This window comes from Scomber scombrus, chromosome 15 (assembly GCF_963691925.1).
Source record: "Scomber scombrus chromosome 15, fScoSco1.1, whole genome shotgun sequence".
NCBI classification, from domain to species: Eukaryota; Metazoa; Chordata; class Actinopteri; order Scombriformes; family Scombridae; genus Scomber; species Scomber scombrus.
In genome coordinates this window covers 17961541-18033629 of record NC_084984.1, presented here as the reverse complement: position 1 = coordinate 18033629, position 72089 = coordinate 17961541, and the positions used below count along the sequence as shown (strand labels likewise).

The 72089-nt window shown below is 41.0% G+C and overlaps 2 protein-coding genes across 2 annotated transcripts in view; one reads left to right on the top strand and one right to left on the bottom strand.

Annotated features, from left to right (window-relative positions):
- Positions 1 to 35470: 35470 nt before the first annotated feature.
- tsc1b (TSC complex subunit 1b) lies at positions 35471 to 67796 on the bottom strand. Its single transcript, XM_062434173.1, has 22 exons — positions 67535 to 67796; positions 60093 to 60314; positions 59753 to 59856; positions 59040 to 59192; positions 58052 to 58196; positions 57483 to 57637; positions 57314 to 57387; positions 57027 to 57205; positions 55159 to 55280; positions 52728 to 52893; positions 52459 to 52580; positions 51766 to 51859; positions 50336 to 50443; positions 48319 to 48967; positions 46558 to 46601; positions 45107 to 45273; positions 44356 to 44538; positions 44084 to 44194; positions 41881 to 42003; positions 40100 to 40287; positions 39679 to 39852; positions 35471 to 38010 (listed from the first exon to the last, which is right to left on the bottom strand). Exons 2-22 carry the CDS (start codon positions 60199 to 60201, stop codon positions 37323 to 37325), a joined length of 3858 nt encoding a protein of 1285 aa, XP_062290157.1. The 5' UTR covers positions 60202 to 60314; positions 67535 to 67796; the 3' UTR covers positions 35471 to 37322.
- Positions 67797 to 71482: 3686 nt separating this feature from the next.
- Positions 71483 to 72089, top strand: part of gfi1b (growth factor independent 1B transcription repressor) — a 3962-nt gene continuing 3355 nt past the window's right edge. The window contains exons 1-2 of the mRNA XM_062434919.1: positions 71483 to 71554; positions 71984 to 72084. Coding sequence (XP_062290903.1) covers positions 71991 to 72084 — 94 coding nt within the window. The 5' untranslated portion in view covers positions 71483 to 71554; positions 71984 to 71990. The remainder of the gene's footprint in view (positions 71555 to 71983; positions 72085 to 72089) is intronic.

Sequence of the window (72089 nt, the reverse complement as noted above, 5' to 3'; positions counted from 1 at the left end):
ACGGTCTGCCTATTATTGACCTCTGTCCTAGACCATCAGCGACCATGAATTAGTAGAGGACATGTCGGAGAGGAGGTTTTTAGACAAAGTACACCTTAAAAGTTGGAAAATGACTTTAGAGGATCATGTTGGTGAATATTATGGATATCATGGATAACATCTGTCACAGCAGCATTAATGTTCCTGACATAATCAGAAGTTTGATTTTGGTCTTATTCAGCAAATTAGCCATCGGTAGAGGTATCTCACAGAGTGATCTGTTTTTGGACTGTTGACCAAAGACGGCATTGTTTCTCTCTTTCGATTGCTAACTTTCATCAGCCCAAAACTGCACAGTGTTTAGAGGACTTAAGACTCAAGTCTTTGGGGAGTCAAATCTCTAATCAAGTCTCAGTCATGTCCAGGTCAAGTCTCAAGTGCTCATTTACTCTCGATGTATAGGAAATGATAGGCTGAATTTGGTTAAAAAGTGTTTGTCTCAACTGAATTTACATAAATAATCTAATTGCTGGTTTGCTTTTCAACTAAATTTAATCCATTTGAACCTCATTTTGTTGCCTTCTGACATAAAAATCACCAAATCAAATTCTTACTGGGAGATTCAGGGTTTTGGGAGGTGGATATAAAAGTGAAAGTGACAGTGAAAGCAGTTAAAAAAGGTGAAGGGGTTGGGGGGGCAGATGATGTTGGCCCTTGAGTGGGGAGACAGGAGGTTGGTGTTGGCAGAAGAGCACAGGCATGGTGAAGGTCAGAGAGGTAGGAGGGAGGGATGGTTATGGAGAGTTTTGTGATACTATGAGAAGCAGTGCAACTAGTTTAGAGAAATGTTAGTGGCAATGGATCGAGTGATGTTGAGTTGCAAGTGTTTTTGAACGGCTACACTCAAAGACGAAAGAGGGAAGAGCCTGCTGTCATCAAGAGAGAGGAAACAGGATATTGTTAAAATACGTGGATAAAATTTGCAGTCTTTCATAGTGTTGCACTTGGTTATTGACACGAAAAGGGACAAAAACAGCTAGAGAGATAATTTAAAACCCTGGCTCCTTGTTTTGGAAAGTTACTTTCGTTAGAAAGATTTAGGGGGGGGGGGTTCTGAAGCTATTAGACTGTTAGACAGTTCTGATGGAGTAACTGACACCTTAAAGCCTGTAATCTTGAGCTTCCATCATTCATTTGTATGCCCCTTGGAGTCATAGCTGATTTTTCTGCTAACTTTTTTTATGTCCACAGTATCATACCTACTGATATGCTTGACCTTGTTCATCTTTTAAATGAATGATTCAACCAAGAGAATTTCCATCCAAGCCTTGAATTGCACCAACTGTTAGTCACCTAACAATCTGTATGCAGAAAATCCAACTTTCTTTCCCGCCCGAAATTACTCCACGCACTTTCTACAACTATATTACACAAAAATACGGAAAATCTACTTTTCACAGACCGATTTACACTGAAAATGATCAATTTTTAGTTTGGATCGTTGCTCTAAAGAACAATCTATGACTAGATATAACATCCTGGGTATGGCAACAGACAGTGTCATAGTCCTTGCACTGTGAACCTGCCATCCAAATCCGTAAATTTCCAGGAGACTTTGTGTATGCTGAGTCATACTCCCACACATTTTCCTTCGCAGTGCATTTGTTGTTGATTTACAGATTTTCTCCCTTCAGCAGGAGGGACAAAAGCGACATCTCTGCAATACAGAGGCTCTTCCCATCTGTTGTCTGCTCACACCTCCACTTTGCTACATGACTCACACACGTACGCTCTCTCACGCACCCACGCAGGCACACGCACGCACACACACAAAAAAACACCATAGACGGGCTTCAGCACTAGCACTAGCTATAATGATTCCTCTGACACACATTGGGGCACATCATTCCACAGCACAGCACAGCTTTGCAGCTCAAGGCCTCTAAACCTCACTCACACTTCTCACTAGCAAGATGCTTTCGGTGTGTGTGTGTGTGTGTGTGTGTGTTCATGGCCATGTGGCTGAGCAGTGAGCGTCTCCTTGGGAATTTTAAGAGTCAAGCCCCCCTAAATCTTCTTGTTTCAACTTTAGAAAATCAATAGGATAAATATCCTGTTTGCCCCTCTTGTCCTCAGCCGCCCACCTCCGGCTCGCTCAGGTTACCGGAGCGGAGAATCTCGCTCTCACCTCAGGCTATGTTTAAAATAATCCCCGTTTTTTTTCTTTTTTAGCTCTGAATAGCCAAGGATCTCAGGTGCAGCTTTTTTTCTCTCCCCCTTTAACAGTGAGCAAGAGGGAGAATCATGTTAACATATGCCATTGGAGAACGCCACTGGCTAAGTCCTCCAATCGACCTGCACCGTGTGTGATTAGGCTAGTGAAGCTGAGCCCTGAACACAGATCGAAGAGGGTACACTCTCAATATGGATGCGAAGCCGTGCCTGCCGCGGCCACATCCAGCTGCTTCTATTGATTTTTTTGTCCTCAATTATATAATAGAAGCTCTGTTCTGGATTTGAACTTAAATCACATAGTTTGGTGAGCGAGCATGTCCTATAAATCAAGAAAGCATTTTGATTCATATGAAATAGGATTTTTATCGACTGCGTTTGGCAGCCCCTCTGGAGAGATTTGCATGACCACTGTGCGCCAGCGTGTTCGTGTTCTGTGCGTGATACAAAAGTGTTTGTCTGTTGGTTTTTTTTCTTCTCCTTCTTTTTTTTGTTCCAGGTGATTGGACTAAAGACGAAGAGGCACTGACACAAAACTTTGAGTGTGCAGTTCAGCAAGCCACAACTCAAGCTCTCACAAATCTGTTTTCAAAAGCCTTTGGATTAGTTCTCCCTGTACACAGTTGACTCTTCTAATTGGAAGACATCCACTTTTATAGCCATTTGATCCATTGGCAACTTTGTTGAAATACAGCCTTAAATTCTTTATCCTCCCAGGCATATCGATAGATTTTTTTTTCTCTGCAGGTTAGGAGGATCATTTTGAGTGAAAACACAACTGGACACAGTTTTGTGGAAAAAAGTATATTCAGCTCAACCTCACAGCCATTTAAACTTCAGTCCAATCCATGAAATGATCTACCAATGAGAAAAGCCAATTTATCTTCTAGTTCATCTCAACTTGATTCTTCTATCTGGATATAATATTCGTCTTAGAATAACCAGATTTTAGATTTAGATTTAGAAATTTGCTTAGATGAGAAAATAGAAGCTAAATATGTAGCAGGAAACAGTTAGCTTAGCATTAAAACTGGACACGGGATAAAGACTTTCCTGGCTCTGTCCAAAGATAACAAAGTCCCTCTTCCAGCACCTCTACACTCATTAATTAAAATATTATATTGTGTTTGTTTAATCTGTATTAAAAAACCCCAACCATAAACAAGAAACTTAAAAACAACACCACGCAAATAGTGTTACACTATATTTGTCATTATTCACACATTTGACACACTGTAACATCACCTCATCCATTTCGTTAAGACATCTTTCATCACTGCCTGATATGACTGTCACTGTAACCGAAGTATTTCATGCCCTATAGACCTGGTAAACTGACCCATCGTGCTCCGCTCATGGAGCACAAATATCGACTTAATTCCAAGCGGCCCGTCCTTCCTGAAAAAGAGAGCACCGTCATTATCACCGAGTGCCATCAGACACCTGCAGGGAGGAGGACGTTGGAGAGGCGGTGGCCGACGATGGCCAGGGGTTCGGTTCGGTGGGGAGGGAGGGTAACCTGAGCCTCAGATGCTAATCTTGCTACGCTCGGGCATTTTGGGGGATAATTGTAGCCCTGGCTGAGCTCAGGTTATGATGCAGGCGATCCAATGGAGTTAAGCCCCATCGTTCTTGCCAGTTTGCTCTTCTTCCCCTCACCTGTCCTTCCCCCCTCTGCATGATCTTAATCTCGTTTACCTTCCTATATCCTCCCCCTCCTCCCTCCATATGAATATTCCCCAGAATGCCTGACAAGCCCACAGTAAGAGGCAGTGGGGAAGGGTCGTGGGCGTAACTTTAGCTCGAGTAATGAGGCCTAATCCCCTGCTGACTGGGGCCTGTTTAAACAGCTCCTGGCTGAGCCACCCAGTAATGGAGTAATTAACCCCAGCGCCCTCTTCTGCCCGGCAGCTCTGGTCCTCCGCAACGAACGCTCCCCGTATTCCACTCCGCCTGCCTCGCTGCTCTGTCATTGTCCTGGATGTGATGGGAAGGGAGATGGGAATTGATGGAAAAACATCAAATCAGCACTGATGGGAAATAAGTTTGAGATAGAGTGCAGAGTAATGCAATGCAACCCTTCGCCGCCTATTGCTGCACCTCCCTGACATTGTCTTTGTAGTGACTAGTCTTTATGTGAGAAGGCATTATCATATGTGCCATGAGAGGAAACAGTAATGGGAACAGTTCAAGGTTCAAGGGTCATTATAAGTGCTATGAATCCCTCGACAGGCAGCGCATTCAGGTGAGAAACATATCTCTCTCCACTGATCTGATTTCCAGACAATCGTACACGGCAGATTCTTTGTATTTGCTTTTTGGTGGGCTCATGAAAACAATCAGCACAATCAAACAGCATACACACAGAGGCATTCCATCAAGCCAATAGGAAAAGCCTCATGTTCATGTCCCGGCTCTTGCCGTCTCCAGCCAACTTAATGCGGAGAGGCGCTGAAGCGTTTGAAGTAAGCAGCCACCACACATTATGCCAGATGAAATGCTATCATGCGTGGTCGCTGAATGGTTTGTGTCATTAAGAGAATAAGGCAAACAGAGAGCCGAGCGCGCTCAGAACCTGCCTGCTCGCACGCCTTTCTGAGGGGAAGGCAAGATTAAGGGGATGTTCAGAGGCTCTCGTCTGTCAAGACTTCAAAGATGCCATCGACACTCCTTGTTTCTGCCGGCGCAGCGACCAAATCGCACACACTCTGCCGCCTCTGTGGCTGTCAAAGCTCCTCTGACAACCCCTTTATCAGGTATACAGGCTTTAATCCAGACACAGATAAATAAATCAACACACAGGGGTCCCGTTCTTTTCAGCACCTCCTGGTGGCAGGGTATCTGTACAGCCAAGAAACCGGGAAAAAAATATCAAGAAGTCATTAGTCGTCTGCTGTGGACAACAAAGAAAGGCCAATTACACGGTACAGAAAGGATAATTAATTCACAATTGTCAAATACAGGCAAGCTAAGAAGTGAATTAACCAATAAGCACTGCATTTTTTTTCTCTTGGCAGTCACGTCAGATGATTCAGTGCAGATAACAAGCGAAAAAATTAAATCAGCGGTGGCATCAAGGCTTCCACTCGCTGAATTGGGCTCATCTCCTGCATGCCTGAATTGAATTTCAAAGTGTATCTATCAGTTTCTACAAACAGAGAAATGTGTTGCTTTCCACCTTTTTTTTTCTGGGAGCAAAGATCCATTTTGACAACCGGTGCAACATCTGGAGTAGACATATGAGAGAAGAACAGAGGAGTTTGAATTAGAGTTGACACGTCGACATGCAGGCAGACACAGCGCACATCAGAGCCAGCCCTGAGCGGCGGGATGGACACATCAGTCTGTTTGGATATCGGTGAATCCTGAGCGCGAAAAAAAAAAAAAAACACAGCTGAGCGGGGACGACGAGAAGCAATCTGAGATATCGACAATGAAATAAATAGAGAAGAACAAACCAAAGAAACAGCAGTGTGTACCCAATATGACTGCTTTAACTCACAGAGAACTTCCTGGGAAGGAAGGAAGAAAAAAAAAAAAAAGCATGAGCTGGAAAAGGCAGGAGTGTTGTACCTGTCTGGGTGTATTTCCGTTAGCTTTTCATTTTATTTTAACAGCAAAAGCAAGGCAGACAGAGATCACCACAACCGAAATATGATGTCTGAACTGAGACGAGAGATCTGTTGTTCCATTGTTCTGTTTGTTTGTTTTGAAGACCAGTCTGGCAGCAGAAAGCACATCCCTTTCAGAATACAAAAGATGCCTTAGAGGCAACATAAGTGAAGTTTTATGCTGATGACTGGCTGTTTGACAAACATCGGGGGTGAAACTGCAACTCCGTTCAGCGAAGGAGGAGGAAAAAGGTGCTGGGAAAAAAAAACCCATATACATATACATATAACAAGAGTACCTGGGTGATGTGTAAAAGAACAAGAGAAAAAGAAAAAAAGGTGTTTAAAAACTGAGGGAGTGCGGACAAAAAAAAAAAAAATGTATATCCTATAAGAGGAATGTGAGGCACCCAGGGGGGCCCTGTAAATTGTGAAAAATTAAAGGAGACGGATTCAAACTGTCCAATTTCCACTTCAAACAAACCCTGGGCTCCATGCTCCTGGAGAGGCTGCCTCATAACCAACACATAGCCTCAGAAAAAGATACCCCCCCCACACTTCCCTTAACGACCACCTCTTCTCCCTCCTCATCCTCCCCCACCGCCTCTTCATCCCCTCCATGAGTCCACTACTGCAGCCGCCACATTTTTGTGTGTTTTTTCCTTTCTTTTTTTTCCCCTTCTTCTAGTACTCTCCATTTCCTCAATAACCCTGCTCTCTAATTCCCCTAAGCACTGTACTGGTTACACTAGCCACTGTCTCTCCCCTGCCTAATTATACCCTTGTGAGTCTATTAATCAACTTGTGAATTATTTAAGAAGGAGAGCTCCTCTGCCTGTAACTGGGTTTGACACTGTGAAGGAGAGACGAAAAAGAGAAGAGAAAGGCAGCGGGTTTGGGGGTGGGGGTGCAGGGAGGTGTGTGTGTGTGTGTGTGTGTGTGGAAGCTAAAGCGAGGGGGGGGACAAAGGAAAGGAGGAAGTCAGTAGGTGGATGGGTGGGTGGAAGGAAGGAGAGAAAGAAATGGAATTAAAAGAAAAGAAAAAGAAAAGGCAAGATGGAATCGGGGTCTTCTTGCGTACATCCCCCAAGGACCGGGCTGCCGGTGCGGCGCAGCACCTAGACGAGACAAACCCCCCCCCCCCCCCCATCAACATTCACCCTGTTTGTTTGTTTTTTTGTTGTTGTTGTTTTTTCTTTCTCCCCCATCCCACCCTCTATTTTCATGCATAAGTTTTCATGATAAACAGGAAATTCATGAATATATGGAGTGATACAGTGAGAAATGGAGGAGGGGGTTGAGGAGGGGAGGGGGTGGGGGGGCAGAGGGTGAGGTGAAGGAGAGAAAGAAGAGTGAACAGTTGAAGCCAAAGAGTGAGCTGAGGCTGGGAGGGAATTATGTAGACAGCAACACACGTGCACACACACACACACACACACACACACACACACACACACACACACACACACACACACGCACACACATTTTCACATTGCAGGCAAACCAGGGTCCTTCCACTATTTGACAGGAGGCAGCCTCTCCCTAGAGCAGCAGGTACGCGTGGCGATGGCGGCAATGATGATGATGGTTGTGGTTGTTAGCGTGCCGCGGTGTGTCCTCCTCCCACTCCCCCTGGTCCCTCCTGTTGCAGCCGCTCCTCATCAGTCGAGAGGAGAGCCTGACCCTTCTAATGACTCCCGTCGACACTGACGTCTGCCGTAAGCAGCCGGGGCAAGAAGAAACAAGCGTGAAAGTGAGATCATTATTATTTTCATAATGTTTTGTACTCTGAGTCGGACCCCTGGCGCATCGCCGCGCAGAATTGTAATGAAGTCGGAGGAGTGTTTTGGGGGCTGTATAGAAGTAGTTTATTTCAAAAGTCCGCCTGCCGGTTTAAAGGGTCAGTTCACCCAAATTACAAAGAATATATATTTCCTCATTTACTTGTAGTGGTGCCTAACAATTCAGAGAGTTTTTGTTTTATCCAATACAGCGGAGTTGAAAGAATAGATGTGGTGCTTGCAACACTTTCACTTTTATTTGGAATTACACTCTACCAAAGAAATAGTCCCTGAGAAAAAACTGTTGACAGTGTGTTTGGTGAATTTTACAGTGTGCTACTGTTTCTTGAGAGAGATGTTACTGAATTTTTTAAATGCCAATTTTCAATTCTGTGAGCACCACAAATAAAATTCCATTCACCTCCATTGTACTGGTGTGGAGGCAGAAATCTCCAGAGACAGAGAGCTCAAAACTTGGGCCAAATAAAACAAAAATTATTTTCATGGCTAGAGACCACAGGTTGGTAAGTGTGAAAATATGTTTTCCAGTCATTTGGATGAACCGACTCAAACGCTTCGCACTCACCCATATTTATTGAGCAAACCCAGCATGTGGGCTACGTGCTTGTGTGTGTGTTTTCAGAGAGGGTGTGTGCACATGTGCGTGAGTAGCACATCTCATTAGGCCCGAGCAGTGGCTGTTGTCTGAGAGGGTACCAAAGTCCACGCTGCTCTGTCTCTGAGGGATGTTTATTAAATTAATAAAAAGTTGCTCAAGGCGAGCTGTACCGGGGAATGCCCAGGGCTCGGCTGTGATTGGCACTCTCCGCCGCCCTGCATTCTCTCCAGGGTCCGCCTGCGTTTGCTTTAACTAACTGGCCGTGACTGAGGAGAGCAGGCTGACATGAAGCCCCTCTCTGTCTCTGCATCCCCCCCTCTCCTCCAATCCATCTCTCCACTCCTCTGTCTGAACCCTGTTCTGGGCCCTGCTCACTTTAATTTGTGGGGGAACAAGAAATCAGTGAAAATAGACGGTGAAACCTCCAGCTATTTCTTGTTTTCACAACAAGGAACTGTTAAGCTAATCAATTTAAAAGTACCAATTATCCAAGTGGTCCCTGGACAAAGATCATATGAAGCAGGCAGTAGCCAACAACATATTAAAGTCTGAGTACAAAAAGGGCATAAGTGACATTTTGGGTAAATTTGTTCAAAACTTTCCACTGTAATCAGTATCTGACTACATGATGAAAAAATGGATCATTCTGTTGCTGAATCACGCTTTGGTTTAAAAATGCAAACCCTAGTTGAAATAGTTATGCAGTAGGATTGGGAGTTTGAGGAGGCAACAAATGTAATCATCTAAACCACTCCCTGCTGTTTGTTGATTGGCCTGGCTTATTTAGTGGATGTTTTTCAAACTAAAAAAAAAAGTTGAGCTCATGAGATTTAAGCTGGCTCAGCGAAGCTACTAATCATTTCTCTTCAACTTCCTGTTTTAGATCTGCATGATTTCATGTTCTGAGCAGGACTGATGTTCAGCGCTTGGACTGGAAATCCTTGCCTAGCATTGATTTCCGATTTGTGTCTGTTTTTTCAAATTTTTTGCTCGTAGCTCATAACCTGAAAGTCCAACAGGAGCTCAAGGCCGGTGGACAAGAAAGAAGGGAAGCAGACAGAGCAGAGGTCACGGAGAGGAGACGGTATTTATATCGAAAGAGAATAATCAGACAGGCGGAGGCAGAGGAGACTCCAGAGGGGAAGATGAGTCTTGTTTGTTGGAGAAACAACAGAAAAAAAAATTTAGTCATTATACAACCATTTCTCACTTCACACAAACACTTTATTTAGACTACCGGCATTATGTTCCAATTAAACACAAAAGAAAAGTCTGGCATTTCAAACTCTTCAGAGAAATCTGCATATTGCCTTTCAGGAAAAAAAAGAAACAAAGGGAAAAATTAAAATATATTATCATCTTTTAAAAATCCTTTTAAAAATAAACAAGACAAACACAAACAAAACACAACAAAAAAGCCCCACTCTGTCTCTTTCACTTTATATCTCTCTGTCTATCTCCCTCTCTCTAGCTCGGCTGGGCGACTCTCTGAGGAGGAGGAAGCTGAGAGAACTCATTTGCATATAAACTGTGAGAGGCAGGGATTGTCATCGGCGGCACATTAGACGCAAGGAGCGCGAAGGGAGAGGATTTTCATGTGCAAATTTCAGCCTCGCCAACTCTGTGCATTATTATTTTATCAGCGCCTAAGAAGGAAACCCCTCCGATCCCCAAACCCAGCCATCATCCCCACGGACACTTCAAGATTCAGACCAAATCCCCCCGCTGCGCCTCTTCCCCAGAAGGCCCCACTACTGAGTAGCTGTTTACACCGGGGCCCGCGACACAGGAGGAGACAATCTGCCTCTGAGACGGGCCGCAAGATCAGATAAGAGGGAGCCGCAGGAAAAGGGAACAGATATACACCAGTTGTGACCAGCAATATTGGTGTTCCTTGCATTAATTGCTTGTAAACTGCGAGGCTGGAGGCTTGCTGGCTTTCAAGTTTAAAAGGAGATTACAGCCAATTAGCAGGGCCTCTGAAAACCCTTTACTGCCTGGGGAATAGCGGCTGATCCCTAATGTGGGACAGCTGTGAGCAACAAAGGAACAGTCGCAGTCCTGCTTTTGAAAAAAAGAAAACACACTTGCAAGCCGAACACTTTCAAAAACACACACATATTGTATGCACTCACGTATAATCTCACATGCAAACAAACAAAAAAACCCTCATTGATAGTACGAGCTGCAAAGAAGTGCACTGCATGAAAAATGAATGAATACATAACTGTAACTATGCAAACAGACACAAACGTGCACAAAGTATGCACGCGTTCCCAAAGTGACAAAATGGGAACAGACAGGGAGGTAAATATGTTTTAAAAGGTGAAGGGAAAACGTTTGTGGGTTGGGGAACGTATTTCATCCTTTTAAATCAATTTGTCAGGTTCTTCTTGGCGCCGCGTTACCAAAAGAGCCGAGTGTTTCCCTGTAAACTGCCATCTTTAATTTCTTTGTCTGACGTGCTCCACTGTACCACGACACACCAGAGACCGAGTGTGAGGTGAGCAAAAGGTTCAAAGCCCAGATGGGAGCGGCGCCCGTGTACCCCTGAGCACCGTGGATTACCTCATTCACTCTCATGTCAAATAGAAGGCAGGAAGAGGAGGAACACAAGTCGAAAGATCTCCACAGGCTCCGTAATCTACGACGATTTATGCCGAGCCCCACGACTCCCACATTACGAGTCCTGCTGATTTCCTTCTTCCTCTTTATCTTTTCTCCTCCCGTGTTTCATACCACTTTCTGTCTGTTTTCCGCCTGTGTACCTTTCTGTCATGTTCGCCGTGCACCTGCACACCCCGCCATCTTCCTCCTCTAGCTCCCTCATCCCCGCACACACATGAACAAAAACAGCTGTCTACCAACTATTTCGACTTATGTGTAATGGGATTCAGATCCGCCATATGTACCAAACAGCTTCTCCTAAAAGGGTCTGTGAAATATAAGCATCTAGGATAGCTTCTTAGTAAGGAGTTAAATAGTAACACAAAATGGGTTTGTTTTGTTCAACAGCTAAACCTGTTCTGCTGTTTAAAAGGCCACGATCGCAAAAGTACCTCCAAGGATCGTTCTCCAAACTGCCTTCACGAAATCTTTCTGCTGTTATGAATTATCATCATTCAACTGTATATATGTAATCTGTTCAAACATACCTTAACTGCCTTCTTTAACACCAAATAATGTGTTTGAGTTTTGTTAGTTTTTTTTTTTAAACTACTGTTCAGCTGTACAATTTATGAAAGGAAATAATTACACAAGCTGTCTAGTTTTTAATTTAATTGGCTAATTTAGCTAAAACCAAATTTAAAGTGAGACTATGAAAGCCTTTGGATGAAGAAATATTCTGTCTTTCAAAGTAGAATTAATAAGCAGTAAAAAACGTTCTCGATTCAAAACACTTAGGGGTTTCACTGCTCTAGTTTTTGTCTAACCAGTGGCTAATGGTGGCTAATGTTAGCAAACTTTAAATAGATACTGCTGTTCACTGACTTTATGACTCTTCTTACATGTACTGCTGTTAAATTGTGTTTTAGTTCGTCAGAGATAAACATTTCAATGATTTTATCACAAAAGTAAAGTGAAATTGCTGCATAGCCCACACAAAAAGTAGCATTCAGTACACGAAAGAATGAATCTTAAAAACTGAATCCACAAACTAATCCAACTATACTGAATCACTGTTGTCATTGTGAAAGCACCATTGTTGCTCAGCTGTGATGTACAGTATGTTGTTTCCGAGTTCAAAGTCTGCTACAAGCAACCAAAGCTACAGCAAAATGAGGATGTGGTAACTTACAGTTATAGGCCTGCAAGTTACCAAATCATAAAATTCAGACCAGCAACAAACTAGTTACTACTAAACAAAAGACAGTCAGAAGCACTGCAATATCAAAGTGTTAAGAACTGTGAACTGAGTGAAACGGTTTGATACACTGATTCTGTGGTTCTCAAAACCTCTTAGGGAGTTGGTCAGAGTGGTCAAACATATACCGTGAGGGTAACAACAAGCAGGAAATGGGTAGAAGGTAGTTTGGTTGAACTGTTTGAATGTATTTATTTATGAAAGCCATTTATAGGTATTTATTAGATTTATATTTGAGTGTAAAAACTCCCTTCTACCCACGTCGCCCTCCCAGAAATATTAATAGGTGTGTGAGCCTCCCCCGGGAATTATTTTGCCCCACACCTTGGGAAAAGGACAACAGGCAGTTTGTGTATGACAAAGATACATTTCAATTAACTATTACAATTAGCTTAGCACAAGTCACACATTATACTCCACAATTAACAAATATTTTGCTACTGTTAAATCATAAATCAATGCAAATGATTTGCTCATTCACAGGCGAACAACAAGGAGGAGCAGTCCAGTGTCCCCACTGACAAACACCAGACACAAGCAAACTGCAATACACAATCAATCAATAAATACTACATGTGTTCATTTAACCTGTGTACTTATATATGCAAATCTATGCATCAATTAACCATTTTCATCTAGTAATACTACTCACTATTGACTAGAGATCTAGTAATGGCAACCTGTCCTTACACAAGTACATATGTTAACATCAACATGTTTTAGTGTAGGGTTAGATATGTGATTTCCCTTTAGTTACTGGTATGGGAGTCGACTGTTGAAGATTACTTTGACTATATTAGTTTCTAAGTATTGTATTTTGTGTAACTGTTAACTCTCTAATAAAAAACAATTCATGTTTTTGTCTAATTTGTCACGAAATACAGCTTATTACATCTCATTAGTGTACTGTAAAATAAAGTGCAACCCATTCTTATGCCACACAGAAACCCTTGTGTGATTGCGTTGGATGGTGGTTGCATGAATTTGCAGGACACCGGAGACACCGAAGATCTAGCAATGATTCAGGACCGTATATATCACAGTATGTTTGATTTTTACATAGTTTGCCAGCTGCCTGTTTTTCCCAGTTTATCCAGTACATACTTAAATATACATCAGGGCTAGGGATGGTGGTGATTTTGATATATATAGAAAAAAACAACAACCTGATCACACAGGAATACATGAAATGACCATGACGTCTTAACACCTCATTACACAGTGGTGGCACAGTGTATTAAAATTACGTGCTTTAAGAGGTTGTAGTCATTACATGTTTTTCTTTGAGATCAGGCTGCATTAACAAATCACTTAAAAAATAATGATGTTTTATGGTGTGACAACGCTGTGGTTAAAGTCTGTTTAGGTTTAGGTTAGGTAACCACTTAGTTAGGTTGAGGGAAGATCATGGTTTGGGTTAAAATGATAACATGAAACATGGTGCGGGTTACAGTTACTACTTCCTTTAAGTTAGGCAACCTTTGTCATCATGGTAACAGCACTACAACAATCATACATTGCGCTACGTTTTTAAAAACTGTCCCGACTTGTGGTTGGAAACAGAAAGCAAAACAGCAGTCTCCTGCAGCTATGTATATATCTAACCATCCATCCAAAGCGCCACCTTCACCTTATAAAACGTCATCTGAACTGCTTCACGTCTCTGGCTCATATTTGTATGTCTACCATGACAAAAAATCTTAATTGACTTTCCACTGGAATTGTCTCTGTGGTACCAGCTTTTAATTTTTAACACATTATGTGCCATGTAATGGCGCTTTTCCAATACACAGTTTAAGCACGACTCGCCTCGGCACGGTTCCAGAACAGACCTTTTCCATTACAAAAAAGTACCTACTCAACGTGGGCGGGGTCGTCATAGCACGGCTCCGCGAAACTGCCGTGACTTTGTTTTATACGCGACACAAAACACATAAACAATGGAGGACATGGAGGCAGTGGTGTACTTGCTGCTGTATGTGGCTTTTTGCCACACACAAAGCAAGAAAATTGAGCCGTATGGCTGTAACGCTGTTACCGGTATTTAAAAATGCCGGGTTTTATTCTTATGTGGGACGGCTCATGACTCTTCCAGCGACAACTCTTCTGACCAATCAGTGGCCGGCAGTCTGTTGACGTCACATTTAGTATCGGCTTGGCTCGCTTGGAACCTCACCAGAGCAGATACTAAAAAAGGACCAGGTACCAGGTACTTTCCCTAGTGGAAACGCAAAAAAAACGAGGCGAGTCGTGCTGGAACTGTGTAGTGGAAAAGCACAATAATACGGTGTCAAGAGGTTGTGGTCATTTCACACATTTTTGTAAATCAGGCTGGAAAAAGAAAGCTAATCTCATTTCAATCTTGATGAGTGGTTTTTGTTTGTCTTGTTTTTTCTGTGCAAGTAAACGTAGAAACATTTTAGTTGCCACAAGCGGTGATAGTGAATATTTTGCCGATTCATTCAAAATGATCATGTGGATGGTAAAACTTAATCAGGGGTAATTGTGTTTATGTTGAAATGTATTTGATGTAGCAAATTAGTATCATAGAAATGTATTTTTTAGGAGACAGGGCTGAACAGAAGGTTACAATAATTAATGTTGTGGGTGGACACCTTTGTATATGCATTCATTACATATTTAAGAAGTAATATATAGAAGCCATTTTTTCCAGTTGCACACTTCACCTACTTTTCTTAATGTTGCAAGCCAATCATTTTGTAGAGTAGGTGTCCCATCTTCTCACTGTGCTCAGGGGAGTATTTGTTTATTGCGTGACCCTCTCAGGAAAGTCAACAGCTGTTTCCAGTCGGGTTTAGTGGCGACACTTCCATCCTTCAACATGATGGGTTTCGCCTTCTAATGCATAGCCATTGCAGTTAACCGCATCCTAATTAGAACTAATGACTTGCTCGTTAAAGAGCTCTACAGCTAATTGGTATACTGAACTGCAAGCAGGGAAACACCACAAGGAGGTCAGGAATTTAAAAAATTATATGAAAGTTGTAAAACGAGGGGGAGACTGACCAGAGAAAGCTGCTAACTTCCTATCAAACTGCATTTTTAATTAGAGATAATCAATATTCAAGGCAATGAATTTACCACAGTTTATATATCCATCAAGGGTCATGAATACTTAATGCTTTAAAAAAATCAGAAACCCCAACACTCCCAAATTTTTATTCCCCAAGTTTATGGCAATCTGGCAAATCAGATATGATTAATTATAAATTGAACCATTACAGCGCTTCAGAAGCTCACGTTCACAAATTGCATCCACAACTGGGGTTGAACATGAATTTGTTCTCTTCGTATGTCTGCGGTTCGTATGCAAAGTCGCAGCTTCTGATTCGCATGCGGGGTCCGTTCTGCACGTTGTAGTTTCATTTAGATCAAAAAGACTCAAATAGACAGAATCACAGGATATCCAGAATATCTGATCATTTCCCCACCGCCTCACCTTCTGAGAATCTCAGTTGCTCCTTTGACGATCTCATTAAAGCAGAGACACAAGAGACACAGAGAAAAGTTTACAACAGAAGTATATCCTGCTATTGTGTTTGCTATGAGACAGTGTATCCAGGTTAGGAGCTTCAACAGTTCTCCATGTTGGACTGTTGAGGAGGGTGGAGGACACGAGTGGAAACTTTGACAGTCACACCACATTAGTGCAGTAACTGTAAAAAGGCATTCCTGGGATTTGTTCCCTAAAATAATCTCACACCACAAGAAGCCAGAATCTCTCAGGAGCCTGATTTGAAAACTTGCAGCCTGAGGACAAGGCAAGCAAAGGCAAAAAAATAAAAAAATAAAAATAAAAAAACATGCCCCCAAACTGCTCCTATTACAGACACAACATGGCAAACAGGGGAAAACAATAGAGTTATTCCAGCTCAGAGCAGAGGAGGACAGAGAGCGATGGCATCTTGGGGCAGAGGGCTGCAGGGCTGGGTGGGGGCCGCCCAGGCGGCGGTGGGAGGAGGGGTGCTCTAATGGGCTCGGGGAGGCTGGTGAGCCCTGCTGGAGGCCCAGAGGAGGCCCTAGCCTGTGGTCTTGCCTTGGGCAGGCCTGCCACAGCAGCAGTCAGGTGGGCTGACAGACTGAGGGAGAGGAGGCCCTCCCCATGTGGCCTGCCATCAACCCCCTCCACAGCCCCTCCCACCGCACAGATGTTCAGGGTTTGGGGAGCAACAAGCTGTGCAGACACAAACAAAGCTGGGGATTCAACATCATCACGTTACATCTGAGAGATGTCTTTCACTGGATTGGTCTAATTGAGTCAATCTGTGGCGTTTTTTTAAATTCAGATTCCAGCATGTGTCGCCATATCTGCTCAGAGATTAAAAGTTACTCATTTGCTCAAGCAACATGTAGGAGACTGAAGTATGATGTTTACTAATTAATGGTCATTTATAGCCATTCATTAAATATCAACACGAGCCCTCAGCGACCACACGTATTAGTACAAGGTTTGTTTTCATTCAATGTGTCAAACAGAGACTAAAAGACAAGAATCAGTGTGAATCTACACATCAACACAAGCAAGTGTTTTTTTCTCTCTGGTGTGTTATGGACTATGCACTATACTTTTACAGTTGACCTTTAGCCCCGAAGCTCCCTGAAGCCTCATCCTTATAGCCCAGTGTAGAAGGTAAAGATCAGGGCGGGCCGGCCTGGATTCTCCCCTCCTGACCAGTGAGGCGTGTGAAGCCTCTGGCATGACTCTCAGCATGGGAAAAAGTGCAGCTTTATCACCGCTGCTCAAACATTCATCACACAACCTCTCCTGCAATGCATTGCAATGGGAGACAATAGCGCCTCCATCAACTCCCATCTGATGCTGCCGATTTAGGCGGAAGGTGGCAGAGAAGCAACTTCAAAGTTTTTGAAACCCGGGTCGACACGCATCACACCAAAGAGGAAGAAGAAGAGGAAGAGGAAGGGAGGGGAGGGACAGCCGAGGAGGAGCAGCTCTCTCCAGTCAGGAGGGAGGTCATTATCAGGCCATGTTTACGCCGGTGCAGAGCACACTGATGTGTGCTGCTGTTTTAACATTTGGAATAAAATACTGCAGCCATCACTGCAGGCAAAATAGTTTATGTTCCTGTGTTTTTCTATGTATGCGTGTTTGTGTCTGTATGTGTGTGTGTTTGTGTGTGTGTACAATTGTTCCAAAAGTCTACTGAGATGACACTTTTATATTTGCATTATTTCCTGCATGCAGAGGTGAAGGTCAGTGTTTCCCTAGTGAATATCAACATCTTGGCACTATCAGCAAAATAAATACTTTATACAACACGGCATCAGGAGAATACATTGTAAAAAAATATCAGATGTAACAAGTCATTTGGTCTGGTTTGGACTCCCAAAGCTGTCAACAAACAAAATAAATCTGCCGTTAAGGAGGTAAGAATTTTGTTGGTGTGAGCACATTTCCCACTATTTTGTATCGTTTCTAAATAACATGCGTTACTAAAAAATTCTGAAAATAAGGAAAACTCACCTAATGGCAGTGTGTTTCTCATTTTAGTACAAAGTTTATGACAGAATATGAGAAAAGAGTACTAGACTCCTGCAAACTATCAGTGGTTTACAACAAAGCTAAATCGCAGTTGTAAACCTACATTAGGCATTTAACTATGAAATGAGATTAATTAAGCACTCTTCTCATTTTATTTTACTTTTCTCCGACTTCATGCTCCTGTGCAGCTGTCTGCCAGGTGTGCATTAGACAATATTCATTAGGACTTAATATGAAACACAAATAAAAGAGCCTTGTATTTACCAAAGAAAAGTAATGTGAGAACTTTTTCTAAAAAAAACCAAACTGCGTCATATATTAGGAGATCTCTATTTAATGCTTCTTTGGTGAATGTTATGCAGTTTTGTAGTAAAGTGCTAATTAGAATTTTTGCCAGCGTAGACAACAGACAACTTATTCATTCAGGCTGAAACATTACATTTAGGTAATGTGAAAAGTGAATCTGCTCAAAGAGTAGGGTCAGGTGTGTGTTGTCAACAGTCCCAAATAAACAAAGAAAAAAAAATAGCTGACACACTGACAAAAACATTTAAGATGTTCATCACATGCTAAAAAAGATCAATTCATATCATATCCAAAAGGTGACAAAGTGTGAAGGATAAAAAGTTTCTGTCATGGGACTACTGTCAGCACAGCTTACAGGCCACGTCAGTCTAGAAACATAAATAGTGGATATCTCAGCATTGACTTGATGGGCAAACAATGCACAGGTTCAATACTGAATTAGTTGCATTTGACTAATTCATGCATTTGACTGATCAGTATCAGTTTAGTATCAGTTGTGATTTATGGTTCAGTTTGAGGTGAGTCTGATTAAATCACCCCAACTATTTGGATTTTGAATATGGATTTCTGGCAGGTCTGAAATGTTGGTTGACTGTATTGCAGTTTAAACAGTTCTGCTGTGAAATTGTCCACGTTTTCTCTGTCATAAGATCTGTTACAAACTGTACAGTTTAAGTATTCACTGAGACTTTCTACAACAAATACTTTCATACATGACCTATTTGATTTGGTTAAAACTAAACAATGGTGCACTAAAATGTACTACATATTAGACGAACCATATTCCCTGCTTCTTCCCAGCCATCTGTGACTCCATATTCCTCTTATCCCTTTTCTTTTTTTTTGGCATCATTCATCAGGATTTAGCATTCTTGTTTGACTAAAACTTTGCTGTAATTGGCAAAGAACAAAACTGATTTGAGCAGTGCAGAAAGGCAGATAACACGTACTTTGATTAACTCAATCCACAAGATTAATTAAGTAATGTGATTTGTTTTTTCACCATGTGGGCATTTAAAAAACAAGTTATTTTAATCACCAAGAACAATAAAGAACAATAAATATGCGGTTATTTGTCATGGCGGCAGAAATGTTTACAGACCTGCTGTGTATCTCCTATATCTACAGAACAGTTAACCCATATTTCATAAACATACAGTGTGTCTGAAAATAGCAAAACAAAGTCAAACTATGCCATATCAGCGGTGTCAAGTGAAGTATGATAGCATATATTTGAATTGGAAATCCGGCAAAGCGACGATAACAACCCCGTGCACTCACTCGGAAGGCGAGAAGAGGGTTAAATGAACAAAGCCTTGAAAAAGAGTCCAATTCTCCAGCTCCTGCCCCAATCCTCGCAGTTACCCCCACAAAGTACACAAGAAAAAAGAAAATAGTATCATGCATATCATTCATTAGCAGCAAATAAAAGAAATTCTCTCTAATAGTGCCCCCAAATCCCTGAGCTCCCTGCACCGCGGAGCGGGGAACTAAAGAAATGGGGGAGAGAGAGATGCAAAAGGAAGCCGTCTCCCTCAAGTGCTTGTTAGGCCCAAATTATTATGGCGATGAATAATTTTAAAAATAAATAAGAAAATAACTAAATAAATAAAAAAAGAAACATTTATAGATCTAAGTATTATCAGAGGAGCCGTGGGTCTGTTGCCAAGCTCTCTGGGCCCGTTTGAAATCCGCCTTTGTTTTTCACTTTGATCTTTAACTGCTAACCTATCCATCGCTTCACCTGATCCCCTGTTAGTGCTTCTTCATCCACTTCCTTCCTGTTCAACTTTTTTTTGAATACCAGGAACGCCAATGCCCGCACTAAGCGGTAATCATAATCGCATCATCATCATCATCATCATCATCATCACCATCGTCCTCTTCTACGCCGTTATCATTAACTTTGTTCTTTCACAACAATAATTAACATACTGCACAGGGAGCAAGATTAGGCAGAGAGATGCAGCGGTAAATGAGGGAATACGGAGGAAACGCAGGGGAGGAAGCCATGTTGGAGGAAGAAAAGAGATAAAGCTGCGACCAGCTCTCTGCACTTGCTTCCTCTCCTCTTATCATGATTTCTCTGATTTACTTTCCTTGGCTCCCCCTTTTGTTTCCATCTCCCTTTATCTAATTTCCTCTCTTCTTGCTTCCTCTCTGCTCATCTCTACTAATGTAATTTCCTCGTCTTCTTCATTCACTGTCTCATTTCCTTTTCTCTCATCTCATCTTCTTTCTTCTAATTTCAATTCCTTCTCTTGCTTCCTTCTCTCCCCCTCTGGTTCCCTCAACCTGTCACCTGTCCCGCTCATCTCTTGCTTCCTGTCTTCTCATCTCACTTTATCTCTTCTACTCCCTATATTTCCTTTCTATTTTCCTCCTCTTTTTTAAAACAGTAATCTCTTCTGATTTCCTCTTTCCTCTCCTCCTCTTTCCTTTAACCCAGCTTCTTTCATCTACTTGTCTCTCCTTACCTTTTGTTTCCTTTCATTTCCTCTCCACTTGCTCCCTCTCCTCATTCCCTTTCTCTCATCTCCTCTCATTTCATCTACTTTCCAGTGCTACATTTTTGTTTCCTCTCATTTTATCTCAATTCCTCTACTTACTTGCTCTTCTCTCATCTCATTTTATCTCCTCTCATATAGTTTACATTGCTTTTTTTCTCTTGTTTCTTCTTCTCGTGTCCTTTTTGTTGTCTTCTTATCTCTTCATCTTTTCTCTCGTTATCTCATATTATTTCCTTTTTCCTTTCTTATCCTCTAGCTTCTCATTTCCTTAAATCTCATGATTTCTCTCATCTATCTTCCTTTCTCTTTCATTTCATCTCTCCTTGCTTTTTGTTCTCTCACTTCCTTTTCTCTCATTATCAGTTCCTCTCCTCTAATAGACTCCTTCTCTTATGTTTCCTTTTATCTCATTTCCTAACATCTTGTCTCATCTTCCCTTATAATCTGTGTTCTTTTCCTCTACTGTCCTCTCCTCTTTCTTTACCTTTCCTCTCACCCTCATCCCCTATCCATCTTGTTTTCTCATCTTTTTTCTTTCATCTAATTTATTTTTCTTTTATTTCAATTTGTCGTTCCTCCTCTCATCTGCTTTTTATTCCTCTCACCACATCTCCACTTTTCTCCTGTCCTCCGGCCTCATCTCCTCTCCTTATTTCCTTTCCTTTCCTCTCCTCCTTCCCATCATCTTCCTCCAGAGGTTTCTGACCTCCAGTGCAGGGACATCCCAACCCTGTGCTCTGTGCCCGGCCTCTGATTGATATTGTAATGAGACTCATCCCAACATCCCTTCCTCCCTGTACTTTTACCCCTCCCTCCTTCCCCCTCTTCCCTCCTTGATGGTACCCTTCCTCACCCCCTCTTCTCCCCGAGCCCCTGAGTGGCTCGCTCGATTCCGTTTCATCACACATCAAACGGGCCTGACGCTCTCCACGCAGGCAGGACCCAGGGACTGCAACATCTGCACGGGGAGAAACGCGGGGGTGTATGTGTGTGTGTGAGTGTGAGTGAGGGACTCCGGCCTCCGAGGGGGGGTGGTGGTGGGCAGGGGGGGGACACCGTGCTACGAGCAGATGTCACCGGGACCCGAACAGCAGGCTGGGGGGGCGCCGTGGGGGAAAGAGAGATGGAACGAGGGACCCACCCTTGCAGCCCAGCCTGGGGAGGGAGGAGAGAGGAGATCAACCCGAGTCTCTCCAAACACTCCACCTCTGCTCCCCTCTCCTCTCCTCACCTTGCAAGCCCAGCTCCCCCCGCCTCCTCCCCCCTTTTGACAGTACAATTAGGTAATTAGTCACCTCAACGCTAATAGCATAATCATTACTTGTCTGTGTGTGTTTTCTTTCTACTTCAGAATCCTTGTCCTCCACAGGCCCTCCCCTGAGTCCTGATGTGGAGGTGGAGGGGCAGAAGAGGCTTACAATTACCTTTGTCTGGTTACTCCCTGTGGCACACAGAGAGCCAAGGCTCTGATCCAGACCAAAGCAAAGGCCCTTTTTAATGGAGACAGAGAGCCTGCTCTTTTGAGAGGGTCAACATTGCTCTCACATCCATTAACACCGGAGCTATTTCATCACTGCCTCGTTTCTGGCAGGCGAGAGCTGTAGAGGGACTGTGATCAGCCACCGCCGAGTGCAGACGCTGACATTTCCCCAGTTAGTGAAAGTGGCAATCGGGAGCTTCTGCTGTCAATGAGTCATCAAAGGGCTTGTTTGAGAACAGCTGTTGACGTCAGTGCACTGCCACAAGCGTTAACCCTAGTTGAAAAGTGAGGGTTTTTTTTCCCAGTTTGCTGATGATCCTTTCATCTGCATGGGCAACATGCAAATCGCAAAGGTCACAGAAATGTTGCCTGTCATCCAAAAAGGGATCATTTTTTGACAGTATTTTGAGATGAAATTAGAAAGGTGATGAACATTCATAACTTGGTTTTTACATGTTTCACCCATTTATGACAAATCTCTGCATAGCCGCTGTGTACACCTCCTTTGGCGTGACAGGAAAAAATGCAGATGCGGAGAGGCTCTGAAATAAAAAAAAACAGGGTCGTCTAGCAGAAGAAGAAAAAAGAATGAACAAAGCTCCACTTTCACTGTAACAGAATACAATGTCATCTGGTGAGGTGCTGCTTCCTGCATTCCTAGTGAAATACTTTGTAGCATACACAAGAGTATTCCTGTTGTTTAGCTCGCCATTTTCGCAATTACAGAATGAAATAGCTGCGGACCCGATAACCTTCTGGAGTTGTTAAGTCCTGTCTCTAAGTATTATGAACCACTGAGCAATATTTTAGCATCCGATAAGTCTTTAAAACGCATTATTCTGTTACAACAACTGGTCATCTCTGACTGTATTTTGTTGTCTCACTGGTATCTTTGACAACGCGCCCCTGGATTGTTTTAATGCAGGCTGGTTTCGCCATGGATGCCTGCATATATTTTAAATTTCTGCCCAACATTTTCCAAAGCATATATCATTATCTTTTTTTTTCATTTGCTATGGGACATGAAAGCAAACCAGACTGAGAGTCAACAGCCACATTTTAGCATGCTAACATACTCACAATAACAATGCTAACATGCTAATGTTGAGCAGATATAATGTTAGCATTTTCACAATCTCAATTTTGCAATTCAGCATGCTTATATTCAATAATTAGCATTAAATATGGAGCTGAGCTGAGGCTGATGGGAATTTCACTAGTTTTACAGGTATGTGGTCTTAAAGGTGGGAAAATTTCAATTCTGAACTGATCGCTGCACTAGACAAAAAGTCAGGTCACCAAAGTCATTATAACCAGTGAGGGACAAGAAAGTATGTATCTAATTTCATATCAATCCATCAAATATCTGTCAAGATATTTGCCTTAAAACCAAGAATCTTATCCTCTTAAAAACCATGAGTGCCTGTACAACATTCCATGCTGTGTGCATGACTAAAAACATCCAAGTCTCAAGGTTTGACTTGTAAAAATATCAAAACAAAAATAAAAAAAATCAATTAGACAGCTATGCAAGAACACTTAACACAGCTCTGAAAATAAAATGATCAAACATGGTGTATTTTAATAATCAGTATTCAGAGACCTGAAAGACTTCTACCTTGAATTCTAATTTGCTTTTGAAGACTTAAGACTTGACCTGGATTTGTCCCGAGAGACCTAAAAGCAGCTCTGCTTTCAACTTTGCTGCACCACAAAGATAAAACATTAACAAAAATAAAAGGTGACATGATATTTCACGGTTTCGGATTATGTATCTACCTCAAGCAAATCTGCAGTTTGCATTTTGACTCCAACACCAAACTGAACTAAGAGGGGACCAACTTGGAAGGTGAGGAAAACATTTAAAAATTTAAAAAAAAAAACGAAAAAATAAAAACTTCAGCAGTAAGTGTGATGTAAAGCTGCAATTGGGCTAAAACATGCAGAAAAATGTCACCGTCTTTCATCTGACCTTTCCCAGAACTGTCGTCTTTTCCTGTTTGAACTTTTCAAATCTCCACAGACTATTTCCCAGCAGCACAGAAAAGCTGCTCATCTTTGCCATGAAACCACCCTCATCCATTCCTCATAATCTAGTCTCATGTTTTTGGTTTGTGGAGTTCGGATCTCCTGCTGTGCTCGCTGCGACAGCCATCGTGTCATCCTCTTTATTATTCAGATTTCTTGCAGGCAAACATCTGTTTTGCATGGCACATTGACTCAGAGCCTCGACCTGACTCCTGACACTCAGGTGACAGACAGAAGGACTGAGGTCTTGAGTTATGGCGTCAAGAAACAGTCTAATGATAAGTTGCTGCTGAAAACTAACTGATACTGCATGAAGAACTGCGACAGGCTACTTTTTAAGTGCACTGTGGGGGTTGTTAGTGTGAAATCCTCACATACTGTACTCTACATCCATAAATTAAATTTTACAATGAATAAAACATCCAGAGTTCATGTGCAGGGATTTTTAACTACGCAGACAAGTTTCAAAAACAGAGAGAGAAAATTAATAACTGCGACCAGTAACAATATTTCTCCTCCGTAACAAACTGCTGCAAATGGATTTCACTGGCAAGTGCATGGTAGGCAGTAAACAGACTTTATTAGACAGAGCTGAATGCATTGCTTTAGCTTGACAGTGAAGTCAGTGACTGAGCTGTGCTGCAGTATATTATAGGTCTCCGACTGTCCGACAACATACTAGAGGATTTGCTATGGCCAGGCTGCAGCACGAAAGGTCGGCAAGTTTCGTTTGACGTTTGGTGTGTTGTCAACTCTCCCGGCAGACTAGTGTATCTAGTTGTAATAGGTTGCTAACAGTTCAGACGATGTGATCATTGTCAACACGTAGGAGGTTTGATCAAATTTTGATCAAATTTGGCTCTAGATGAGGCTCAAAGAGTAACTCTAATTTGTTACTTTTTTGGGTATGTCCAATTCACTGCCAGTGCTTTTAAATTAAATGTGTAACTGCAACATAATTTACATGGCAAGTGCAAACATCTACTCCAAACGATCCTGCAACATTTGAATACGATACACACAGTATGAAAGGTCATAAAGTGATGAGTCTGAATTGTATAATTCATTGTATCTGCCTGTGTGGGATCACTATGACCACATGATCACTACGACTGTGTATGTTGCAAACCTATCTTTATTACCAGCAATGTCTGGTAAACGGTACAGAAAAACTACCATGCCCCTCCCAAAAACGCCATAATGCTCCTGGGCATAACTTAATTACACCACATCTCTTTTTAAGTATAGTAAATATTGACTTGGGTGTATTAGACCTATTATAGAACTAACCATAAACTCAAACATTGCTTTTTCCAGACTAATAAACAAACATTTCCCTTAGGCAACAAGCTTATCTGAGGCATTCCCACAACACAGTAACATTAACATTGTTGCATTCGTTTCTTAGAAAATATGTTTACAAGTCCAGTCTATGTGGTTTCTCTACTGCTCTGCCAAATCTGGTTCTAAATGGAGTGCAATCTGTACTAGGTTCAGGTGTTGTTTTGAGAAAGCTGTGTGTGTCTAAGTGTCTTGTGTGCTCTGAGGTCTTTCCATAGGGATAAGGCGATAGCGGTTCCTGCAAACAGTTCCATAAGGCACATCAACCATGTATGAACATGGTGCTGAGTGGTCACCCACCACAGTCCTCGTTGCCTTTGCATCGGTCACCCACATTTGTTCTCCAGGTGGGAGGAAGCTGAGCGCATGTGCTTATTAAAGCGTTGATACAAACTCCTCCTTCGAAATAACAATTGTACTGTTAGGAAGTGACAGGTTCACAGGAAGACATGGGAGGGTTGCACACAAAGCTGGCGTCCTGTTGGGTGACATGCTATGCTAGCAAAGCAAGGTAATCTGTGGCCTATTTGAGTAGGTTTTAAACAGTTGGAACTGCCCATTCAGCCTCTGGGCTTTGTATGTATCATGGAATGCTGGTCATGTGTCAAAATCTGTATGCTGCAGCAAAGGCTGACATTAGTGCATCCTTCATGCAAGTTCCACAGTTCAAAACAAGTTTGTTCAATTGCTGGCTTAAGCTAGGCCACCACGTGCTCTGCTATACACACGCCCCCTGCACTTTTCCATGCTTTAATGGCCCTCATGCAGCTTACTGGGGACATTGTTTCTTAAGGCTGCAGGAATGATTAGTCGTGCACAGTGAGGAGTCTAGCAGGGTATGTTAAGGTACTGATTTCTTTGAAGGTTTGCACCATTTATATTTGTACAAAGCCCTAATAGTCCCAGACAGCATGCAAAAATAGGTATAACAGGATTGGAACATGGGGGGAAATTCTTTTAAAAAGGTTCTTTTAAAGGTTTTCCTGTAAATGAGGTTTCCCTCTAAAGGACTCAGACATATATAAGAGTAATCTATAACAAATGTGACCAGTGACAAAGGGGTGCAAGTAGACATTGTTTCGTTTAGGGGTTCACAAGACAAAACATTTAGAAACCACTGTCTCAGAATAAAGACAGAGCATTGCACTGTTGCACTGTATTTTTCTCTATCTGTACAATGCTGCAGGTTCCCCTTCATCAATCTTAATTAGCAGCAGTTCTGCTCAATTAATACTGCAGACTTGAGGTAGAGATGAAGGGCTGAATATCAATATCTCCCTGACAGAAAAGGGTGAATCAGAGCTGACTGACAGGTGGACTTCTACCCCGATCAAGGTGCAGAAACCAGGGTGGTTGCTTCCTGGTGTCTCATATTTGTTGTAATTGACAGGTGCAGAGATGTTCGGGGGTCCTGGTGGAGCTCTGCGCCGTTTATGCAGATTAACACGTCAAAAGTACAAATGAATAAATAAACTAGTAAGCACGAATCAGGCATTTAGCCTGAGGGGATGCCATCATTACCAGATTAAACAAAGTGACTAATCACAAAAACAATCCGCTACAGAAGTGGTGGAAGTCAAAAGAAGCCAAAGCTTGGGGGTAAAAAGCTATGTCATCTTAATTATTCAGCTATAGGCAAACAAAGATATGAATTCATAATCAACAGAGCGATGACAGATATTTTTATTTATTAACAGATACTGCATTATGGCGCTGTGAGGTGACTGTTTTGAAGAAAGGGAAAGTACTTGTTTTTCTACCATATTTACATGATGACATATGGGAGAATTGCATGTTTACGGCGATGAAAACAGCAAAATCCAAAAATGAGCCTTGAGGATGGGATCACAGGGATGGCAAAAATTCCCAAAGCAGACTGCCAGCGTTGATACCTGAAGGAGAGGCCATGTGGGAATACTGTGGGTCAGTCTAAAGAAGAAAGGTGGGATAACAGATAACGCACAAACGGGACCCATGCAGTGTGTTTTGACATTAAAAAGAAAATCACACTTTCTTTGAAACCCAAATGAGCTGACGCAAGGTCTTCATTCCAAACACAGACCGCCACCACTTCCCATGAATGGGATCCTTAGATGTTTGAGTTTGAACCAGAAACTGATGTTTTTCATAGTGTTTTTTTTCTTTCAGAGTAGCCGTAACCTCAGCTTGAACTGCCTTCATGCCTGGACACAACTCAGTTGTAAACACATCACTTCTCTTAAATTGACCTAAAAGCGCCCCTGGTTTCCAGACTTCCCTCCACGCGCCACGGACACCAGCCTCCTCTGACCTTCACACCAAGCTGTGGCCCGAACCTCTGCTATTGATTTTTCTAACTATCTGTTTACTCCTCGTCTGCACACTTTCCCAGCTGCTTGGAGAGCATCGTTTGCCCCGAGGCGATCAGCAGGGCTCAGCTTGTTCCAGTCTTTGATCATCGTTCAGCCAGCGGATTAACATATGCACACTCTCTTCCTCCCTTTTGTCGCTGAGCTTGATAATAAATCTACAGCATTCCTCTATCTCTCTCTCTCTCTCCCTCTCTCTCTCCTCCCCCTCACTCGCTCCAATATGGGACGAGCCATGAATCAATCACCCCGCTTTACGCCTCGTGTCCGACATGGATGCAAATCACAGAAGGATCTGTGGGTAAAGCTCTGCTTATTAAAACCCGATGCCTGACTCATTACAACCCGCTCATGCGCATGCATGTCGCCAAGATGAACAGCAGGTAGCACTCATGAAATACGGCAACATTGGTGGAGATAAAACACAGACAGATGAGATTAACCGATTTCTGTGACTATCATCTCAACGGAGGCCAAAACTAAGCCTCACCCACTTTGCCAAAACTAAAAGAGAATCGAAAGCTAATGAAGTTAATTACCGCGTCATTGTGGGAGGTTACAGCCTCATCTGAAAGAGGCTTAATCTGAAGGGAAACTGCAGTGCGGAGGCTCGCCTTCATACCTGCCCTCACTGTGCAGTAAGTGTACTAATTAAGGTTAGTTTGAGCCTACAACCACCCCGGTTAGCCCACTTAAAGGGCCAGGACTTCTGGGGTTTAGAACAACACTGATAAGGACTCTGCAAGTAGGACACTCAGTAAATGTGTGTGAAATTGTGCTGGATGAAGAGGAAGTGTGTGTATTTCCACGTAGACAGGTGACTTTTTTTCCCCTGAATAATCAACCTATGTGGTTTCTCTAATGGCCACTGTTGAGACACACCCTCACTCCCTGTTGCCTTTCTTATTTATTATGACCTAATTATATCAGTGTGTCAGCTAACGTAACCAGCTCCTAAATGCCCTAAATGCCGTAATGCTCTCGTGGCTGAGCTCATACTTGTAGACCTTATGTTTCCGAGCTGTGTACCATTTAACCACGGCTTCTCGAAGCACACAGGGTTGTTTAGCCTGCACTTTTTTTTTCTTCGCCCGCTCAGCCCATCAAGAATGCAACGGACGAGACGGAGGATCACATGCGGTGCATAAAAATACAGTAACAACATGAGCTCAGGACTGGCAGGAGAAAGGAGGAGAGAGTTTGGACGAGTTCCCCTCCTCCTCATCGGTGTGTCGGCCTGAGGAGGCCTGTGAGGTGCCGGGGCTGGGGCCCTATTAAAAAACCGAAGCCCAGCTTGCCGGAAAAAATCTGTCCTCTCACCTCGGAAAACAACAACCTCACTCGCCCCGACAGAGAGACAATCAGCCGTGCACTGCTCGGGGTGAGGCGGCGGTGACCCGGCGTGCCGAGATGAGGACGGTTCTACACACTGATGAGCGCTTTCGCAGACATCAAACGGGGGCGGTGCAGACCTCCCCACGACCTGCCTGTGCTGCCTTGTTTCCTGCTCTCTGCTTTTATTTGAGGTTGATACGGGCAGACGGATCGGCAAATATCGATCACGGCGTGCTCAGTAAAATTCTCCCTCCAGGTTTGAGAGGTGATTACAGGCCCTGGACCCAGCTGATGCAGACTGGGTGTGTGTATGTGTGCACATTTAGGTTATTTTCCTACCCCACCTGTCAGACAGGCCGAGCAGAGCAGCCCTATATTATTTGGTTCGGGTGTCTCCAATCATCTGCAGAAGAGAGACATCTTAAAAAAATAAAAAATAAAAACCCCACCCAGACAGAATGGCAGGCAAGCAGGCACACTGTACAACGCAGAAAATAGGTTATAAAGCATGGAGAATAATGCATGTGAATCCCAATCATCGAAATTCAAATGATTTGGATGCATCCCCAACCAGCCCTCCTCTCCTTGTCTGCCTTCTGTCGAGGCCTCAGAACTCACCAATAGGATCGGAGGGAAACAGGCTGCAGATTCAGAGGGTTTGCATTAGGAATGGCCCGTTATTAATTAAGCTTGTGGGGTAGAGTTTTTTGACAACGGCTCCCGAAGCGACGAGCGGTGTGGATCTTGGCGCTGACCTGGCCCAGCAGGGAAGGAGCTGTGTCTTTGAGGTGGTGGTGAGGGGGGTGGTGGTGAGGGGGGTGGTAGCGAGGTGGGTAGAATGGGTGGTGGGCGGGAGAGAAAGAGGAGAAAAAAGGGGAGGGGGGGGTTGAAGGGGGGCTGGCTCCATGCCGACAGCCAGGCCTGCCACGTCTGCGTGCCCACTTTGAAGTGTCACCTTGAGGGAAGAGCTGATGGCCGGGAAGCCGGGAGGGCGGGAGCTGTAGAGAGGAGTGGCACGGTTGGCATTGCCAGACATGGCACTTTAATATTGCATGGGCTCCCGTCCATCTCTCTACACACTCAGGACATTCCTTCTGCTTGATTTAGTTTGAAAGTAGATCTTTGTTTTCTTTTTTTCCCTTTCCCCTCCTCTCTCTCTCCATGCTGTGGCTCAACACCTGTGCTGGTTTTGTGCTCATTCTTGCCTGAACAAATGTCAAGCTCTGCAGTCAGAGGAACTTTAACAACTGCCTGCATTATGAAAGTTGACAGTGTTGCATTTGGCCTGCTGAATGATGTAGCCTAGAGCTAATGCATACGGCTACTTATACCTATTAAATTATTACACTGCAAAAATCATCTCAATCTTACCAGGTCAGTTCTGTTTGAACTTGAATGAGACAGAAATATTAAAATTTTCTTTAATTTTTTTTTTTTTTTTTTTTGTGGAACAACTGGAAAAAATATGCCAGTGCAGTAAGAATATTTAAACATGTTTACATTAGAAAGTAGCCCAATTTTCAGGGAATTACTGTAACTTGAAACAGAAATAAGACTACACTGAAAAAGACATAACATAAACATCTGTTTACTTTCCTGTGCTGAACACAGAAACTGAAAACATAGAATTAGAATAGCATCTGATCTAAACATTTTGTACTTGCAGGATTTGGACTGTAGCTACACCCACATCAACTCTCTTTTCCCCTCAACCTTTAGGTCTCTTGAAACAAGAATGAATAATCAAAAAAATGACATCTGATTTTACAGACAAGTTTGGAAACTGACAGACTTTTTCACTTATTATATGAAAATAACACTTCAAGGAAGAGGTTTTTGGCAAAAACGACTTCATTAGAACATGTTTGTTATCTATGCAAAGACTGGTTAAAGGTGCAGTGTGTAGAATTTGGTGGTATCTAATGGATAATAGAATATTTATAAGTATGTTTTAATTAGTGTATAATCCCTTGAAAATAAGAATGATTGTGTTTTTGTTACCTTTGAATCCGCATAGGGAGCTGGTCCTTTTCCACAAGGCCGCCATGTTGTTCTGCCATGTTTGTACAGCAGCCCAGAACAGCCAAACCAAACACTGGCTCTAGAGAGGTCCTTTTAAGTTTTTCCAGGGCCACCGTAGGTCTTCCTACATGCTTGAAAGAGAAGGTGAAGAGAATGGGTATTCAGCTGTTTGCCTCACTGTCAGATGTCACTAAATCCTACACACTGCTCCTTTAAATCAACAATCGTGTGTCTTATTGACCGACTCTATGGAAAATCTAAGAAATATCCACGCTGGTGTTGCTAATTTCTAATGTTGCTTTCATCATTTCCTCAAATGGCATCTGCTTTTATGAAAACTGAACCATATCACTGAGGAGTTCACTTAAAACTTCTACCATCTCTCTCCAGCCATGCTGCGTTTGCCTGACATGCTGCCAGCACAGTTAACAGAGCGCAGCGGAGAATCAAACATGGCGTTAGTTTGAGGAGATGCATGAGAGGGAGTTTATCAACAGAGGCTGCAGAAAGGAGGTGTTTTGAAGTGAGGAAAAACGCATTTTAAAAAAACCCACTCACACTGCACACACTTTCTACCCACTTTAACAACCGTCCCAGTTCACAAATAGCAGTTTTAACTCCCCTGATTAGCACTGACATCTGCAGCCTTTCATCTCTCCCTCCATCTTGTTTTTTTAATCAGATTAACCCAAACGGGCATCCTTTAATGGCCTCTTTTTTAGGAAAGCTGAAAGAGGAGAGATAATTAAAATAATTAAACCGCTGGGACCGGTCTATGCACGCTCATCTCTCGCTCTTTTCTTTTCTTCTCGCCTTTAAGTTTTGATTCTTGCCTCGCTTACTGATTCAAGCAGCACAGAGAGAAAAAGACTCATCATCCTCACTTAATTGCATTAAGTTGACTCTCGGAGGTCCAATTTTTTCCCTCCAAAACCAACAGCCAATGTAGGATCAGATCTTTAGGTGCATGTCAGCCATCTAAATGTGGAAGTAGAGGAGGGAGGGCACATTTCTAAACAGCCTTTATGGAGCATATTTATTTAGTCAGTGGGTGTATTTTGCATAAGGCCGAAGATAAAAAAGGAGAAGAAAAAAAAGTATCCTCTTTAATGATTATTTATTCATGGACTTTTAAGCTTTTAATGAGGACAAATGAAGCCGTTTTCCAGAGTGTCAGTATGTAGTATGCTTACCAAAAATATTCTTGTTTAGCATTTTCTTTTGCACTGCGTGTCCACGAGGAATAAACACTAACATTTAAATATAACTAGGATTTTGGAGCAAGACTTTTAAGCGATCAGTTTATCTTGATCTTGCATGAATATGAAATTTCCCACAAGTTTTGATCAGACTTGATGATGATGATGATTTATTTATTGCCAGTAATCCCTGACATTTGAAGCTAAATTGGTCAAATGTAATTGTTGACCACTGCATGAAAATAAAGTGGTTCATTGGAGCCTGGATTCTTCTCAGAATTAAAATCTTCTAACTTCTTTCCGACTGAAAACACACAGCAACTTTATCATATCAATGACCTCCTGAACTTGACCAATATATGCTGCTTTATATCAATTATTCACTTCTGTGTAATTTATTCTCATTCACAGAGAACACATAACTTCTACACTGACATCCTGAGATAAAAAATAAGTAGGCTATACGGCAACGCCTGAGTTATATTTGCATTATAGGTGTACATATCTTGAATATTATAATTACATGTCTTCAGATGAATTCAAACTTTGCTTCCTGTCAAAAAGAATCTAATGAATTATTGCATGAGGATTTTACTGAGAGCAAGAGCCCCGACATCCTCCTCTGAGCGCAGCCCCAACTTTACACAAGCTCCGATGTCTTTTTCCCTCCTCGTACACTTTCACTTCGTTCAGATCATTTTCACAGGGCTTCATTTCAAGTTGGCACACACAAAAAAGGGAAAGAATCCCTTTGCTGGAAATGCTTAAGATTTATATTTAAATTTTCATGGAATCTTTGAGAACATTGAGGAGCAATTTCACATTTGCACTGACATCTAATTTCTCAAGTAGAGTCTGAAAGCACAAATTGCCAAGGATTCCCTATGTGCCCAATTATCCTGCATCAATTTCCTTGACCCTGCGGAATGTTGGTAAATTAATCATACCACTATTTTTTTTTTTTTTTTTGGACTCTCTCTTGTGACATATGCACGCGTTTGATAAACTAATCATACTTGGTCGGTTATACTCACAAAAAATGATTCAGTCCCGAAAGCGGGATGAGAGTTAACAGTGAGGCCCGGGGAATTGGGAGCTGATAAAACAAACACAGCCACATATGTACATACACAAACCACACAAAATGAAAAAACTGTCAAACTGCTGTAAAGTTGTCCAATTCCCATTTTTGTCAAATTTTTTTATATTAAAAAAATCTAATAAATTCACAAATTAACCAGGCAAATTTCAGTGTATCATTATATGATTCATTTTAAGCACCTGTTATGTTTCCGGTTTGAATTTATCTGTCATCCTTGTAGAGGGTGGCTCTGGTTTTTCAACTGTTGTGATTTTCTTATTGAGTCACATCAAGTAAACTGGGAAAAAAAAAAAATAAAAAAAACAGCTGGAAAAATAAATCATAGAGAGTAACACCTCTCATCAATATCATCAATACTGCTGTCATATATTGACCTGAACAACACCGTTAACAGCCTAAGGAGCTCAATCATCTTCAATCATCCACTGTGTAACAGCATATTTACCAGCTTGTCTTACCTGTTGATTCCAACATGGCTGCAGGCTCTGATGTTAGTTTTTGGAGCAACAGTGTCCTCTGGTGGGAACAGGACAACACACAGAAGACAAGAAGTAAATACAAGCATTATGGAAACACCTGCAGTATCTGTGAAGAAAAATCTTAGTAATGGACTCACCTTCTTCTTAGAAAAAAGGCAGAAAAGATGGGATATTTATGAAATGTCAAACAATTAAGTTGAGGGTGGGGAAGGCTGGAAGTACAGGCTCAAAACACATACTGCAGAAAAATCTAAGACAATAAAAAACCTGACATCATACACAGACATCCACATTAGCACTTACACTGATGCTCAAATCTGAATGTAACCCATATCCCACTGCAACATGTTAAATATCATTATTTGTCATAAATGGTCTGCATAAGGAATACATGCGAAACCATTACAAAGTAAAGAGTAAAGAATCATTATGCACACAAACCAAATAAGGGAAGTCCAATAATGGTTGTAATGATGAGGTCATGTGAAGATATGAAGAACAGTACATAAGATAATTGAATGCGTTGTGTATGCTATTAGAAATGATGATTGTTTATTGTTATATTGTTTTGAGAAAAGTGTATTTAGTGAGCGGTCTTAACACATGGAGACATGAAGTAAATAAGGTTTCACCTTCTTTCATGGTCTTGTCTTGTAATGTTGATGCTGCTTTTTCCATCATTGTTGCTTGTAGAGGTGTTTTTGTGTCGTTGTAGAAAAATAATCCTTGGTATCGCTGCTGCGCTGTTAAAGTAGCATTGGGGCTAAAATCACCTGCTTCTGCCGCCTAGTCTCGCAGTAGCCGGAAACTGAGGCTGGTTTGTGGGCTTAAAATTGCAGGATTGCTGCACTCGGTTGTTTTCTTTCTTCCTCTTCGTGTTTTTTTTTCTTCTGCGTGTTGCTGCACCCAAACGAGACCAATGCTAGCCTGCTGCTAACATACTAGAACGACCTCCACTGAACCGGAAACACTTTTTCCCGGCACATTGGCGCCAATATAACATTGTGTATGTTTGAACAATATAATTAATATATAAATACGAACGCCGAGTCTCCACTTCCTACCGCTTTGCAGAACTGAAGCCAAAATATCTCCTTTCCGGAGATGCCATCTTGTTTGAGTGGGATCATTTGGAGTCAGAGTCTGCGCAGTAGACTTCAGCCTTCCCGCCACCTGACGGAGGTTTGAGAGCGGCTGTCACAGCTGTCAATCATGACGCCACGCCCCCTTGAATATCTTCAAATGACTAGTTTAATTAAAGCAAACTTGTCAGAAAAAATATCACTTTGACAAACAATAACAACCTACAAAAATATGTTTGGGGGAAAAAAGGATTTGATGTGACTTTCTGCTAACATGACCTATACTTCAGCCAGCCACCAGGGGCTGATCGAGATGTTTTGGCTTCACCTCCTAAAGTTTTACACTCTATTTTTATACATTTTAACTTATTAAAATATATGTTTAACATTACTTAATGTAGGCTTCAATTGATTTATTTAAATACAGTCAATGGTCTGGGCTCCCATGTTGCATGAGGCCTGTGGTAGGACAGAGCATTATACCAACATTTTGTCTGTACCTACATGGTGTCCAAATTTTAGTACACAACCCAAATCTATTTTAGTTTTTTATCTTTTACCATTATGAGCCTTTAAACTCTCTCTAAAGGAGAGAAAATAAAATTTTTTAAAAAAAAGCAAAACTCAGAATTGTAGTGCAAAACATTGAAGACGATCTTTATTGTTCACAGTTAAACACAAGCCACTGCTTTAAGAACTTCCTTTTTTGCCATTTCGTCCCAGATTCTCCAGCTCCGGTCAGAGTCCTGGTTTCTTCAGTTTGTGCTGATTGTACCTTCTGTTTGCTGTAGTTACTACGGTTGGCATTTAAAGTGGATTGTTGAACATGCTTTAGATAGCGAGGCAGAAGGAAATGACAGCAGGAGTTCCCGGTGGACAACAGGATTTAGACTTCTAATACTTAGAAGAAACGAGAAAAGTCTGCGTCTGTCGGACCCGCTTCCTGCAGGGACACTGACTGGACCAGAAGCTTTCGTCTGCGTTTTCCAATGCTTTACGTAACAGCTGAATGTACAAGCAACACGAGAAATGACGCTTCTGTTTAGTGATGTTTGAATTCAGCCAGAACACAAATGTTTGCATGCATGGTAATCTTGAAGAGATCACTCTGATTTTGATAGCTTGGGGCTTGTGTCTCTCGCCAGGTCTAATTCATAGTCAGTATATGTAACTGTGAGCATCCATTATGGCTGAATAAATAAAATAAGGATACGAAGTAATGTGGAATTCATAAAAATTAGTAAAAATTTCATCAGTTTCTAAATTAAACACTTTCCGTGTTGCATCTTTGCTGAAATACAAGAACCAACATGACTCACACATACACAAACAAAACACATTTGCCTTCTGACTTATTTTGGACAAAAACTCAATGGAGTTTTGTATGGAAATGTTAGTTTTCCAATTCAGTAAAGCAATGATATGGTCACACTTCTTAAGTTTCCCTTGAAAAATAAATCCAAACATCTCACCTCCCCCGCTCTGATGTAACACTCGCTCATACACATTTCGGTCTGTGTAGTCAACGCCAAAATACGCCTAGTAGATGATCGTGACAAATGTAACAGCTGCTGCTCTCCTGGTTTTTCATGATTTGATTGAAGTGGTTTTAAATTTTAGATTCAGTACACCCACATTACAAAAAAATGCATTTTCACATTTACACCTGGTGGTATCAACTAAAGCAGATAGTTCCAATTTATTTGTCCAAGTTTTAAGATATGTGTCTTCACACCCAACACAACAGGAGTGATTGGAACTTTATCTGGTCTCACAGTGTTGAAAAATGACATCCAGATTTTAACAGCTACTTTTCTTTCCCTAAACAGTTTTCTCCATCATCCACATATTTCACAGACTTTATAGTGAACTTCTTCAAAGGGACCATTTCTTCAGCAGAAAATAGTTCCACTGAAAACGGTTCACCATGAGGTCTGTGGATTATCCATACTACCTGGAACACTCAGTTGGAGCTGAGTTTTCTTAATGTAATTTATTAATGCTGTCTGTGAAGGCCTCAACCAAAATTGATTTCCATTGTACTGGGGTGAAGGCATTTCAAAACCTCAACAGTACAACCAAATCTATCTGTATGGTTAGATAAAACTGGAGCCAAGTGGGAAAATGTGCATTTTTGTAATTTTAGTGAACTGACCCTTTAAACCCCAATTATAGTGTCAGGTTAACAAATCTTTAAGCATCTTTGTATCTTTATGCATCATCTCATAACCAATTTTATAAGACTAGTATCACTACTGGTAACACATTGACTTTCCTCCCGGTCACCATCGCTTCAATTCTAGAGGGGAATGAATCAGTATTGAACAAAACAAATAAAATAAAATTGGGGGAAATCCTGTTGTCCACTCAGAGGAATGGAACAAATAACACTGAAAACTCTTTTGCTGATTTGTAGCTCTTCTTCATCGTTAAACTTCAGTCTCTCCTCCTTCGCCCTGCGTCCCGGCTCAGTTCTGTGTCTCTAACTGTGCTTGTGATGTGTTTCGTTGTAGTCCATGATCTTTAGCTGCTGCTGCCGAGGGCGCCCCGACCCTGCCTGACCCCGTCCTCCACCAGGCCCCGCCCCTGCCTTCTTGCGGGGGCTTTCCTGGCTGGGGGCCCTCTGCTTGGGCTCAGAGGGGAGCTCCTTGGTGGGCACAGTGAGAGGAGTGGGGGGAGCGGGAGTAGGAGCAGGAGCGGATGGCGGAGTCGGGATAGGGAGAGGGGCAGGGCCGACGGGGGCGATATAACCTGGGCAGGGCGGCTCCACGCACAGCTCAGTCTTCAGACCATGAGCGAGGCCAGCCAGTCGTGGCAGCGGTTGCTCCTCGTCGCACTGGCTCTCGCTCTTGTTGCGGAACAGCTCGCGCGCCCTCATGCCCAGGAAGCTCTTGGTGCTGGGGTAGGAGCCCACCGTGAGCGGCGCGTCAGAGGAGGGCACGGGTGCGAGCGGGTTGGTGTGGGGACAGGACAGGGAGGGCTCCACCAGCAGGGGTGGAGCCAGGTCCTGGTTGCCATTGATGGAGTTGGCTGTCGTCTTGGAAGAGTTGCTCGCCTTTGGTTGCCCTGGCGATAAAGTGCTGCCGTTGCCCCGAGGGGAGTCGTGCGGTGGTCTACTGTCCACCTCCTCGTGTGTGTGAGTTTTACTTGGTCGGTCTGGCACCATGACACTGCAGAGGAGAAAATATTATCATGTAAACAAAGATTATTTGCAGTAACAGCACTGATTTTAACTTTTAAAGTTGCAATACACGACATTCAGCCACTAGATGTCACACTAAAGCACCAGCAGCTCAGACCAAAATAATTGTGTGTGTTATTTACTCGTCATTGGTCCATTTCTCACCTAAAATGTTCTCAGAAACATATTTTAATGCTGTTTAACTGTAATTTAAGAAAGTTTGAGACATAGCTGCTGTCTTGCAAATGGTCGTTGAGGACACAGACACATATTTTATTGCAACTGTAATAACTGTCCGATGTTCCACAGTGCTTTTTCAAAGCCAGTGGTAGCATTAAAAAAAACCTCTGTGGCAGATAGCAATGTGAACTAAGTCTGCATCTGTTATTAACCCATTTTAAAATTTAAATTATCACAAAAAAATAGTTTTTTATTTTGAAAAGAAAATAAGACCTATACATACAGTGACTGCCACACTGCTTTAATCCATTATATATTAACTAAATATATATTATTATTATTAAATTATATTTCTATCGTCATTGTATTGTATGTAAAGTTATTCCATACTGCTGACATTCGAACACTTAATGCAAAGACTAGAACTTTTAAACTATGAGTCGTGATATCTAAAACTTTTTTTCTTTTTTTTGCAGATGCTGTCTAGGTGTACTGAGGAGCTGGGTGAAAAACAGAGCACTAATTTGACAAATACAAAATCTGTTAGGTACTCCTAACCAGCAAATGTGTGCTTCTTTTACAGATATATTTATCTGGGTCAATGACGTATAAGGATTTAGAACAGCTCAATTGTAGAATAATAAAAACAAGCATATCTAATGCAGTAGTTCAAACATTCAGAATGTTGTGTACCTGAAGCTCCATATTATACATTTGAAATTAAGTGATTTTAGTGGGTTTTTCAAGATTAATTGGCACTGGCCTTTAAAAAGAGTCATGTGGTGCGACCATGATTCATCTTGAAATAAATTAATTTACTTAACACGCTTCACATCTTTTTTTACAAGTTTTCAGTAATATAAAGTGTTTGGAAACAAAGTATTTGCATTTTTTTTAAATCTTTGTAAATGATGGTCTTTTATTTATATAAGACATTTCAAGATGAATCATGGTCGCACCAAATGACTTTTTTTTCAGGCCAGTGCCAATTAATCTTGAAAAACCACCACTAAAATCACTTTCAAATTATAATATGAATTGTCAGGTACACAACATTCTGAATGTTTGAACGACTGCATTAGATATGCTTGTTTTTATTATTTAAAATTGAGTTGTTGAAAATCCTTATACGTCATTGACCCATCTATATCTTTTACATTTCTTATCCAAACAACATCAAACTTGGCACTGCACTTACTCGTGCCCGTAGCAAGACACCTTTCATGTTTGAAATCAATCGGATGAACGGTTCGAGAGATATGATAACAGACAGACAGACGTTCCTGTCATTTATAGATAGATTATGACTGCATAATCAGAGCAAAGGTCATCAGCTGAATGGTTTTGTTAAAATGTGACTGACCCCCTTCTGTTCAGTGTATGTCTGACATAATATGATGAAACAGACTGCCTAAGACAAACAACAAACAGATAAACCAGATAAAAATGCTCTTCTGATTCCAGGTCTGAGTCTGACCTTGAGTCAGCAGGAGTGTGTGGGTCAGCTCTGCCCCCTGGTGGTGAGTTGGTGGTGGTGCCTGCAGGAGTCTCCATCTCCACTCGGCTGTAGAGCTGCAGGAGTTCAGTCTGCAGCAGCTGAGTGATTCTCCGTTGAGCCTGATGCCTGCTGTCTGAGGCCTGCAGCTCCGCCCTGAAGAGAGAGAGACCGGGAAAGAGGAAAAGAGAACAGAAGAAAGTTCAAATAGAATGAGGGAAAGATTTATATGGAAAGATGGGACAGATAATACAGTAAGAATAAAGTTTGAAAGACAACGAAAGATACAACAATCACAAAAAGTGTTGATCACTAATACCAAAGACAAAGTTTCATTTTCCCAATCAAACCCTATTTTAAGGACTTGGTGGTTCAGACTAACCCCTGACAAACAGATACTCACTTTGCTTGACATTTTACATCCTCCAGAAACTTCTTCTGCTCTGCGATGAGGTGTTCCTTCTTGGAGAGGTGAGTCTCCAGCTCTGCAACTCTCTGCTGCGCTGCCTCTAGTTTCTGGCCCTGAACCAGCAGGCTCTGCCTCAGCGTCTCCACCTCTTTACCATAAGACACCTGCAGCATCTGGGCCTCCTTGGGTGGGGGGGGTCGTTGTCCGCAGCGGCACAAAGAACATGACGTAATGAGAAATGTATGAGAGAAAAGGAGACAAATGAAGACTTGTGGGGCATTTTATTAACAGTTTTCAGCCATGTGAGAACAGGCTATAGTTCACTGGTGAGTGTACATCATTTTCAGATGATTAATCAAGGAAATTAACTGACTGATTAATCTTTAATCAAAATGAACGTTTGTTGTAGCCCTACTTTATAGAACCAAAAAACACACGACACATGAAACATACCTTCATGATTATTACTAAAATGTAAATGTCAGTAAGGATGTAAACATAAAAAAAATCCTTTTATGATTTATAGAAAAATATATAAACCGATATATATACAAAAATATATAAACTGATTATTCATTTAGTATGAAAAGAAGCTAATAAAGCACATACATAATGTGTATCAGGGGTAAACCTTGACAGTAAAGTTGCCTTCACATGATCAGTGGTTAAACTGCTCTGTGCTGACTGTGTCATTGTTTTCCTGTGTGAAGAGCGGTGAGCTCAACTAGGCAGAAGCGCTACCCTTGGTGTGGCACACTTCTCCAAACTGCCACAAGCACTGCGGTCAAAATTCAAATTATCTCAACTTTGACCTTGATTGCTGCTGATCTTTCAAAGCCTAACCAATAAGATAGGAGCTGTATGTGACGTAGTCAGAAGCGACACATGCAAGCAAGGTTGGTAGAGAGTGATGGAAGAAAAACTGCACTATACTCTACATCCCACCTCATGGTGTGTGAAGAGCAACTTTCTTATCATCTGAAGGCAGTTTAATGCAGCCACTAAACATTAATTTCATGATTAATTAATATGGCAATTATTTTCTCAATGATCAATTATTCCCTTTGTTTTCATAACATGTCAGTAAATGGTAAAAACTCTCATGTGATGTCACTGAATTGCTAGTTTTGTTAGTCCAAAACCCAAATATCTTCAGTTTTACTCAGTTTACAAAGAAAAGGAACAAATCTTCACTTTTGAGTAACAGGAACAAGAGAATATTTGCCATTTTTGCTTTACAAATCACTTATATGATAGTTATGATCCTTGTTACTGATTAATTTTCTGTCAATTAGCTAAATGATTCAGTTTCGGATGAGAGGAGAGACATTGCTATCTTAATCTTATCAGTGAGTCGGGTAGATCAGATCAGTCAGATGATGAACCATTTGGCAGACAGTAATCACAGGCAGCTTTAGAATTAACATGTGGCTCCAAGACTGGATGGTTAGTTAGCTTTAACACACTTGAATCCACCAGGCTTTGCTGAGGGTAAAACGCATACATTAATTTCTTAAAAGTGCTTTTTGGATTTAGTCTCAATTTAGATGACAGCTGTTCGTGAAGCAGTATTCATTTGTATTTATTTTTTTAAGAATGAGAAGAAGTATTCACCATAGAAGATACAAAAAACTAAATTCCACTGGGAGAGTTTGACTTGACCCCCAACAAACCCAATTAGTGTCCCTTTTTTCACCTCAGTACGTCAAACCTGCAGTTCTCTAGACCACACACAGATGCACACGCTCACACACACACACTTCTTTCCACCGTACCTTTGTATTATCGGCGCCTGCATGGTGTAACTCCTGCATGGACAGCTTATGTGCCTCCCCGAGGAGCAGCAGCTGCTTGTTCAGGAAGCTCATCTGCTGCTGGGTGCTCTCGCTGTTGCTCAGCTGAAGGACACACGAGACACACAATGACGACGGAGGGCAAAGCAGCAATTATGCTACAAATCTAACCTGTCCGGAAATATTTGGGAGTACATCAACAATAAGCACGACAGGATTAGTCATTAACTATCTGGCTGAATCCATTGAAGATCGCATTAATCTAATTTGGCCCCAAACAGACAGAATTTCACTTTGTGGTAACGTTCTGCTTTACAGCCAATCTGTGAAAATAATCTTAAGAAATCAATCCCCAGGCCCTGACATTGTAGATAATTAAACCAGACAGTCATTTCATTCTGTCTTTATATAATAAATAACCTTAAAGTCAACTGTGTTAATTTGAAAAGCCTGTTGTTGTTTTCCAGGATTTTTGGTTCAGTCTGGGTCAGCCGAGGGAAAACAGACCTCAGACAAACCCCAGGAGGCAGAAAAACACCCAGACCCCCTGCTCCGCTGACCCAAAAATAGAGAGGGAGAGACAAAATCTCCAAGGCAACCGAGCCCTGGGACAGTGTGCAATCTGCAGAGAGGTGGCAGGGCGGGGACGAGGGCAAGTCTGACCCCACTGTCTGCCAGCCTGCTTGCTGTCCTGCCCTATTTCACCATTAAGGTAAGCACCAGTGAGTGCACAGAAATGTGTCGCTACAATTTGATTCAGCATTTACACTGAATGAGCAAGAAGAGTAGTGACTTAGTCTGGCTAATTTAAAGGAGGGTTTTTTACTATATTAAAAACAGTCAGACTGATGATGGACAGTTACTGGAAAAGGATCAAAATGAATGCTGCAGAACCCGAATCCACAGAGTCTTCTTTCTTGGCTCCTGCATTAAAAACATTCAAACCTGGCTCCTACATAACCCACAATGCAACTTGAACAATGGTGGTTTGGTTGGGGCAAGCCCCCAGTAACAGCACCTGGCTCTGAAGCCAATTTGACAAAGTGGCCAAACTGTTTTACAACATCACGTGAAAATGCAAAATGATCAGAATTTGATTCGTACGGTCCAATCACATTTCAAAAGCTTTGTGACTACATTGTTTTATCCTCATTCAAATTAGCCAGAGAATTACACCGGAAGTTGCCGACTAGGCTAGACACAGTCTCTAGTGTGCATGCTCTATGAACCCAACATTGTCAAAGCTATGCAGAAGAGGAAGTACATTTTTTGGTTTTGTGCGCCACTGAGCAGCTTTCATAGTAATGAATGGAGCTACGCCTCTAACGCTGTATCCACTTCTCTTTATACATCCATGGTGTTGGGGCTTGGGGTGTGTTATGCTGGTAGCAGTTATGTTTATGTAGCCTTGGGCTGCTAGCCTCAAGCAGAGATGAGGAGAAAGTGGGGTCTCCACTTTCTTTAGTCTTTAGACTTTTGAATTTTCAGGCCTTATACAATATTTTTCCACACACAGTAGTAACTTTAAGATTACAGATTATAGTACCAGGCTTTGGTGTGTAAAATTGGTAGTTGTTCCCTTTTAATGTATAGCAGTTTGCCATTGTGAACATATTGTGTGAATACTGGCCATATTGGTTCTTTAGCTGAGACATACTCAACAGCCACTGAGCGCCTGCCCAGGCATGAACGAATAGATGTGTAAGCATAAGATGCTGTTTTATGATAAACTGAGTTGTCCTTCTTTTGGGTCAGGAAACTTCTTTTGGGTCATGACAGTGATTGTCCAGGGCAGAAACACCAATTCAATTTAACTGTCCCTAAGGGGCATTATATGCAAATGTCGATTTAAAGGTCACCATGTAAATCTAACCTGATTCAATTTGAAACATTACTTAAATCTGAATTAAGATCAGATTAACAACTGGAGCAAAAACAAAAAAACAAAAGAGAAATGAAACACACGTCTTGTTATTGTTAAGGCTTCAGTGGCAAAATACGTTTCAGAATCCATCACTGATGCAGCCTGCAGTGTTGGCCTTTTCCACAATGTCTGAATGACAAAAACCGTTACATAAACAGATAGATGAAGCCAGCTGTTGTGCTTTCCACATGTGAAAAGGGCTTTTAATTACATTCGGCCACCTTCGAGAGGGAAGAAAACACTGTGAAGGTAATTATTTACCTTGATGGTCATCTGGTTGAGGAGGTGACCAGTGTGGCAAACTTTGTTGTTGGCCCTCTGAAGATCTGCCTCCAGTTCATCCATCCTTTTCTGACACTCCTGTAGCTTGCTCTGGAGACACAAAACACACTCAGATTAAAAAGAGTCACATCATATCTTATAGTAGTGGCTACAGAGGACAAATGTGTTGTGACTGCCTGAAACTGTAGAAAAATGTATCCACTGTTGTTCATCTTTGTATCAGAGTGAAGTGTGAATGTGTCTGTGTGCACCTGGAGCTCCTGGTTCTTTGTGTAGTAGTCGTCTCGTCCCTGCTGCAGCTGCCTGATCTGATTGTGCAGCCTTGTCACCACCATCTCCCGGTCGTCCCACAGCTGCCTGTACCGCTGCTGCTCCACCTGCAGACTCTCCCTCAGAGACAAGATGTCCACGCTCTGTAGGTTCAGCTGGTCCTTCTGCATGCATGCATGCATGCGCACACACACACACACACACACACACACACACACAGATGCACAAGTTAAGACCAAAATGTGCAGACATTTTTGAATGTCTAGCTGTTTTAAAGCAGTTTGTGTCACTTTTTCCTCAAGTCATTCCCTAGTTCAGCTGGAATTTTAGTGAGGGCGAGGATGGACACAAATTGACAACATTTTCCACATATTTGGAGAAAACGAATTATTCTTTCAGCTAATTCCTGCATGAATGTGCCAGTGTTGCTCCCTTTTAGTTACATGTCATTCCAGGGGACAGAACAGCCTTCATGACTTCTTGTTGAAAAAAAAAAACAGAAGAACTTCAGTTACAGTTCCTGGTGTTGCGTGCTGTAGATGAGACCTGACTGATTGAGCTGGCGTCAAAATGCTACAAATGTCTCTTATAATCAGTGAATGCGTCAGGATGTGTTGCGTTTTTATTTTTTGCAACGTCTGCCCTTCCTTTCTTTTTTAAATACAGTTTGAGTTTTTTAGAGCATTGTTTAAACGGGGGTTAATCTGCAATTCTGAGCACACGTAAACTTGCCATAGCGCTGTTCTGCTCCTCCAGTGCCGTGGCGTTGATGATGCGTCGGAGGAGGCGTCGGTTGCGGACGGCGTGCTGTTCCCTCTTGTAGCGTTCGTACAGCAGCTGGTTGTGCAGCAGGAGCAGCTGGCTGCGCAGCGTGTGAAGCTCGTCCAGCGGAGCCGAGCCTGAGGAGGCCACGACAATAATCATGTAATTAACACGGTCACACACCTGACAAACGCACACACTTGCAGAAATTAGATTGATTATTTTTTTAAGTGTGGAACACCAAAATAGCACAGGTCATGTCATGAGGATAAAAAAAAGACCGAATTATTATATATGAATACCAAGCTATGGCAGAAAGGCTTGCAGGATTCAGGTGTGAAAGCCGAATCATTATAATCGCTAATTAAATTAATCTGTATAACCAAGTATCAAAAGTAAATACTGAAAGTTGGCTGATATAATTCATAATATTTTTTACTTAAACTTTGATCTGATTCTGTTTCAGTTTGAGAATCAAAATCAATTTTAGACATTTTATAAAGGAGACTTCAAGCATAGTTTCTTATACACTCAACTTGCCAGAACTTTTCATTGAATGAAGAAAGGGTTCTAAATGAAAACTATCGCATTAAAAGTCATCATAACAGTACTAGTGCTTTATACATCACTACCGAAATGTTGTAATTTATTAAAGTGAGAACAAGATACAAGGAAATAGAAATAATCTTAACAAATAAACTAACAAACGAGATGGAAAACAGGAAAGATAACTGCTGGCTACTGGGACGACTGCACTACTTCATATCTTAATGTGATTAATTCAAAGATGACAGAATGTGATCGATCCCTGTTCACCTGATAACTTGCAAAACAAAACTCTGGACACAAAGCTTCACTTGTTAAACACATAGGAGGAGGAAGAGAGCGGAGAGAGATAATATTCAGAGGAAATTTATCTGGAAAATTTGATCCGAGACCTCAACAGTCAGCCTCCTGAGTGGAGTTTTGTCTCCGATGCAATCGAAAATACATGATTCCCATTAATCATCTACCGGTTAAACAGGGGAGATGATTAAATTCCAGAGTTGTAATTACGCATTGGCAAGAGAGTTTTAACAAAAAACACAGAGCGTTTCTATTCTGCTGTGAACTGCAGCTGGAGAAAATTAGATTCTTGTTCTGGTTGACTTAATTCAGGCTGGGAGAAGACATCTCATACATTCAATCTGAACAGTCAGTTGACAGTTTTTTGAAAATTTCTAGTTGCATGACTTAACTCTGTGTTGTTTCTGTGGGAACGTTGAACAAATTCCCTGTTCAGCTGCGTAACATTTTAACATGCTGTTCATGTCTCAGCGCTCGTGACGAATCACTGGTCATGCCTGAATAATGCTCATCTGCAGTCTTTATAAGAGCTTCTTTTATCAGCGTAGAACAGTATTGCGGTCCGAGTGATTTACCTCCAAAATGCGTCCAGTCAGCTGACTTACTTGGCAAAGGTAATCTGTAGAGGGAGAGAATGAGAACATTATATGAGAATGATCACTTGGGAAGCTGCTCTCAAGTGATTCTATCAGCTCAATCAAGGTGACCAATGATGTGATACATTTCAGAAGAGAGAACAGACACAACACCAGAAACCATCAAAATATGAGAGGTTTAGGAACTGCAACAGTCTCTTGTGCTGGGAATAAGAAAAACACTTTGTGTATCATCTCTTTGGCTACATTCAATTTTTGAGCACATGTTGACCTCCACATGATAATTGGTAGAGTGGATCATCTTACCATCTGTAGCCAAATTCATCCACATTTAGGTAATGTTTTTATCTCAAGCAACTATCTCTCAAACCTGGTTTTCCCTGTTTACAAACACAGCTGCCAGAAATTCAGATGGGAACATTGAGGTATTTGAGGTCAGCCTTAAATTCAAACCTGCAATAACTGATTTGTTGGCCAATTGGAAGCAGTGGAAACAAGTTGTGAAAACAACATTGATATTTAAGTTGATGCGGCTAATTTGTTGGCAAAAAATTGCTTAGTCACACATCCAGCAGTTATGGAGGCACATTGTAATTCATTTGATCACATGTTCCAAGCCACTTGGTAAATGTAAAGTCCAATATCCACTCTCTTTTAGCTCCATTTTTGGTCTCCACCAACTCCTGGTGCAAAGCAGGTAGAATACAGTAACTTTTAGTGTGTATGTGTAGCATCATTTTAATTGCAAAAGACGTTAAACTGAAAAAATGGCTTAGTGGTAAACTAAAAAATTATCAAATAGTAGAATTTTTAAGATTCTCATATCAACATCTTGTGGTTTTTGGTTCTCATGTCTAAATGACTGAAAAATTACATTTCACAAAATTTGTTAAGGACTTCAAAGTAATGAAAATGACAGGATTCTATTCTTCAGTTGGTCCCCTCCGTCAGGCTGTGTTTGTCTGTGGTGAGAATAGTAAACTGTGAGGGTGACAGGCGACTGAAACAAGCGACGCCAGATTGTTCTGCGTTCTAGCGCTGACTTTGCTGACACTGTCTCTGCTGTTGTATTATTGGCTTGGAGGAGCGGCTCTCTGTTTGTGAGTGTGTGTGTGTGTGTGCAAGAGAGTGGAGAAAGCAGGGGTGGGAGTGGTGGGGGCAGCGGGCGAGTGAACAATGCTTGTGCTTGTTCTCAACTGGGTGTTTCCTTTGGGCCGCTGTAATAGACTGGAAACGACCCGGGCAGGCTGTGCATAGTGTACAGCACATCAAAACACACTCCTCAGTTTCCTCAGTATGATCAACGCTGATTTCATATGGGTAACTACAAAGCTGCAGAACACTCGGGGAGCAAATACCTCCACCAAGGTTTCACAGTCTTGTAAAGGGGTTATTTTATTAGCAGATAATGTTTAGAAATGTTTAATCAGCATCTGGATCTTAAAACAGATGATCACTGGTAATGTCACCTGTGCTGAGCTTCATAGTCAGCATGGTGACTCAGGATAGATGGATGGATGGATGGATGGATGGATGGATGGAAATGCAGCCATATGTGCAGGAATTTGCAATTCAATGTACTTAATGTACCTACATCTGTACATTAATAGGATTAAAAGAAAAATTTAAATATGCAACTGAGAAGAAAAAAAACCCGTGTTGGTTGAAGTACTAATAAAAGCCAGAAAACCTTGATGAAAGTTTAAACTGCACAGATTTGAAGCTAAATCTGAATCTAACCTCTTGAGGACTTTATCGTGGGCGTCGCTCCCCTGCTGAACAAGGCGATCCAGCACCTCCAGTGGTGAAGCGGACACTACCCCTTCCTCCTCCCCGTCCTCAAGCCCCTCCTCCTGCTGCAAGAGCCTCTCCAGCGCCGCCTTGTGCACCGCCTCCGACGTCTTCTGACCCACGAACAGCGAGGCCGCCCTGGGCAGAGCGAGGTCAAAAAACGACTCGTAGGGCACGGGGGCCGGGGTCTTGCTGCAAGGGCTCGGGGAAAACATCCCGAACTTGCCCACCTCGTCATCGGGGGCGGAGGGAGTGCGGTGCAGGTGGTGATCAATGGGGGTGAAACCTGACTGGAAGGACCAGGAATGTTCGAGACCGAGGGCTGAACTCCTGCTGTCCCCTCCCGCTCCTCCTCCTCCCCCCCTTTCGCTCCCGACACCACTGGTGCTCGCCGTGTTCTCCGCTTTGTCTGGTGTCGACACAACGCCGTGGGTGTCCCGGACGGGGCCTCCGGGCTGGGTGTTGGAGAGGGTCTTGTCTTGCGTCTGACAGCCGGTCAGCGTCTCAGTGGTGCGGTAGAAAGGGGAGTCAAAGCCTCTCAGGCCTGGCAGCTCCTGTTTATCCTCAGTGATCTTCAGCAGCTCCTCTGTGAAGGCAGCTGCAGCAAACACACACACACACAAACACGCACACATAAGAACATACGGAGGACTGTAGCGTGGAGTAAAACTTGGATGTATGTTCTGAATGTCAATTCCTGCACTGAAATATTTTCTACTCTCACAACAGGTGCCAAGAGGCTTCAATCCCACACAGACAGACTGAGGTTTCAGGCTTTCTGTTTTTTCCAGTGAGAATGGAAATGTTTAAATCTAAGCGGCGAGCTTCAGCAACAGATCTCGTGCCATTTGGCACATGCTTTTATCCAAAGTGGTCCTCAGTACTGTAGGTGCATTTATTTTTAGTGCAAGTGGCTCAAGTGGGATTTAAACCAATAACTATGCAGAGCTAGGGACATAAACAGGGATGTGTTAGCATCCAAGATGTTTAGTTGAGGTGTATGAACTTAACAGGGGAATGCATGTATGTAATTAACTCTGATTCAATTCAAATGTTTTGCTTCAGTTAAAACTAAATGCAGCTATTATTTCAACATACTGTATGGTCATTCCTATCTAACTGTTGAAACGCGTTACAATAAAGTAGTTTTACCATCAGAGTGTCTTTAGATGTTTTTTAGACCGCTCCTCCACACCATGGACTCACATTATTAGTAAGCTCCACAGACTTTTTTATCCTCATGTGTGTCCTTTCTTTCAATTTCTGAAGAACACCTGATTTTTTTTTACTTCAATACCCATTTCCCAACCCAGTGCAGCACTCCCTATTTTTTTATCCTTCATATTAAACTGTCTTCATAAAATAAGCCGTGTAAGAGTAATGGCAAATTTCTTAATGTTTTTTTTTTCTTTTCATTTCTTTCCTTGTTATCTAATATTAATGTCTAGTGTTTTTGTATTTTATACTGCGTCTATGTAATAAGTATTAACATTTGCACATTTTCTAAATTCTATAGTGTATATGCTATTTTCTCATTAACAAATTCATATTTATTTTTAATAGAACTCTTCATGTTGAGGCAGATGCAGACTACTGCTGTATGATCCAGTATTTCACTCACTCACACACATACAGGAAACTCTAATACTTGAGCTAAAATCACAATCACATGAACGCATGCCTTCCTTTGCCAAACATGAAAAGCAATCAAAAGTGTTACAAGCTTGTTAGGCAACTAATTTCTGCACGCAAAGCAGGTTAACTCCTTATGGTCTGCTAAAGCATAGATTTAAGACATCTATTTTCTGTTAGTTGTGCCGGCTTGTGCCGGCTTGTGCACAGCACGATTTGATCTTGGTGGATTCTTATATTGAAGCCGATACCCTCAATGTAACTTGTAATTTCCCTGCTGGGTCCTGTATTGACCGGATCCGGTCCTGCACGTTCGAGGCAAGTCGATACTCACCTTCTTCCTTCTCTTTCTCTGTTCTCAGCTGAAGCTCCAGCTCCTGTTTCTTGATGTAGACCGACAGCTCCGTCAAAGTCATGGTGACGTTCTCGGTAGCCACCGCATCTGATGAGGAAATACGTGAGTATAATGTGAGAAACATGAAATTCTCCAAAAAAGCAAAACATCAAAAATACAAATACTTTCCTAGTCAGACGTTTGCACCTGATTGAGATTCAGACTGATGATCCAATTATTCGGTATTTGGCATCACTAACAGATTCATGCAGGTCCACTTGATAATAGTAATCAAGACCAGATTTAAAGCTGCAGTCGGTAACTTTGAGGAGAGAGAGGACTTAGCGTCAAATTTGAAGAAGTACAACTTTCAGATCCCTCCCTCTCCGCTGCACTCCTGCTCTGCCTCCAAAGTCCCTCCCCCAGAGGAGGCTGATTTGCGCGCAACGGCACGCGACAGTATGCTGTTGTGGGTAGCGGAGGTATCGGTAGTTTTGTCCTCGCTGATTGTTTTTGCTGCGCCATTACTTTCTCTACGCTCCTGAAGCCGCTCTCCCGAGCTGAGGAGGAAGGGGGAGGGGCTGTGTGCGCGTGAGCAGTGATTGACAGCTGTCAGACACTCCATCAGACACCATCCTGGATCTGATTGGTTCTTGTTGTCCAGTCGCGTTGGATTCTGGCAATTTGCCAATTTGCAGTAGGAGCAATAGATGGGGCTAAATGAGCCTGTTTTTGTTTTTTTTTACAGATTACTAGTTTCATGTAATGCTGTCTTTACATAGTGACAGTCTTAGCAAATATGACAAAAAGTTACTTTTATAAGACTTACCAACTGCAGCTTTAAGACCCGTTACACTATCTGGCAACAAGTCCCAGGTCAGTGTGAAAAAAATATGTAAAACATCATAATGTTATAATGTGTTTTAATGTGAAGTGCGGAAAAAGGATGCATGTTTTTGTAGTTGAGAGAAATGGCTAACTCGAGAGATTTGGGACCCTGTACTAACATTTTACTTTTTACTTTTTAAAGAAAAATTGGCTTGTATTTGCTGTAATTATGACTGTGTTTACTGTCTTTACTAAGAATATGCTGTGTGTGTCTGTTTTCCTGCTTTGCTCTAAAAACATAAACACAAAAAAAAATAACGTGTGTTCCTGTCAGCGGGGGCTCATCGTGCTGCTGGCTGTGCTCTCTCTCTCTGTCAGAGTCCATCGAGGTCGACCACACTTTGGATCAGCTTTAATGATCCTTGGATCTGACTGCCCTCAGGCCTTTTATGGAGCAGGTCTCTCTCCTACAAATTCATTCGTCGGGTTTGGGGTTTCGAGGAGAGGAGTCTGATGCAGACTGCGTCAACAATTATGCAGCCCTGAAGACATCTACTGTTGAACATGATTAAATCAAAGTCATGAAAATCGCCAGGACTAACCCCTGTTTGCGGCTCCGTCTGCACTCTTTTCCTGGTCTTTCACTGGTTCCTGTCTCACCAGTGCAGGCTTACCGCTTTCTCCTTGTCTGCGATCCTAGAAAGTCACAAAATTCACAATTTTAGCACGAATTGTATTATAAACACAATTTAATGACATGCAGGTCAGGTGGATGAGGGAATCTGAATGTGAGCGACTGTTAAACAACACAATGCTTTTTTTTCACATTTATACACCAAAAAAAAAAAAAACATTTGTCAGACAGGAATCCAAGCACACCGGACCACTGCTGAGAACCAATAATATGACTGTAATGAATTCAACTCTTCTTCCCTGTTTCTTTACTTCTAAGTGCAAAACTATCAAAGGCTTAAACCACATTTGATAAATCAATTTGCCTCCTGCTGTCAATGAAATGAGTTTTCAAGATAATACGAATGAGATCATTTGAACCGGCTGGTATTGTATTTTGCCTAATTATGCAAATTATAACGAACAATATCCAGATCAGTTAAGCTATCATGAAACTGTGAAAAACAGAGCATACGGGGGATGAATCTATTCAGTGGAGTTTTACAGTTCAGCTAGCTGAAAAAAATAATCTAAAAAGTCATTATCAGGATGTTTGTCTTTGAATAAAATGTCTATCATAATCTCACTGTTCTGAGGACACAGTTTTTTAAACTGGAGCGTACCTTTCTTGGTGGACTGGACTGGACTGTGTTGGCTGGTAAGGAGATTATGGGGAAGTCATCTGATAGGGTGGGAGGTGGGGAAGAGGTGGCTGGAGTGCTGGACGCAGGCGTTCCTTTCCCTCCTGCTTGGATTAAAACAATCAGCGTCAGCAGAGAAGAAAAGTCCACTCAGTTAAAACTTTAAAATAAAGACCCCCCCAGCCCCCCAAAAAAGAGAAGCTACAAAGCACAGACGAGTTGAAATGTGTCATAAAGATGTAAGCGTTGACCTGATGTGCAGTGGAAGCGGCTGGGAAGGTGTGAGGCACTGTGGGAGAGCTCTAAGTTGGGCGACATGCCCCTGGACGAGGGGGGCGTGGCCATGCCACACAACGAGGAGGGGCTCCACAGAGGGTCCTTCCCCCCACAGGAAGAGTTGAGTTCACAGGTGGAGTTCTATAAAGAAAAAAAGAGACCAGACAGAGAAATGATTACAAATCTGACAGATTAAAAAAAGACACAAGAGCAAAGATAAATGCTTCGTGTGGGTCTACATGGGACACCTGGAATTATACATGTGGGTCTTCACCTGTGAAAGAGGGCACTCTGTAGTAAGCAATTAATGAGCATTCATTTGCTCTTGCTTAAAGGTTTAGTTCACCTAAATAACAAAGAACACATTTCACTCCTTGTGCAAATAGTTTTGTTTTTATGTGCCAAAGTTCTTAGATAACAGCCAGAAACTTCTGACACAACTACTACTACTACTACAACTAATAATAATAATCATAGAAATACACCAACATCTGTGGGACATCCTACTTTGACACCCTGACCCATTAGATGGTGAGTTCAGGAAATGCAGCACATAAGAAAACTTGCGAGATGAAGACACTTCATGTGACACATTTCTTCATTCACTGCTGATATTTCAACAAAGTTCACAGATGACTTTCAAAACATCTGCTGTGAACAGGAAAGAAATGAAAGGTATTAATATATAAAACAGAGTGACTGACCCAAATTCTAGTAATAATAAAAAAACTGGAGAGAAACAGAGCAGAATGGCTTTTCCATGGACATTCCAGTAACCTTCTGGTTACTGTTAATGCTCTATTTATTATAACTGAAGATTTCTACTTCTTTATTATACTACAACTTCAAACTTAGCTTTGTCTTGATCCTGCATGTTTTCACCCTGTTGTTGCATTGTGTATTTATTTGCAGCTTTAGTGAAAAACAAAACGTTCAATATAAAAGTACTCAGTAGTGACAGTGGATCAGATGAAGGTTTGTATGTTGGCTGCTGTAACAAAGAAGCGTGTCTCTTCTGTGACTGCTGTGGCAGAATGAGTTTTCTTGGTGTGTCTGGCGGCTGCACCACATGTCGACACCAAGTGTTAGTGGTTCTCTTTTTAGCACCGTTAACAAACATTTCAAGCAATGACAGCAAACATTGCCTTGTGTTTTCATACAGCACACATTTTACTATTTTTTGACAGTTTATTTGCTCATTTGGGTGCACGCATTAACATTTCTTGCTTGTTTTTTTTTGTATTTTATGGATCCGGCGAGTCCTCCTCTGGCCAAAAAAGTGGCGTCAGTAAAGATGGCCTCTTATGCTGCAGCCGGCAGGAAGTGGGAGAGGCCAACTGGGCGTGCCAGAGGGGAGTCTGCCTTTCGGGACCCAGTTAAACTTCATTATTTTGGGACTTTATGTTATGTTGTTTTTTTTGGTAGTTTAATTGTAAATAGTTTACATTTTTGTGTAATGGTTAATTTGTGATAAAGAGTCATGTGTAGGCTAGCTATGTCTATATAAACCCTCCCTTGTCATGTGCCATGTCTTAGGTCCGCTATATTAAATTCAGTATAGGTTGCTGTTTGTTTATTTGACCTTAATTTGCGTTAAAAGGGCTCTACTTTTAAAATGACTTAAATTAAACTTAAGCTGTAAATAAATTATTTTGTGTTGTTTTTGTTTTACACTCGTTGTGTTCTTGAGCCTCACTGCTTGTTCCCTGACAGTGTGATTATAAGACTATGAGTCATTATAAGTCACAAACCCATCCCCATAATACCCCAACTTTGATTTATTTGTAGTTGTTGATCATTTACAGTATAGTTTATAGTATTTTCTAAAAACAGCAAGTCTTCCGTGTTCTCCCAATTTTCCATCTGTCTGGATTTGAGGGGGTAGAGCGTAACACAGACACAAATCCTCAGACAGACCCCAGGGGGCAGAAAAACACCCGGACCCCCTTCTGTGTGGCTGCTCCAATAATAGAAAGGGGGAGACGGCATTTCCAAGGCAACCAACCCCCAGGAGCGACTACAGAGAGGTGGCAGGACGAGGACAGTGGGGTATGAGTTGTAATGGGTTGTATGTCCTGAAACCCAACTGTCTGCCAGCCCCGCTGACTTTGATGACTCAAAAACTGCCTGTCCGCTTTCTCTCCACGTCTTTAAAAAAAACCACGGAGGCTAGTCACTGCTCTGATTTAGGGCACTGAGGGCTTTCTGGAGAAAAGCAATCTACTCAGCAGATCTGACAGATGATATATGAAGTGTAAACATGACCTTGTGTACAACAGCTAGCAGCAAACACAAGCTTAATGAGGCAGGTCTCTGATATTAGCCTCTGATCATCAGTTACTGAGCAATCACGAGTCCTAAATCAAGACTCTTGGCGGCTTTTGACCACATTATGGATGATCTTACCTGGCGTCTGGAGGTCTGTGGGCTACGGTAGGAGGAGGACTGTGTCCCTGAGAAGGGGGGCAAGGACAGGGGCGGGGGTAGCGGCTGCCGTGGAGTCGAGAATGGGGTCGAAGAAGAGCTTCCTGTTGTCAAGAAGACAAAGAGTCTGATCAATGTTTGAATGACCTCCAGTCTGTCTCTGCTTCAGTGTTTGTCCTTTAAACCATTTAGAAAACTCAAGGTTTGATATCAGAAATACAAGAAACAAAACCAAATAATAATACCATAATCATCCTCAATTGTCTATTTATAATTATTTTCATTGTTGATTCATTTGTATTATTTTCATGTATCAATTAATGGTATAACAGTGAGATTACATGTTCCCATAGCACAATGCGACAACAGTCCTAACCCCAAAGATATTTCATTTACAATAATATGAAACAGAGTAAAGTTTGTTTTTGTGAGGTTTTTTTGCTTGTTAAATGATTTTAACAATTAAACAATTATAAAAATGATCGTCAATTTTCTGTCTGTTAACCAGCTGAGTGATCACCAAAACTGATTGTTCAAAACCAGTAACACTCTCTTTATGATAAGTCAGTAATCCCTCATGTCAAACAAAATAGGTCACAAGACATCCTTAAATTATAATAACTGGGAATTAAAAATGTAAATTATAATTCAATTCTTTGGACAGAGCAAACAAAAAAGAGCTTGAGGTCAAACTAACTGAAAGAGAGAAAACTTTTCCTAAGCTAATATTATTCAGGATACTGTAGCCCTGAATCATCATATCATATCATAAATATGGGTCAATGACGTATAAGGATTTAGAACAACTCAATTGTAGAATAATAAAAACAAGCATATCTAATGCAGTAGTTCAAACATTCAGAATGTTGTGTACCTGAAGACCATATTATACATTTGAAATGAAGTGATTTTAGTGGGTTTTTCAAGATTAATTGGCACTGGCCTTAAAAAAAGTCATTTGGTGCGACCATGATTCATCTTGAAATAAATCAATTTACTTAACACGCTTCACATCTTTTCAGTAATATAAAGTGTTTGGAAACAAAGTATTTGCATGTTTTTTTAAATCTTTGTAAATGATGATCTTTTATTTATATAAGACATTTCAAGATGAATCATGGTCGCACCACATGACTTTTTTTTAATGCCAGTGCCAATTAATCTTGAAAACCCCCCACTAAAATCACTTTCAAATTGTAATATGGATCTTCAGGTACACAACATTCTGAATGTTTGAACTACTGCATTAGATATGCTTGTTTTTATTATTTAAAATTGAGTTGTTGAAAATCCTTATACGTCATTGACCCATATATAAATTATACATGACATACATTGATGCGAGATATTTTTGCTGTAAATTCCAGAAAAAAAATCATAAAAGCCTCAATAGCTCTAATGTTAATCCCATCCAAACCTGAGCTTTCATGTTTGACAAGAAGTTGGTTATTAGTGTTATAGTAAACAGGAAATCCCATTATGTTTAATAATCATGAGTGGACACTGATGTTATTTCAGATTGCCACTTCCTGTTATAACACTACACACTCTGTCATCTTCCTGCTGTATCTTGTACATCGTGAAAAGAAAAGTGCAGACTGATGAAAATACAAATCAACAGCATTCTACCCTCATTTCCAATTACTTATTAACCACTGGGTCACTTAGGAGACTGCACTGACTTGTCATGCAGGCTGAACTAGTCAATAATACCAGTGTATGCCTCCAGGAACATCAGTATCAGCATGGTTTGTCCATCTTTTATTCAAAGTAACATGTCTAGAATAGAACATGCTTTTCATTTAAGTAAAACAAAACATATCTGTTGTTTAAAACTGTTTTTAACTGACCGTAGCTGCTGTGGAGGTCTGTGTAGGGGCTGGAAGTGCAGTCTTGTGGTCGCAGGTGGACTTGGGGATAGAAGTTCTCAGGCATGGTGGCGTATCCCTCCTCACATGAGGCCTCCTTAGGGTCTAGAGACACTTTGGCACATTCGATGACGATATCATGGATTTCGTACTTTTTCCACCTGCAGCAACAAAATAGGAGCATTAGTCAAAAATGATGCAGGAGACCAAGATGAGAACATTAGAACACTGAATGGTTCCTTTGCCAGGTAGAACAGTATGACACTAACCTGGTGGGGTCAAGCTCATGGTCCTTGGTTCCTGTCACCAGTTCTGGGTGTATACGGACGTGTTCGAGCATGGGCTGAATAAAAGGTTTTAAATATTGTTTTATCATCATTTTACTACAAAGCTCTTCAGAAGGTCTACTGAGCACAGCAGCAGGTATAATATCCTCACCTTCACTACCTCCTCAAAGGTTTCCATGTTCTCCTTCATGCTGTAATGGGAGCGTAGGTAGGACACAAAGTTGCACGGGTACATGCCATAGAGACGGTGGAAGAGTGAATAGACGCTGGCGTGCAGGTGGATTAGGTAAACCTCTGAAACATGGCCTGAATATGTTGAAAACATGAAAGAAAACACACACGGACAACAGGCTAAACAACAGGTTTCACAGCAAATTAGTTAGCAAACCAAGTTGCTGTATTTTGTCCATGCAAGCTTCCTCTCCTTTCACCAAATTTGGATATTCACATTCCAGTTAACTAACTAGACCAGTAGCTCTCAACCAGTGGACGCCAGTGGTCCTTGACACCTAATGTGTATCAATTCAGGGGACCTTGACTTGAAAAAGGTTGAGAACCACTGACCTAGACAACTGTGTAAACATGAATTATTTTTCTTTCCTTCACTAGAAGTTAGTACGAGAGTAGTTAGCACCCCATGTTTTGACAGCAAGCCAGGGCTGACCCATTCACAATAAACTCAATGGCATGTTTGTTAGGGACGTGACAGTAAGCTCCTACCGGGGTTCTTAAGGTTCCAGGAGGCAAGGCGGCCAAAGATGTCAAAATACTCCCACAGGTGTTGTTTCCCAGCTTGAGGGATCATCGGCAGCAGGGTGATCAGCACCAGAACTCCAGTTATCAGCACCACTACGTCCGTGTCCGTCTGCCAGGAAATTAAAAGGTTTAGTATAAGAGTTTATGACAAAGGAACACCTTACCCAAACAGTTCTTTAAGTTAACCAGTGAAATTAAGAAATAAAGGTTGATTGAAATAATTAAAAGCCACAGATGTTATTCTTTATTTATTCTCTTCAAACCTTGAGTTCATATTGTAAAAATTGGAGTTTATATATTCTGTCAATGGTCCGTGAAGTTATTAACATTTGTTCTTTGTTTTCTCCTTTTATGTCCAGCTGACCTCATAGTGGGGGAATCTCTCTGGATTTTATTCGGACTCATTTAAGTGTACAGAATTAAATATTGGGGTCTTTTTCCATTTCCATTTATTTGGTAATTTTATAATAAGCTGGATGAAAGCAGGGGACCAACAGCATGGCTAAAACTTAATCTAATCGAGGATTTAATCAACAAACATTTGAGTAGCAGCATTGTAAACCTCACCTCTGTCCGCTATGAGTAGGCAAACATACAGTGTTTCTCCAAAGGAGCACTGACTGACAAAGCTGATCAATAACATCAATCCTGTAAGGAGTTGGTTGTTGCAGTTCAAAACACATTCAATGTTAACCAGTATTAAATCTTTGGTTTTGTCAAAATCACACTGAATATAGTTTTACAAAGAGGCTTGAACACCAGCCTAAAAGGATCAGTGACGAAATAAATCCAAACAAACATTTACCGAAACCAGAATCACTGAATATGACCTAAACTATAGAAGCAGCTGGATGAGAAATCTCAAAAACAGCTCATTCGTCCACACGCAAACACCGCTCAGCGCCTTGACAAGGAGATGTCTTTGTTCACTGAGTCGTAACTGGGTCGTTACCTTTAGGCATTTGAGCAGCGAGAGCAGCAGAGGGTATCGAGCAATCTTGTGGATCCAGGACGGCTGCTTGCGGATTACGTGGCCGAGCAGGGTGAGGGTGGGCAGCCGGCAGGCCTGTTTGGTCATACACTCGTTCATCTTGTCCAGAAGGTGCTGCGGGGGAGGCACAACGGGGTTAGTTCTGGTGAAAAGGTAGGTGGAGTTTCTTTTATGTTCAATTAACTTTCATTTTCCTTATTTAATATAGATGGAAAGGAAGTCCAGAGGCCAGGATGAATTGGACGTTTTGATTAGGAGGTGGATAAAGTCATAGAGGACTGGAGAAAGAATGATGAGGACCTCAAAGCCTCAAACCGCAACAATACCACGTTTGTTATGTTGCTACGGAAATTTGCAAACAGAAAAAAACAACAACATGGAAGAAATTTCCTTAAGTCTTTAACCTTAAAGTCAGTCCACAGACACATTTTATAAGGGAAAATAAAGGGAAACAAACTTCGGGACAGACTACTTACTTACTCCATTTGCTCTTGTCTTTTCTGTGTGAGTGTGCGTGTGTGTATGTTAATAAAAAAAACACTTTATTAACTTCATTTGTCTGACTAAAAAAAGTTTCAAAGTCCAAATGCCTGTATTTACAATGTGGTGGTAGGAAATAGTGAAAACACTGGTTATAAACATTGAAGCTAAGCTTTCATGGGGGAGTTTCTCACCTTGTCATGTGGCTCTCTGACTGAGGAGAGGATATGCATGGCCTGGGCAGAGTTAGTTTCCAGAAAGTAGTCCACCAGCCCGTTCAGCAGCATGGATCCTCGCTCTTCCAGGAGAACAGAGATGATATTTTTGAGAAGCTTTTAAATGAAAAGGGTAGTAGGCGGACTATTTCACAGAAATGTCACCAACAGGGGGAAGTTTCACCACATACAACTGATCAGAGATATTAAAAGGAGATTATTAAAGCAATCTGGGGTGATCTTGACACGCTGGCCCAATTTATCAGTAAAGTTTCAATCTGTCAAAGCTGGACACAAACATGCTGACAGTACGCCGTACCAGTGCTGAGCTGCTCGTTGATAAGGCCTCTGATCTCTTCTAGCTGGTGGAGGTCGGAGGTCTCCAGGAGCGGGAGGAGGTCCCCCACGTTGGGCTGCTCCCTGGCCATGGTGGCAGTGGTGGAGGTGGAGGTGGAGGCAGCGTCGCACTCTCTCGCCGTGTCCGTCCCTTCCTGCCTGGAGGACTCCTGGGGCCACCCACCAATACAGTCTCCAGGCAGCTCTACGTCGCACCAAAAGCCATAAACATTTCCCAGAATTAGTCAGAACTCAGATCTTGGATTAGTGGTCATGTGACCAAATGGAAAAGCAAGGGCTTGTGCATTTCTTAAAAAACTAACAAAAAAATTAAATGTGCTTAATGAGTTTACTGGTTCTTCATCTAATTTACTCAGACAGAATGAATAATGAGTCTTAAGAAAAAAAACTACTATATTTCTGGGTGACAGGATGGCCTTGGCATGGCTTGATGAGATCATACTGTTAAAAGCCTTCATGTAATATCACAGACACTATGTCCATATTTTTTAATAATTGTAATACACATCTGAAGACAATGTTTTTACTATAATGTGACACACAAATAAGCTCTAGTCTTTGCCCAATTTATTTTTAATCCCACTGATGAACCCTTTATTTGTTTTGCAATTAAAATTTTGGTTTTGAGTAATTATGAATGGTTTTTTCTCATTTTACGCATCACTGTAAAGACTCTTATAATATATCTACTGGTGACAATCTGATGATGAACCATGATCACAAACAGACCTAAGGCTGTTTTCATGTTCGGCCCATATCACATCTTTGTGATGTCCTAATTTGTCATATAAGAGAGGCAAAAGAAAGTGAAAAAGCAACTCTTGTTCCTTTCGTTTGCCTTGAGCAAGGCCCTTAAAAGATCAGGCTGGCAGTTTTCTATGTTTTTCCAGTCGACAAATCAAAGACAAACCACTGAAGTTCTTTGAGCAATTTCCAATGTAGCTTGCAAGGCTTTATAAATGGAGCGGTTTTCCTGCACATGCTGAATGGACATCTACCGTACACAGAACTACTCCCCGGAGACTGAAAATGTGATTGCCGTTATTAGTCTTTGGAGTTTCTAAATAAACTACAGTAACAGTAGTCTTAATAGCAAAAGGAACATGTCACCCAGGCAGCGGTGTGACTGATAAATGTGTTTTTATATCTTTGAGACAACAACAGAGTTCTACACCACAGAGGAATAAGATATATCAGGCTTTGGATACACAGACAATACTCGTAAATAGGATGAGTTCATTTATGGTTTGGCTTTGAACATGAGATTTGTTGATATTAAGACAAATATAGAAAAATTGCCAGCTTTATCCTTTAAATCCACATCTGCCCCAGTGCAATTGCTCAGTGGCCGACGGGGTCTGGGGTCAGAATAGGAAACTTAGCAACTGAGTGTACAGTGAAAAGTAGACATTGCTCTCTGTGAAAATTTGATTTAAAAAGAAAAAGAAAAAAAAAATGTAAATACCGCTGAATAAAGTAACTGCAAGCTGTGTCGTGGTCATCACAGGGTTAACTAGCACAAATAGCAAAGAATAGCTAGCTCAACTGACACATCAACAGATTTAGTATTTCTTTTATGTCTTTTTCCTGAAGCTTCAACCAAGACAGTTACTGTAAATACTTTTCTAGAGCCAAGCTAAACCCTCTACATTGGATCGCCTATTTTTACTTTAGTTTGCATGACATGTTTTCGTGGATACTATGCAGTTGTTGCTGATATTTCACTGTTCTATTAAACACATCCAGCAGTTTATCCAACATTAGCATTCATTTGGAGTCATGTTTCTGTCCACCTGATGATTGTAAGTTCAATATTTGTTCTCATTTTAAGTAGGGATGTGACGAGATATCGTACCACAAGATCTCGCGAGATGAAAACACGACGATATTTCTCGTTGAAGTGAATTTTGTCTCGCAAAGCTATAATTAAGGGGCGCACCAAAAAAACGACGACCGGTTTTCTATCGCTCATTCGCACGTCATGTCTTCCTTTTATAATGTCACATGTGGATCATTAACCTTGTTGCAGCTTCTACCTGTTGAGAAGATCTCACAGAAGTAGGAAATGAGGAGAGGAGCAGCTGTAAACTGACCTCAGGTCTCTACACTGAAAGCCTGAAGTAGGAGGAGCGGAGGAATCTAGCGCAGCTATGGAAGCCTAAAGGCCCATTTCTGCTCAACGTACGTACGAAAATGTATACGTCCTTTTCAAACGATGTTACGTCACTGCTCACATACTTCCATGCGTCCTTTACGTTAGCATGGATATTAACCAATACATCCACCAGGGGGCAGCCCATAGTCAAAAGTTTATGACAACAACAAACTCAAAAACAAACATGATGACTGTGGAGGAGATATTGATAATGTACCTCTTGCATAAAAGACAAAATTGATATGTTTAAAAGTTTCTAACCCACTCTAACAACCTTTCCTCAAAAAGTTCCGCCATTGTTATTTCTTCTTCGTGTCTCACTAGAGCTACGTATCGGGTAGTGACAGCAACTCTGCCCCCACGGTTTCCGGTGGTACTGCTCCATTTAGCCCGTATGCGTAAGCTTTCTGGAAACGTGCAGAAATACGGACGAAATGAACGCAGAGCACGGATAAAAGGCTCCGTCCGTATCCATATCCGTATTTAACGTTGAGCATAAATGGGACTTAATGATGCAAAAAGTAAAATGAGTCACACTACCGAATTATAAACACAATTTATGTTGTTCTACTTGTGTATTTATGTGATACAGGATTTGTGCAATTTACTTTTATTTCTGTGTTTTTTTTATTAGCAATATGTTATAATTTGTGATAATTGGATTCTTTATTTAATTTATATTTATATATTTGAATTGTTTCTACTATTTACAATTTACTTTTTAGTATTTGTGATTGTATATAACTTTTGTATTTATGGTTGTTATTTCCATAAATACCAAAATTATCCATCTATATGTGTAAACCTTGTACAGTGCTGCATACTGCATATGATAATTATATATTTAGAAAGTAGAACTGAAGTGATTAATTACAAGATGATTAGTTAAAACATTTCAATTCAATTTCCATTTTGTGAATTTCAAATAAAGTATTTCCTCATTGAAATTTTCTTAAAAATATAGTTAAAATCTCGTCTCGTCTCGAGCTCGTGAACCCAATATCGTGTCTCGTCTCGTGAGCTGAGTGTATCGTCACACCCCTACATTTTAGCTGTTAATGTCTCTACACACTCCAGAGGGTATGGAAGACAATTAGGACCACATATGAAAAACAGATTTGAGTTCTGAGATTAAAGTCAGAATTCTTAAACATTTTTCACATGTGGCCCTAATCATCCTCCGTATGAGGGCGATATGTAGCTCTTAGCTGCTAAAGTGAGTTACCAAAAAAAAGCTGATGATTCACTTCTTATAAAAATATTGATCAAGGCCACTTCATGAATATTTTGTCATATGACGATGTTAATTCAGTCCACGTTTTAAAATGTCACCGTTGTCAAAAGTTCATTTTTGATGAAGTTAACATTTAATGAGTAGTGCCCTTTTTCACAGCAGCTGTAACTAATAACATTAACGATGGCTCTGTTCTATTCAATTGATTCCAGTAATCCATGACAGTGTGACAGTTAGCCAGCACGCACAATACCAGGAGCCTGAAACTGAAGCAGCTAAATGGAACTCGGCCCATCATTAAATTGTATTATTTACACCTGTGTTTTTTCTATTGGGACATGCCAAAATGTGAGCATGAATTTCGTTAGCTTTTTTTCCGGAAAGTAGACACTGAGCAGGCAATATTCATTTTCCCAAGTAACTTTCATAACCAATTGCTACTCATTCACTTCCAGCAATCCTGGTGCTCAGTTCAAAAGAGTTGAGAATATTATAAATGAACTATACACGACCTCACAAACAACAAAAATAAACCTCGACTACCACACTTAAACTAAGTAGCACGAATAATGAAAAGATCAGGCAACAGACGTAAAGCAGATCAAGCGAAACAAATAAGGGGAAAACTTCCAAGTAGTAATTAAGACAGTGTGATTGAACCAAATACATGACCTGCACCTTATTTGACCCCACTAGAGGAACCCAATCTTAGGCATTAGGATGAGGAACTATAGTTAACATTCATATGAGTGCAGAATTTTGCTTTAAAAAAAACAAACACAAGCAGGCCTAATATGTTTACCATTTCAGGTTATTGGCCTATTTATGTTGCCCATGATACATTTAGGCTGGACACTGAGTCACTCATTTGAAGTTAAAGAGGCCAGAGGAGCCGTGCAAATCTCCATTTGGGAAACGGGCATAAATAATCCTGATGGGCAAGTCATTACAGCCGGCGTGTCCGCAGCCAGGAGCTTAGTAATGAATCAGCAGCAGGGATCTCATCGGCTCTCAGGATCCCGTTTCAACACTAAAGCCACAACACTCAGAGTGTGAGAAGATAATTAGGATCATGATATGAACAAAATTGGTTGTTGTTTGGGTTTTTTTAAAAATACATATACAGGCAATAAAGTATTCCATTAGTGCTGAATACTGAATCTTTCAACATAAAGTCATGTGCTACCAAAACCAAGATAACGGGAGCTTTGTGGATGTGGAAATGAATCAATATGCAGTGTATTTTATCTCATTTCCACTTAAGTTAGATAAAAACACAGCCCAATATTAGTCTCCTCGAAGCCCCTCTCATTCATAACAAATCCGAACAAGATGATAAATGCTTGAAGCTGTTCGTAAAAAAATAATAATAAATCAATGAACTGCTGTGTCATTAGTGTAGGAGTTGGGGTGTGTGGACAGTGGATTCAAAACTTGTCTGTTTTGGGTTTTTTCTGTGGTCCAAACAAATGTCATCTCACAGGGGACAGGTCATCAGCACAAACAGCAACCACCCTTGGTGTGATTTCGGGCAGCTTTGGGAACGCTCAAGGATGACACAAAGAAGCTTTATGCAGGCTGAGCGCTTCCATGTACACACTGAAAATTACATTTGGCTGCGCACACGCTGTTAGCAACAGTCTCCTTTTCTCCTGCATGAATATTTTAAAAAGCTGTGTCTTAAAAAAATAAATAAACGGACGAAGCAGCCTGCTCGGTTCATCTGAAGAAATGATTTTCTTCAGCCCAACTGCTCTGTTCAGTTAGCAGATAGAAGTGGGAAGTAGGATTATAATAACTTATATTTTCATTATCAGTTGCTTTTTATTATTTTTCCATTAACCAATGAATCATTTAGTCTATTAATGTCCAAAAATATGTAATAATGCCCATTACTTTTTCCCAAAGCTCAATACAACTTGAAATTACTGGTTTTGACGGTCAAAAAGCAGCAAATCCTAACATTTGAAAGGCTGGAATCAGTGAATATTCATCATTTTGCTTGATAGAAAGGACATTAACGATTAATCAATTTGATTATAGATAACAGAATTAGAATTATTGGCAGTGATTTTGTGTGGATTGGCTTATCGTTTCAGCAATAACAGGATATGAGTCCACACATATTTAGGCTCAAACTTTAAAAGAATTATCATATCAATGAGGATTAAATATACACAAAAACTACATATCTAATAGCTGTATGCCTGATGAGTAACTGAAGTGCAGGTATGAGTAATACGGAAGTAAAATGACGTCAAAATAAACAGGGAAAGTCCGCTCTGATATTAATCACAAGTTAAAAATCACGTCATGTTGCTCGGTAGATATTTATCACATTAGACTAACATGGTAACGGCAAATCAAATTCTCCTTTATCATGCGGCAGTCTCTAGAGTTTCAGCAATAATTCTGAAAGGGGTGATTCACGAAATTGTGGATCATGAGTCATCATTTTTAACAAAATACAAAAAAAAAATAGTAACAGTCAGTGGGTATGAGTTCAACTTTTTCTACTCTGGTGTTGACTTCAAGTTTATGTGCTGAATTCAGAAAACAATACTTTCAATAATAATTATTATTATTATTGATAATAATAATAATCAATAATTTTCCCTCATTTTATTCCTGCCAGCTTGGAAAAAGCTTTAAAGCAAGTGCAATAACATGACATTTCCAAGTAATTGAAACACTTTAAAAGCTATATATTCTGTGGCTACTGTCCTGCTTCTGAGAGGAGTTTGCATGGTTTCGGCAAAGTCGTGACAAACTGACATTAGACGCGGTGACAGTGGAGGCAGTGAGTCCAGCACAATGTGACAGAAGAAGTCGAGGAGGTCACACCATTGACCCATTTGTCTCAATGTTGGCAGGAGAGCCTGACTGATGACCGACGAGTGAACTCATGATAACAGGACATTTATTATAGATAGGCTCATAGGGTGAAAAATCAGTTAAAAGGGAGAGGTTCACAATATTTCAAGTCAGGTGCCCGTGTGAACATGACAGCTATTAAGAGATCCCCTTCAAATGCGCTTTCAGTGTAAGTGATGGGGGACAAAACGAGGCTTTAGCAGTCTGAGTTAGTCTTAATAAATGGATATCTGCGACATTTACAGTCTTTTTAGTATCAAATTCCCTATTGTTTGTCTCCTCAGACAGCGTTTCCCTCTTGAGTAGAAGTATAGTACCAAAAAGGGGCACTTTGGCACTCAAAAGACTAACATTGAAAGATATTTACTTAAAGCTTCAGATAAACTTTTAAATACATTTTTGCACAGAAGGAATGGTGGATTTTAGTAACCCCCCCATCACTTCCATTATAAGTCCATTATGAAGGGAACTTCTAATGGACAGTATGAACAGGAGGAATGATTACAGCAACAAAACATGTCTCAGGGCTCATTTGGAACACCTGGCTGTTGGTTTAAGACAGAATTAAAAGATTGTGAACATGCCCTTTAAACCCAATTCAAGCTACTGCAGCTGAAAGAGAGCAGTGAGAAAAGATGCCGAGAGCTGCAGGATAGATTGCAATGAAATGCATCAAACGAGAGGCTTGAAATGCACACAGGCCGTGATGTTATTGTGTTATAGTGACATGCATACAGACAGACAGCTGCGGTGTGTGTGCGTGTCGTAAACAACTCGCAGAGAACAATGGGCAGGGTTGGGTTTACTTTATCCGATTATACAAATATGTAGGCACATTTTCTCGGGCAAACCGGGCACCGACTGCAACCCCACATAAAAACGCAGATAAAACTGGGATGAAACCATAACCGTCCAGTAAACCATCTGCGGGTCTGTGCGGGAACAGGTCGGTCCCGGCGGCCACAGCTAACGCTAGCTGGCAGCAGCGACCCGCACTAGCCCGGGGATTCAACCCGCCTGTCAGCCGCGTTTAACCGGCAGGGAAGAGACACATACAGCGAGCGTTCAGTTAAACAAGTCATGTGCGTTGAGCTTTGCTGTAAAAGAAACACAGAAGATGTCAATAATCGGACCTGTTTACCTGTTAGAGTAGCTGCACTCCACAGGGCGCCGCCATCTTGAACACCTCACAGCCCATCCCACCGCAGTCAGCCTCCGCTGTCAGGCTGCATGCAAACTAATCCCGCAAGTTAGCGCTCCCCGCAAGTGCGCAAACGCGACTTCTACGGCTCATTCAACCCGCACAACATCTAAAATGAAGTTTGCGGATAGGCTAATGATTTAGAAGTCGTGTTTTCATCCGTAGTCCACACAAGTCGTGGCTCTGTGCTGGGAAGCTGAGGAGTGTTTGTCCCAGCTGATGATTGGTGGAGGGATGGAGTGCGTGTAATGCGGTTTCGCGTGACCCACATGTACAGAGCGCACGCGCAGATTCGTGTGTTTTTTTTAACCAGGTATTTAAGAGATCAATATGTATGGAAGTTCATACATGACAGGAAAAGAAAAGTTACAAAGGATAAAAATAATACATCCTCATGATGAGTCAAAACAATGAGACACTAAAGTTGAAATAAAAGTCATATAAAGTCATATTCTAAGTTAGACAAAATTGACTTTCTATGTAAAAATCAAGAGATCAAAATATTTGTCACATATGCATACAAGTACATATGGTGAAATGTTATTACGTCAAACTCTCACACTGTGTACACTACAAGTACATGACATTTTTAAGAGCTATGCTAGTATTTACAAAATCTTGGATATCTATGAATGGTAAAGCCAACAATACAAAAAAGAAAAAGAAATACAACCATGTCTACACTTTTGTTAAGTGAGCAATAGATAAGCTGACAACAGTATTTAAATAGCAATTATGCAAGATATACAAAATATAAAACTATTGATAAGAGCAAAATGGTAGAGGTGTAAACATGGTTATAAAGTGAACAGTGTAGACAAGGTGGCAACAAATTATATGAAATGTTCACTTATTGTAGGGACAAATTTTAAGTCTTTAATTGGGGATTCTTACAGTAGAGACATAGGGGGGGATGAGGCAAGAAATAAATGACATGCAATAAAGGTCCATGTCCAACATCTTAATCCCTATGCCACTTAGTCAAAATGTTGAAGTAATATTTTTAATATTCCAAATCAGACTTTTGATTTTGATTTTTTCCATTTCAAACATTTCATCCTTGTTTGTTTTGTTTTCCTTGCATGGGCTTCCATACACTCATTACCAATGCTACAGCATGTCATGACTTTGCATCTGTGCCACTGGAAAAATGTGCCTCTTACTATCAAAATTATTCTGATTAAGCTGCTGGCCTGACAGTGTTATTGACTGATTTTTGTTTTGGTTCAAAACTGGCAGAAACATTTACATACATAAACAAGAGCATGTGAGAAAACATGACTGAGAGCCTACAGTGTGAACAATAAGCTAGTATGCAGTATTTTCAGTGTAAAAGTAAACAATTATGCACATACTATACAAACATGTTATAGATAGCCTTGCCAAATAATACTGAAGAGATGGTATCTTTCAGGGCTCTTTATTAAGCCCAGTACTTTTCTGTTTTTATGAATTTGCCCTTGCCTCAATATAAATTTCCACCCAAATGTAGATTATATACATTTCCATGTTGCCATCAATTTTATGTTCAGTACCTTAACTTTAAAGTCATGGTGAATATTTTAAAGGTGCTATGGACTTTTCTCACCCTGAAACAAATTTGTGATTTCTGATATTGGGCTATACAGATAAAACTGACTAGACTTAACCTGACTCCTCTTAGGTAGGTTGGTGGCTAAGCATACATTTTCTTTTATAGCCACATATCAATAAAAATACAAATAATAACAACAAATAGAACCGCAAACAAAACAGAATAATAAGCAGGTAAAGGCAGAGTGATCAAGCATGATGAAGTTTTACAGGCCCTCAACCCTGACTGTACACCCACCTCATATCATATCATATCATATCATATCATATCATATCATATCATATCATATCATATCATATCATATCATATCATATCATATCATATCATATCTTATCATATGATATCACAACCAAACCAGAAAAGCTGCAATGCTCCTTGGCATTGATTCTGCAAGTCTCTGAACTCTACTGGAGGAATTAACACCATTCTTCCAAAAGATATCCCCTCAGTTGGTATTTTGATGATGGTGGTGGAGAGCACTGTCTTACATATCGGTCCAAAATCTCCCATAGGTGAACACCTATTGGGTTGAGCTCTGGTGACTCTGAAGGAGAAAGCATATGATTAACATCATCGTTATACTCATCAAACCATTCAGTGACCCCTTGTGTCCTATGGATGAGGGCATTACCATCCTGTAAGAGACCCCTCCCATCAGGATAGAAATGTTTCATCATTGGATAAAGGTGACCACTCACAACAACTTTGTATTGATTTGCAGTGACTCTTATCTAAGGGGACAAGTTTAACCAAACCATGCTGGTAAAAGCCCCCCCACAGCATAACAGAGCCACTGGATCCCATCACTGTAGGGGTCAAGCATTCAGACCTGTACTGGTTTTTTCACCCATCTATAAAACAAAATACATATGTAACACAAGCAGCAAATACACATCACAAAACATGATTTAAAAACGTAGAAACAAGTTTAAGTTAAAATTGAATAGTCTTGATAGTCATTGAACCTTTGGCCACTTATTTAGAGATATTTTAATACTTGGACTAATACTATGGTCTGTTGCTGTTGAAGGTTTGTTTACATTAGTAATGTCTACATTTATAATAAATTATATATATTCAGGGTGAAACGTGTTAGATGAGTAGGTACCCTCTGGTGACACTGTTCATGACTTAGCAACTGCATTATCAAACTAGATTTACACGATGTTGAAGTTTATTTCTCCATATGGAATGTCAGATGACTTAATTAAATTTTTGTTTTTTAAAATGTAAAACAAATAATAATTATTATTTAATATCATACATAAACATTTAGTTCATCCAAGTCCAAGTAATATCTGAAGTCTTAACATCCAGTACAAGTCTCAAAATTCAAAAGTGATATAAAAACTGTCCACAAGATGTCGCACTTGTACAGGTAAATCCACGTGTAATCCTCTCCTTCTCCTCCTCCTCTCCCTCGTTGTTTCTTTTTCCACCCCATTAAAGTCTTCAACTTGTTGTTTTTAACATGATTTGACAAATTGACGTACCCCTTTAAAACCCTTTATCAAAACTTATTTTTGAATTGTCTAATTTTGTTATATCACCAGTTTTCTTGCCTTTCGGTAGGCAACATTTGTGACACCAAAGCATCATGTGAAGAAATCTGTCGTGATGAATATTGCCATGCTTCAATACACTCAGAAGAACAGAGTCAATATTAATAATCTCCCAGACTGGTTTGGTGTGTGTATCTTTGGAGGTGCTACAGTCACATATGATCTTTTGGGCATTTAAATCTTGCACACAACACAGTCATAAAGCATTACTTCAAGTAAATCTTGTAAATCAAACATTGTGAAGTGGAAATATTTAGTCGCATTTTATTCATTAAAATTAATTCATTAAAAATCTTTATTTCATTTTTAAACTGAATCTTTTTAATGCTTTAATGTGTTTCTAAGAACAGCGCAAACTGACAGTAGGATAAAAAATATTAGGCACTGACACGTAACTTACAACTCTACCTAATAATTGCTTTTATTAACTTAGACTTTAACGTTTCTTCTTAACATTAGTTTCCTTAGGAGTACTGGTAGTTTTGTGTAACTGTTCCAGGGACAGCAAAGGCCCGTGTGTTTTTTTACGCAAATTTCCACCTGCAGGATGGCCTGTTCATTGGTTGAAACCACAGTCAGATTCGCCTGCGAAATTATCTGATTGAAAATCAGGGAGGGGAGAAAAGAAAGAGCAACAAGTGTGATGGTTAAACACTGGTTTGCTTTGCTGACTTTTAGAAAAAGGATTTTTTTGCGACACATTTTTCATCTCTCCGCTGCTGAACTGAGCTCATTGACTTCCAAAGAAGAAGGAAATTATTATTACTTCACTTTTCATTTCGACGGGAACCTCTTAAATTAACGGTGAGTAGCTGCTGCCTATTAAATAAAGTCTAAACCCAGCCAGAGGGTAACTTTTAAAGTTTTATTTCTTTTTTAAGGGCTAATGTAACCGGTGAAAATATTCAAAATGTGCTAACTAAACTATTTTTTAACCTTTGGCATGTTAAACAAGTGGAAAGAAAAAACAATTCTATAAAACGATTAGTGACTTTATTAATATACCTACATGTATTCATATTTTCTGATCAATTTAACTTTAACACAGTAACCCGCCTGCTATTAAAACTGAAATGATGTAAATAAAAGTGGTAGGAGATTAATTTCTGTGCTTTAAATTGCTGTTTTTACCAATTTTGACTCGATCAATATTTTATTGGCTTCCGTAGGCTACTATATTCCTGAGTATGTTTTAAGTGATACTGTGTTTCCAACTAAATGTTTGTGGTGCAGGATCAACATGCCCCGCTCATTTTTGGTGAAAAACAAAAGATGCACGTCTTATAATGTGCACCGATCATATGAAGAGGACCCGAAGGCCTCCACAGTAACAGGTAAG

Bases quoted from the DNA above. Each gene is read 5' to 3' on its own strand.
- tsc1b (XM_062434173.1), bottom strand. From the start codon at position 60,201: ATGGCCAGGGAGCAGCCCAACGTGGGGGACCTCCTCCCGCTCCTGGAG. The intron at 55,281-57,026 runs GTCAGTTAAAAA...TCTTGACAACAG, and splicing joins AGACCTCCACAGCAGCTACG to GAAGCTCTTCTTCGACCCCA. The intron at 38,011-39,678 runs GTCAGACTCAGA...TCTCCTCTGCAG, and splicing joins CACACTCCTGCTGACTCAAG to TGTCATGGTGCCAGACCGAC.